Below are 72,089 nucleotides of genomic sequence, written 5' to 3'. Positions count from 1 at the left end.
TTAATTTCCTATTTCTTATAAAAATATTTTCCCGTTATGGAAAAGCAAGTTCACAAATGCCAAGTCATTCTCTGCACTTTGCGCAATGATTAGTATAGTAGTTTTCACCTGTCTCTTTCAATATTCACAAAATCTATGTAAAAGTTATATGCAAGCTGAAAGCAACTGTGTATGGTTAATTATTCTTGCTGTAGTCATTCAACTGCATAGGCATACAAGTATTAATTATTGGAAATTTACAATGGATAAATGTACTTGGAAATGCATATAAGAAAATTTTAGCAGTATGAAATTTGTACAGACACTGTTCATACACCCTTGAACGTAGTGAACCATAAATGTGCTTCGTCTTTTTTAACCTAATTTTGCTGTTAATTTTTCCCATTGAATTCAGACACATAATGATCTGTGACAAAATTATTGAATAGTTTAAATATGTATGGACTTTTTGCAATGGAATTACATGTATAATGGATTAACTGCAAGCCTGACTGTACGATATCAGGCAAGTAAACAGTGTTAATACTCTGTTCATACTGTATATTAGATGTTGAATTCGACGATGATCTGAGACCAAATTATTGAATATATAAATATGTGTACAATTTTTAAATGGAATTACATGCATTATGGATGAACTGCATCCCATGATGGCATGATTGTATATGGTGTTGATACCCTATTCATGATATACATTAAAAATAAATACACGTATTTGTGCCAATAAGTTGTTCTCTGAGAAAAAGAAAATACTGTTGGAACCCCACATTAATGCAACCCTGCTATTAATGTGATCCAATTCTGTTGACCCCAATTGTCACATTATAGTGGGGTTCCACTGTATGTCAATCTGTTGATTATGGTGTAAAGTCGATTTCTTCACAGTAGAGTAGGTATATCATTTTCTTATGAACCACATCAAGAAATTAAAATGATAACTACATTATCCTTGACAATATGAGAGTTCAATGATTTTGAGTAAATTAATGAATCTAAATTTGAGGAAGGTACATGACTTTTAACATATGACAACTGAATCAGCAGAAATTTTATTACAATGTGGCATCATCTGTATAAGTCATTCTGGGTAATTATTTTCGAAATATTAAGGGTATTAAGGGCATGACTGGTATTAGATCATAATTTGTACATATTTTCAAACAAACTGGGTAAGCTTGTAAAATTATAATTTTGTTTCAGTTTTACCTAGAATGCCATGCAGAAAATTACCAATTGTGCCATGCATATAAGTTGATTTGTACTGGAATTTAAAATTCATTTTCTTGCCTGAAATAACAGCTTTCTTGTATTCCAGTTGGTTTTTGTAGTTTTCATTTGAACTGGAAACTGGAGTATGCCGGCTCAACTATGCAGTTATAATTTTAAATGGAAGTGTATACCTACTCTACTATATAGTTAAAGTTTTAACTAGGAGGGTATGCCTACTCAACTATGTAGTTATAATTTTAAGTGAAAGGGTATGCCTACTCAACTATGTAGTTATAATTTTAAGTGAAAGGTTATGCCTACTCAACTATGTAGTTAGGATTTTAAGTGAAAGGTTATGCCTACTCAACTATGTAGTTTTAATTTGAAGTGAAAGGGTATGCCTACTCAACTATGTAGTTATAATTTTAAATGAAAGGGTATGCCTACTCAACTACGTAGTTGTAATTTTAAGTGAAAGGTTATGCCTACTCAACTATGTAGTTGTAATTTTAAGTGAAAGGGTATGCCTACTCAACTATGTAGTTATAATTTGAAGTGAAAGGGTATGCCTACTCAACTATGTAGTTATAATTTGAAGTGAAAGGGTATGCCTACTCAACTATGTAGTTATAATTTTAAGTGAAAGGTTATGCCTACTCAACTATGTAGTTTTAATTTGAAGATAGGGTATGCCTACTCAACTAGGTAGTTATAATTTTAAGTGAAAGGTTATGCCTACTCAACTATGTAGTTTTAATTTGAAGTGAAAGGGTATGCCTACTCAACTAGGTAGTTATAATTTTAAGTGAAAGGGTATGCCTACTCAACTACGTAGTTGTAATTTTAAGTGAAAGGGTATGCCTACTCAACTACGTAGTTGTAATTTTAAGTGAAAGGGTATGCCTACTCAACTACGTAGTTGTAATTTGAAGTGAAAGGTATGCCTACTCAACTACGTAGTTGTAATTTTAAGTGAAAGGGTATGCCTACTCAACTACGTAGTTGTAATTTTAAGTGAAAGGGTATGCCTACTCAACTATGTAGTTGTAATTTTAAGTGAAAGGGTATGCCTACTCAACAATGTAGTTATAATTTTTAGTGAAAGGGTATGCCTACTCAACTAAGTAGTTATAATTTTAAGTGAAAGTAGTTATAATTTTAAGTGAAAGGGTATGCCTACTTTTGTCTCATTTATCTAGTATATCTGCCCATCACCTTTATATAATACCACAAATAAAATGATTTTTCTAAAAGTCTGTTAAAAACATGCCTGTATCCAGTACCCCCATTTTTATTGGCAGCAATTTGTATAGGATAAATGAGTCCATCTTAAACTCCCCCTCCCGACAAGTGATCACTAACTATCTATGGCCAGATCCCTTAGCATGTTGTGTCCGGAATTGTGCGTTGAATGCAGCAAGCACATGAAAGATGAACAAATACACTTGCTCAGCTCCCAGTATAAGCTCAGATTTGGCCATGGCAAGCTCTAATTTGCAACACACATGACCATGGGCAAGTCAGAACTGGAGAGAGATGCAACACATTTTATTTCACGATTTTTCACTAACATACACTTCCTTTGTTAAATCAGTAGCTTATTGACTCCTGTGTTAAATGTCTTATCTGTTCCATAATGCTGTATAAGGGTATTTTAGTCCATCAATGCTTGTGCAGACAGAGGTATTAAAATAAATATCTTTACTTCTTATTTTCATCTTTTTACCCTTATTTTATTCAGTTTATCTTAACCCAAATTTTGGATACATGTATATGGTTTTGTAGCATATGATCTGCAGGGCAAAATTGATTAATTAAAAAAAAAAATGAAAATTGCATAATATTTTTAAATTGTCTGTATTTTAATTAGGCTCAGTATTCTGCCCTTTGTACATTTAATTTGGAAATACCACATCCAGCTAGTACATCTTACTCATATTTGACATCATTTCGGGCTCAAAATCACTCCATAGTATCTCCGTTAACACATTCCCAGCTCCAATAATTGGATGTACTTATTTGCAGAATGAAATCATAATGAACCATGTCGGGAAGCAGACATTTTGGGTTTATGCCCATATTTTAAAGATGCATTTGTAAAACTTTCTTCATGAGTGGTTTCAAACTACATCATAATGCTTATTCCTTGGCATGTTGTGCTAGTAAAATTTAATTTCACAACCATTCAAGCTATGCTTCAAGAACTGAGAGTATATTTCACTGAGCACATTTTCATATGTGGAGCTTTCAAAGAATTGCTGGAGTTCTCACATTACACTGTTCACAAAGCATGCAAATTCGTCCAAATTTTACACGTTTCGCGTAATGGCACACCCTGACAGCATCTCTGCAAGAGTACTTGACATATCTAATGACTTTCCTGCAAAGACTTGCTCTGCTAATACTTGATGTTTGTCATGTGGATAATAAGCTACATTGATTTCTTATTGGTGGTTATTGTTTAACCTGGGCCAGAACAAGCAATAACCACCAATGAGAGTTTAATGTAACATATTTCACTGGGCAAGAAACTAGTACATGTAGTATTGCTTTTAAATCAACCAATTTAAAGGAGTCAAGATACAATTTGAAGTAGAAACTTTGTGTGAAAGTGGTTATTAAATGATGAGTAAAGTAATTCATTATACATGTGGCACACATTTGGAATGTATGCCGAACATAATTCTGGGTTAAGATAATTAACATGGAAGGGGGGGGGGGCCAGATTATGAAAGACATCACTTTGTGTTAACTTCTAGATGCTGAATGGGTGTTCAAAAATAGACTTTTTCATTTACTAGTCCCACAGTTTTAAATGGATTGCCATGAAACTTGGTAAATATGGATATCATCTGAAGATGTTTGAATTGAGAATTTCATTACAGTGGTTTTATTGTAACTTTTTTAACTGATAGAAGTTGAAAATTCTCAAGGTTATATATTTATAGTTTTAAAAAAATTATCGTTCTGGTCACAGGGTCCATAGCATTTTGTAAAATATAATAGTCAGAGTCTGTAAACATTATCACATATGAGAGTAGTATCACATTATTCTCTTTTGTTTGTGTGATATACTATTGCATGCATTAATTTTAGATTAGTTACTGTTCATTGGAGGAAAAATATTAGCACAGACTCACCCATCTTTATTGACTATTTCCAGGAACTGATTAATTGATTTACTGTCAGATTGTTTCATCATTTGGTTGCTTTTTTCCTCAGGCTCAAAGAGATAGACTGATTAAGGAACAACAGCTAGAACAGGAAGAGAGGCTTGCCAGAGAACTGGAACGAAGGAAGTTGGAATCTCAGAGAGATGACAAAATGAGACAGCAGATTAGAGAAAACAGGTATTAAAGGAAAATCAGGGGTGTAAAAATTCTGGTATAGCTTACTTGCCTGCAGTGAACATTTTTCTTGAATTCATTCACAAATTTATATATTTCATGATATCATTCACAGATTCACATTTTTCATGAAATTATGCTCAAATTCACATTTTTCGTTAACATTATGTATATAATCACAAAACTTCCACTTACTCAAAATATTGCAGTCAACTGGGGTCAATTAAACCCAAATTTAAAACTGCTAGTGGATGTTCTGAAATGTGTGCAAATGGTAGGGAATCTTTAATTTCCCAACAAGACTTGCATTATACCCATTGCATCCAGTTCATTAATTTTCCCAATTAAAATGGAAACAAATTTCATAGCTTTTGAGATTCAAAATTAATACTAGCAATAAATTTAAACCATAAAATGTGAAAATTTGAAAGATTTTACCATTTTCATGGTGGCAAACAATTCAAACTTTGTTAATCAGGGTGGTGATGATAAGAGGAAACATTGCTTAATGATTCATTTGTAACTTTTTAAAAAATAGAATCTAACTTTTTAACACATTATCCCCTAGCAATGACTTAACGGGGCATGAGGTAGTAGCCTACTGCTGAGCTCTGTAGCGTCATGGTCATGCATGATACAGTAAGGTGGGTGGTATTATAGAAAGGTAGACAGATGTAGCTCTACAATGATGCTAAAAAAATCTGGAATATCTAGTTGCACTACAAAATACAGATTTAAAAAACTTATTTTTTGGACCTGACTTTTTTCTATCCAAAATATGCCTGTGGTCAGAATCTGATTTTGTGTCTGGATTTTAAACTTTTCGGTCTCAGATCTAAGGCAAATTGGTATGAACTGCAAACAGACAGATGAGCTTTTGCAAAAAGTAGAATAAGATGGGCATTTGGAATAAAGAGTGGTCTCCATACAAAAATAATGGCTCAGTTTAGCAAAAAAAAAAAAAAAAAAAGAACTCCAACTTTTACCCTTCTGCTCATGCGTGAGTCAAATAGCCAATGAAAAACAATGTTTCTAACACAACTAGGCAGTATGTTATTGAAAGATCATCAGGGATTTGGTGTTTGGTGATCTATTCAGAAATAGCTTTCAAAATGTGTTTCCTGCTTGATTTTCAGGCGAAAATGACAAAATACTCCAGGGGTTAATGTGTTAACATTGTTTGTGAAACCTGAACGATCTGTCAATGATGTTGATATTTAGAATGTTTTTTATGACCTGCATTCATACAAGTATATTGTTATTACTTGTCTTTCATTAGATTTTAAACGATGATGCATATGTATTTCCTGCAGATCTGACAAACAGTCTCCATTGCTACCTCACTATATTGCTGTTCACGGTAGCTGTGGAAGTGTTACATGATATGAGGGCTCCTTATACTGGGTACATTGCAAAGTAATCCTCACCATGTGGCAGTTTGGGGTAGCTCAAAAGTTTTTGATATAGGTGAGGATGCTTTATGCTTGGTATATTATACTGTAAACCGTCACCATATTGCTGTTCAGAGAAGCCATTATAGTGTTATATGATATAGATGAGGTTGCTTTATGCTGGATACATTATATAGTAAACCCTCACTGTATTGCTGCTACATGATATAGAAGAGGTCTTGTACTGGGTACATTCTGTAGTGAACCCTCACTATATTGCTCTTCAGAATAGCCATGAAAGAGTTACACGAGGTCTCACACTGGGTACATTCTATAGTGAACCCTCACTATATTGCTTTTCATGGTAGCCTTGAAAGTGTTACATGATCAAGATGAGGTTGCTTTATACTGGGTAGATTATACAGTAAACCCTCACTATATTGCTTTTCAGGGTAGCCATAAAAGGACTTAGTGATATAGGTGGGGTTTCTTTATACTGAGATGCAGTATATAGAAAAATACATTTCAATTAATGGAATCCATGACCATAAGAAGTATTATCAAGGACTGTTACATTGAGGGGCTTTATAGTGAGGGACTGCTATATTGGGTAATGAGTTGTATTATCAGCATTGACTCTTACATTTTGTGCAAAGACACACACACACACACACACACACAGGTGCAAAATTCTAAAGTTGGAAGTAATACTTGTGAATAAGATTGTGTTAATTTGTGTTATTTCAGTCTCGAACTTCGAGAACTTGAAGCCAAACTGAAGTCAGCATATATGAACAAAGAGCGGCCGGCACAAATGGCAGAAAAGGAAGCCATTAAGTTTGATTTGATGGTAAATTCTTGACTTAGTCTCATTTTTTTAAACAAATAAGAACATACTCCATTATATTTATTTCAAGCTACCTGTCAGCATCCATAAGATTTAAAAGGTTGTCTTATTTACATGCAATTGTTTCTTCACAATAATCCCAGTGTATGGTTTTTACAAATCATAGTTAATGCCTTTGTTCGCTTTGCATTTTTATTTGAAGAGGTTAAACAAATTATTTTTATGCCTGTTTGTGAGTGTCTTTTTCTTCACCAGTTTGTATTTGATCACCTAAGAAAGAAATGAGAGCTTTGATCTCACAACATAGACATGAGAGCTTTGATCTCACAAATAGACATGAGAGCTTTGATCTCACAAAATAGACATGAGAGCTTTAAAACTGGATAAGTGCATTCATGATAATAACTTATATTCACATCACCAAAATGGTCACAGTGGCCTTCCTTCTTGCTTAAGTAAATATCATTAATTTTGTTATTGTACAGTGACAGAGTAGCAATATATAGCATTCCAAGTAATCTTTGTGCCAGAATTGTATTATTTCATCATCTAATAAAAGCTGTGATTTCTTTTCCAGAAACGTGATTCAGAGATAGCACGTCAGATGATGGAAGAGCACCAGCGGGCAGAGGAGGCAGAGCGTGAGCGTGAGATTGAGCGTTACAAGGGGCAGGTCCGTTACCAACAGGAACTGGAACGACAACTGGAGGAGCAGGAACAGAAGAAGCAACAGGCCTATGAGGAGTTCCTTCGTGAGAAGCTTATGATTGACGAGATTGTTAGGAAGATCTATGAGGAAGACCAGAGGTATGGTAGGCTGGTACCACACTTGGCTCCAAAACCCTTTCTATATGCTGTTAAAAAGGCTTGGACTCTTTCCAGTGCTACTTGTTTCTCATGAGTTAATTGTTTGAATCTGGTTTCATAGCAAGAAGTGTCTGAGAGTGTATGAAGGTTTATGGATAGGAAGCCATTTGGTCAAAGGTTGGCCTGCCAGTGGACAGCTTGGATAAAAAAAAGGTTAAACACCTTGATGAAGAAGACCTTTTGATCTGAAATTTCCATAGTCTATGATCAGATCTTCCTATTTCTTTGGTGGAAGGTTTGAGCTCTGAATCCTTATTTATTTGCAGTTTTTTATATTCTGGGATGGTATTTTTACTTCGACAGATATCAACAAAAAAAGAGACATGACTTTACTGACATAGAAACAGACTATTTTTGAAGTAATCAATATTCAGGTTTATGTTACGGTAACAATGAGGTGCACACATGTTTCTTTTCTGTTATTGATGGTTTTGAATCATGGTGTGGAAAAATATGAAATTCTTTCAATTGAAATTCTCAAGATGACGTAGGATTATATATCCTTTGAATAAATTGCTCGTGTGTTTTCTTCACACAGGGAGCGAGAGCTTGCACTGGCTAAACAGAAAGCAACCCAGCAGTATATCGAGGAGTTCAAACATGCACGTGAGCAGTGGAAGGAGCTGGAACGACAGCGAATGGAGGAGGAAAATAAGCAGATCATGGTATTTGCTCGGCTTCAGCAGGAGAGAGAAGCACAGAGGATGCAGGAAAAGAAAGCCAAACAAGACACAATGGCAGCTGTCCAATCAGCGGTGAGTATTTACAGGACAAAGGTTTCCAAATTTAGCATACAATAAAATTTCAATTTTATGTAGACACATGCTCAACTCGTACATACCTATGAAGGGTTGACATTGATCTGAGTGCATATCTAGCCATTTATTACTGACAGTGGCGCAAATTCTCATTTAGTATATTGGCTTCCACATTCTGAGACTGAAGCTTTTATGTGAATTCAGTGCATAAGCTTTATGATGATGCGGCACCTGAGAAATTCTTTGGAATACTGGCTCTAAAGCATATTTTCATACAACAGTTTAGGCAGTTTGTACTTTGTTACAGTTGATATTTTTATGTATATCTTTTACATCTGTATCATCTTTTGTCATGTTTTTTAAGTTTTCATTTATTTGGAAGGATTTATATTCCATAAGACTTTTTGCAATTCTTTATCTTTATATTTTACATGATATCTTTTAATTAGTGCCACATAGCCATTATTCTGCTGATGTGAGATATGACTTCATTTAACTGACATACAAATACATGTACACACAGTCTTGATTAAAAATTAACTGATTTGGAGACAGAGTCTAATTCATTGGGTTACCCACATAGCCCAGTACAATTGGTATACAGGAGAATGCTGAAAATCTGGAGCCAGTTTTTCCAGATTGTATGCATGTACAGACATCTGCCATGGCCTGCATACAACTTATATCATCATTTTAAAAATATTGATTATCCAGATGACCAATATGCAGGACCAAAATGTTGGATTATAGGCACTCAACTGTGTATGAGTTAATCCATCAGTGGATTATTGAGAAGTTTTATTAAATTTCTCTTGGTATAATAACGATTCCTGAACTAAATATCCTTAATGATGTTTTCAGAATGCATCTGCACTCTAAAGTATTTAAACTTTGGTATTGATTGGAAGTTTCAAATTAAACATGACAATAGTGTTTATACACAAAGAGAACAATAAAACCATGTCCATTTTACAATTTATAGCTCGATACATATTCTCATAACAAATCTAGGAGAAAAATTCAGATATTTTAAGTTGTCTAACTTTACTGCCAAACATTGTAAATTTTGTATGTACTATAATAAACATTTTTTGTTGATTTATTTCTTCTGAGCAATCTGATGTTACAGTATTGAAGTATTACACATCCTTGATTATGCATAGTTTGGAATCAAGCAATTTGTTTGCCTTCTTACAGTTGGCAGATAAAATCTCACAAGAAGAAGCTGATCGGGAAGAGATGGAGCGTATCCGCATGGAGCTGTACTTGGAGGAACAGGAAGAGAAAGAGAGACAGAAGGAGAAGGTAAGGAATAAATAAATTGTCAGATGCACTGTTGTGGAATAAGAAAATCCATCAGTTAGAATTTATTGGTAAAATGAGGTTATGCAGAGTTCTTGCCCCTTTTTTCAGACTTCCTATATCAGCCAGTATAAATGATTACTTATCTCTTATTTTTAATTTAGTACAAGGAAAAACTGGTTGACCATCAGTAGAATATGTGAATTCTTAAAGAGCGTTTGCATCTTTAAAAGATGTTTACAAACAGTTGTTTATTCTAAACTTTAATCAGTGTTTTCTTGTTACTACTTATACCTACAGAATTAGAGCCATGGGAACACTACAGACATTAATGATGTCACATGTGTGGTGGTTAAATTGAGTGCATTCATGTAAGTTATGCATACTAATTCATCGATTACTGACTTAGAGCATGTCATACTTAAATAGAGATGAGAAAAAAATATTTTCATTGGAATTCTTTGGAAAGAGACAAATACATTTAAGTATGATATTTGCCTAGATGGAATTCTACTTAAGAATAATGGGATGTGCTGAAAAATTAAATGCATTATCTACCTAAATTAATCAGACTATCAGAAAACCAACATTTACATTAGTATTTGATGTTTCATGTTGCTCTGTAAACCCTTTTAACTCACACTGTAATAATCTTATTTCAAATTGTAGGCACCACTGCACTAAACTTAAATAATGTCTCTTATATATATTCAAGACATCTCAGAAATAATGGATTGAAAACCATTGCAGTAACAATGCAGTTGTAGTTTGCATTGATGTAAATGACATTAAATGTATACATGTTTACTCAGCAACAGTAATGATGCTAATACTATGTCGCAAAAGGTGATAAAAGATTAATGTTGTAGAACAAACGCATACCTACATTGCATGTGGACAAAATTCCCTCCTTGTCCATGCCAGTTTCAGCATTTAAACAATTAACTAACCTGGATCTCTTTCAGAAAGAAAAGATAAACCCACCAATTATAATGAAAACGAGTCACCAAATTAATTATCCTGCCAAAATCAATACTGGAATTAATAATATGTGAAAAATTAAAATTTTGTGTTAAGCCAAAACAAAAAACAAAAATGCATTGATGATTATCTGTTTGACGTTATGGTCGTTCTTTAATAAGTATGTGATTGTTATATGAATATATGCTGGTTATGTGCCTGATATATTTGCAAACATTTAATTATATTGCATTATGTAGTATCGCTTATAATGCTGGAAAATACTTCTGGAGCAAACCAATGCCAATAAAACAGCATTCTACATAAAGCTAACATGTGATCTGGGCAATAAATAAGGTGCTAAGTGATGCTAAGCACAATGTGTACTGTTTAAATACTGTGCACTAAAGCACAGGTCTGTTGATAAACTCTAAGCTGCCCATGAATTATAAAGGATTTTTTTTTTCATGTTGGAAAAATTTGAAGCTTTGCACGTGCAAAATAAATAACATAAAAGTAATTGAACAAGAACATGTTGCTTATATGTGAAGTTTGTCAGTCTTACTGGTTTTGTCTCTGTATTTTTGTGTCTGTAAGATTTGGGACAAAATAAATGTTATATATTTATTTGCATACAAGACTTTAGGCTTGAAATATAATTATAATTTTTTCCTGCCCCAAGATTTACCAAAACAACAAGTTGTTGCCTCTAACTTGACTTTTAGAAATATTTGTAGCCCACTTAAAGACACTCAGACAATAGCTGTTTATTTTCACTGGTATTCTTGTCAGAGTGGCTCTGGTATTTTCAAACAGTTCATTTGATTGCTGCATTTGGCTGCGATATAAAGCTAATGCAGAAAAAAAACTGGAATATCCATCCCGATGCCTTTAGGACACCAAGATTGTTCCAAGCAACAACATTAAGAAGATCTATATGCTTTTGGTGTGTAACTTGAAGAGATTTTGTAATAACCTTCAAAATTCTTCTATTTATCTCTATGGTTTTTTTATAGGAGTTCGACCATAACAGTTTAACATTGTAATGCCAGTGAAGTAATAACAATTACTAATGTAACTGTAATGATGAAATCATGATGACTTTTTTTTTCTTCAAAACCAGGAGCTGCTAGAGAGGAAGCTAAGACAGCGTATAGAGCTTCAGCAGACCCATGCCCAGCAGATGCATTTCAAGCAACTGCGACAGGATACTGAACGTGATGAGGAAGATCAGTTCAGGCAACAGGTAATGCTAATTTTTATTGATTTTCTTTTTGTTTGAGTCTCAACAAACAATGATAAGTCTGTAAAGACAATAGGAGAAAAACATATTCCAATTCACAGTTGAAAGTATCAATAAAATTGTTCTAATTAAAAAATTATTGAAAGTTTTGACCTACACAAAATTTAATTCACAATTTATCTCCGTATGTATGAAAGAGATGGGAAAGGAGTTAGGAAGAGTTGTGCGCAAGAAAAAGTTTGCAAAATCCCAGGTATAAGTCTAATTCAGTGGTTGCATGGAATTGTACTGTCCAGTTTACTTGGAAAGATTCTTTTTCACGCCCAGCACATGCATTTTTTGGTGATGGACAGCTTTTCAGAAAAGGAAATGTGAACTGTATATTCTTTCAAATGTGTGTCAGTGACATGATGTGGAAAAAAGTCATTAAATCTAATTTGACTGCAGTATGAGACTGAATCATTGAGTTCAGTGTCCAATTAGCACCATAACAGGATAAAACCTAGGGTCCCTTTTGGTTATAATCTCATGTATTTTTCATACCCTGTGATGGCTGTATTAAAGGTTGTATCAGAGAGAAGGGATCACCCACTTTTGTAACAATAAGGATATGAACTGTACTTCCTTTAATCATGCATAAATACTGTAAATTCAGAAATAACTGCAAGGTGAAAATTAATGTAAATAAATGCATCAGATGCTTTATTACGAATACAGATAATGTCATACAAATGATTTTATTAACATTCCAAAGTTTGCATTATTTTCAACAGCTATGTTTGTTTTAATTTACAGTACATTAACATAGGTTGATGCTTCATATGAAATATCCTTGAAACGGCATTCAGTTTTATAGATGAATATGCTTGCATTATTGTACCAAACAAAAGAAAAAAATGGATATTCAAACAGGGATGTAGACATCCACAGTAACACATTTAGAGTACTCCATCCACTCTCTGATTTGGGCAGTCACTCTAAATGTGCCTTTCATACACAATGCATCACTTTTTCCACTCAGCTAATTATATTTATAATTTGAAGAAAGGTCCTTTTGGGTGATTTTCCCCAAGAATTACCTCACAAGAAAAGGAATTAATTGTTAAAATTTGTGATTAATCATGAATAGCAATTTATATTTATGCAAAGCAATATTTATGTCTATCTGTCTCTATTTCTGATATTTTTTTCTTCTGTTTATGATAAATCACAGTATGAATTGGGCCCTGCTGTTCTGTTAACTCAGGCGGAAAATCTATGCTGTTCTGTTAACTCAGGCGGAAAATGTACACTAGATCAAAAGATTCTTGTTAGAAATAGAACATATTGGCCTGGAATTGGACAGCATATCATTATGGAGTTTCAATATACACACAATTATATGCCATAATCTTCCTTTTTCTGCAGATGCTGGCCAAGTTTGCAGAAGATGACAGAATAAAACAGATGAATGCGCAGAAGCGTCGCATGAAGCAGATAGAACACAAACGAGCTGTAGAAAGGCTGATTGAAGACAGGCGAGCACAGTTTGTTGCTGACAGAGAGCGTGAGCTCGATGAACGCCGTGAGGAGGCGAAATTGGAGGACTTCCGCAGACAAATCATTGAAGAGGAGAGACAGAAACTGCTACAGGAACATGCTATCAAATTACTGGGTTATTTGCCAAAGGTGTGAAGTCTGGCCTCCATTGAAGAGGCATTTATTGAGATGATAGTATCGGTTACAGTGTGTCTTGCATATTGTGCAGTGATGACAAGTCAGAAGGAGCATTTCACAGCTAAGGCCTGACTTTAAAATGTCTTGAGAACAAAGTTTGAACTCAAAATTTAAAACTTCTGACATTCAGCAACCTAACTTGGCTTAAAGGCTGAATTAACACAATGAATTAACTCTTTTTATGTCATTTTACTGAATTCAGAAAACAATCCTTTTTTTAAAAATCTCAAAGCTGGGTTCAGATTTTGTACTTACTTTATGTAACTCAGGATTTAACCAGCAGTTTTACATGTCCTTAGACTTAGGTTTGAACTATAAACAGTACACCAGTCAAACGTAATGTACTAATTAATTTAGTCCAGTTATCTTCCTTGATTTTGTACCAGGGTTTAAGCTGGTTTAAGCTTCTTCACAATTCATGGTTCTAACATGTTAACCCTATCTACACCTTGGCAGATTGATCAGAAAATTCAGTGCTTCAGATCTGTGAATCTCATTGGATGCAGTGGAAACCACTGCATCCAATCAAAATCGGCTTGTTCATATTTGAACACTGTTCCCACATGGTTTATACATGAGGAGCACACAGCTGGAATGGACTGATAAAGAAGCAATTTTCCACTACTAGTCTGTGTTTGTACATATACATACTTGCCCTAAAATATGCATGTTATGGCTTCTCTCCAGTATGTAGTCATACTTTCGTTGTTAAAAATTGAAAAGTATCCTTTTAAAGCCAGTTGCCTCCACTATTTCTGGCTGATGTACAAATTAACAATGCACAGCTATTTCACACTTTTGGTTAGTTGGCATTACATACTAAGGGAGACAACTCCTGAAATCCAATCAATATCACCATGACAAAAGCACTCAAATATTTGATTGATCTGCCGAGGTGCTGATAGAGTTGACACATAAAGCAGTGATGGTGTTTAAATCAAGACTAAGCTCAATTAGTGAGGTCTTAAGCCAGGGACTTGGTATTAATACATTTATTAAATATTTTCTTCGAAATGAGATTTAGCCTTATCTTGCTTTCAATATTTCTGACAATACTGAGACTTTTGTAAGAGATATAATACAAAATGGAATCCTTTTCTTAAAAAAAAAAATGAAAAATTCCTCAAATTTAAGGAAATCCTCAGTATTTTTCTCAGGAATGTAACTAATTTTTGGATAAAAACAAAACATTATGACAGTATTTAAATCTTTAATACCTGCTTAATATTGAGAGAAAAACTTGTTTCCAAACCAAACAGTAATGAAAATATTGAAACATCTCAAGATGAGGAAGACAGTATCTCTGGGGCCCAGAGTGGCCAAGTAGTCTAAAGTGCTCTCCGTTCGTTACGGATCACTGCCATCTCACCTCTGTGTGGGTTTGAGTCTCGAATTCGGCCAATGTGGGTATGTGAGAAAGCTTGCCAGTAGCTTCTCGAGGGTCGGTGGTTCTTTCTGAGGATTTCCAGGGTTCTTCCTCCACCATTAATACTGGCCACCATGTATAGCCAATTGTGTGCTGGAAAATGGCATTAAATCCTACAACAACAACAACAACAACAGTATCTGCACTAAATGATAAATCCCACTCAAGTATATTGCTTTTCTGCATTGTGGTATGTAGTACCCTAAAAAAAGCAACACAAAGCTATTTAGTGAAAATATGACTGTAATCTCTGTAATTCTTCATGTACTTTTATTCATTTTGTTCTAAAGATGTATAAATAATCATTGGCATATCCTTTGGTACATAAAATTTGTTGAATTTTAACAAAGAGTTTACTCCATGAGGAAATAATTATAATTTGTATGGAGTGATGTTCTAAGAAAAATTAGAAGGTGTGACAATATATCTGCTTTTTATTTTATGCTAATCCTTGAATTTAGATTTCAGAAGAGAAAATTATTTATATAATACACTGAAACGAATTACCAAAATTATTTTTTTCAAATTAGTCAATAGATATTGATAACATTATGATAACAAGTGTCATCATCACTTCATCTATAGGTAAACATCGTCACCTGTCATGCAGGAGTAACAGCTTCAGATCAGACAATGAGCTTTTTTTTGTATATGTTGGATTTTGAACCTGGTACTCCCATGTGACAGGCAACCATGCTTACCACTAGACAAAGGGAGAGACTTGAGGTTTTCACCCATAAGATGAAATATATCTATTATGATCTCAGAACAAGCAAATTTTATTTTCATTTTTGGCCCAAATGCATTGGCTAGCAATAAGTATAACAGACTGAGTAGCCATTTTCTTTCAGTATCATGTTAATGCCAGCTGATTACTGCCTGGTTTATGTTCTACTTTTTATTGTGTATATTCGCACAGAAAATATTAGTAGCAAAATATTGTCCTTTCTAATTCATGGTAAGAAAGCACTGAAACAAAAAAATTGAAGGACAAAATGTTAGCACATTGTGTGATTTTAATCTAGTTCTTCTGCATGACAGGGGTCTTACTCATCACTAGACCAAGGAAATGTCAAAATGGCAGATTAAATTTTGCGGTCATAATGTAATTGGTGTCTATCTATTGCAGTGAGAAAATATTTTTGATAATTCATTCTAGTGAATTATCAATATTATTTCTCATGAAAAATCTAGTAATTCAAATTCTAGCATGAAATAAGTTACATTATTGAAGCTACAGACTAATCACAGTCTAAATGTATATTCACTTACTGAATACTATTATAGTCTAATATATTCTAGTATTATAGTGAAGTTTATTACAGACAAGCAGCATGCTATGATGCCATCCTATTGAATAATGATAAGCCAAAAGTATTTTAAATGATATCCTTTCTCCCTAAACAGACAAAACCAGAAAACATCTTGTCATATCCCGCTTAAATAATTTGTGAAAAAATCTAAACATCTTCACAAAATTACTCTCTTCCTTTAAGCAAGACAGTTATAATGCTACTAAAAGTTTCTGACTCATCATAATAGAACTAAAAGTCTCTGAAGTGTCTTGGATTAGATTGAAATTTATCTCATAAATGTATTATTGTAATGATAGTACATGTATTTCTATTCAAACAGTGTTACATCAAAACATCTATGGTCCCTAGGGAATGCACCTTTTGCATTAATTTCGATGTTATTCAGTACCTGCCATTTATACTTTTATAAACTACCTTCCCAGGATTCCACTTTTTTATTCTTGGGTAAAGATCTGTGCATTTTACAGCTATTCATATTTGTTGAGATTACAGGTATTGAATAGCTCTAAATGTACTAGCCTTTATGTATAGCAGGAGATCATGTAAAGATATTTATTGGGAATTTATACCTAATGTTCACTTTTTATTTCTTTTATAGGGTGTCATCCGAGATTCGAGGGATCTAGATATGTTGGGCCCAGAATTCAAACAGGCCTACCAGAAGCAACAAATAGATCCCTTTGATGATGAAGCCTGGGTCAGGCGATGAATATTTGTTTTAGTTTCTTTGAACACAGGATTGTCATTCCAAATTTATTCTCAAGAAGAAACACAGAGTCCCATTCAGGGCAGTTTAATGCAATTCTGAAGTCCTCTGATATTTTGAAGAAGATTTCCCTGGTAGAAATCATTTCAACTTTATTTCTTTTTTAGAAAATACAAAACCCCACTCAGTAGGGTATATAATATAATTTTAAAGTCTTCAGAACTTTTGAAGCTAATTTCCTTCATAGAAATCATTCCAATTCAATTCCATAGTAAAAACACAGAATCCCACTTATGGGCTTCCTCAGGACAATTTTGAAATGTTGAAGCTGATTTCCTTGATAGAATTTTCTTTCCAGCAGCATAAATGTACATCAGGTCTCTGCTGCAGTTTAAGATCTCCTTCTGAGAAAGAGTCATAATCAGAGTAAAAGAAGAGCGAGTACGCTGTTTATCTATAACCTTAATTTTACTTGCAGAATTGACTCAGAATGATCAGCAAGAAGGAATTGCTGATATCAAGTAAATCAAAGGGTCATTTGTTTTGCACTAAGTAAGGATCTCTGCTTTTTACAGCATTTATAAAAATTCATAAAGATTACATGAACTTTAAATTCTAAATGTCCATTTCCTAAAATTTATATTAGTGGTAAAATTCATTATACAAATTATATTTGTATATATTTTCCCTCACTGCAAAAGCTCTCTAGTTGAGGGCAGTGTTATTAAGTAGGGAAAAATCATAATAAATTTTTGAGAAAAAAAAATGCAAAAAGAGAATAATTATGGGGGAGGGAAATCACTTGTTTTAATCTAACGAGAAAAGTCTGCAACAGACTGCTTGAAGTGAATGTTTTGAAGGTTTATACGTAGTTCTTGTCATTAAAAGTCCACAGTCTGTCTTTTTCATGTGATATATTCCTGTAAGTTTTACACATGTTTATCTTTTTATTTTATCAATTCACCTTTAGCCATAAATTTATGTATATATCTGTACAAGAAAATAAATTTAACAGTAGCTCTGTCAATGACCTTATATTGTTGTTTTTTCTTGTAAAGCAAGCTGGTCTAAATGTGACCACAAGTTGACTACAAAAGTATTGCAGGAATATATGGTCATTTATTAGGTTTTTAAATCACATTCCTGGTAAACTTTTGACAGTTATTTACTAAACCAAGTAGATAATAATTATTATTTATTATAATTTAGAAACATTTGAGATATAATTACCATTTTCTGAAAGAATTAAAGGAATTCGCCACAGTTGCCTGTTATTAGCATTTACCAACCTTCAGAAAGTATCGACCTAAATAAGTTGGCTTATATGCAGTATTATATTGACCCATACCATCCACCTCATTAGCTCACTGGGCATAAGGCCAAGTGAGTTGGTATGGCCCTGTATTCAATGAGCATTTTGCATTCATCCAAAATTGTTACCAATGGAGTCCATATTTATGATTCAATTTCAGTCAAACTTGAAATACTTTATATCATAAAAGTGTTGGACAAGTTCATTAGAAAACAAAATCTTTGCATATCATTGTCTAACCAAGCTACATAATCTCTACTTTAAACTGAAAATAAAGATAAAGCTCATACAATGGAACTGTCGAAGACTTAAAACCAACTACAATGATGTTCTTCTGCTTCAAAATGAACATGATTCTGCAGTACTATGCCTGCAGGAAACTTTCTTGAAAGATACGGACAACATCATACTTGAAAACTTCTCACTTTTTAACACCTACTTTAAAAATGGTGACAGGGCCTCAGGAGGAGTTTCTGTTGTGAACAATAGGGCTCCTGACAACATCATCCATTTAAACACAAATAATAATTTTTCCGCACATCCACATATCAACATTTGCAGCACTTTAAAAACAATTAGTTGTCTGTGTCTACCAATAAATATTGAAATATTCCAGAGTTTCGTTCACAGTATGCAAATCTCACCAAGTTATACGTATTCTACAATACTTGCTTCATAATCCTTGAGTAGTACTTTTTAAAAATAAAAATGGGTTCTGGAGATAATGAATTTAACATTTGAAATAGGATGCCAAGCAAGACACTTAAAATTGAACCTTTCATTTATTTTCTCAAAATTAATGAAATAGAATATATATATATATATATATATATATATATATATATATATATATATATATATATATATATATATATATATATATATATATATATATGCTGTATCATTGATATAGCACAAGATGTATACATTTTCATTAAAGGAAAGGATGCTTCCTTAGGAAAATATCAGCAAGTACATTAAATACATTTGCTATTTCATGTTTCTAATTTAAGTTTTTATTGTTAATTTTAGGTGACGAAAGCGATGATTTTCCTTACCCATTTAATTTGCAGATCATATCCAATAGTTTGTGTATAGAGCAACAAGAGTTTAAGTAGAAACCTATTTTTTCCATTATACTCTTTTACATTCTTTCATCATGCAGCGAGCCTGGAATATGTGGCACCTACTTAAATATTGGGGCATCAGACAATTGTTATAATTTCTCAGTGCTTCTATGGATTGTCTAATGGCTTCTTTACAGTATTAAGTGAACCATGATATCGGGTTCTCTTTCTCTTGGAGTTAAGTGAGGACTTATGAATGGATTCTGCTGCAATCTTGATTTGTAAAAAATATGTAAAAGTTAAATAGGATCATTGACATTTAAAAAGGTATCTCTGTTAAATTTGGTTTGATAAAGTGTTTCAAACTAGGCCAAGTCGGCCATCTTTAAATTCCAACGTGGAATTGGGTCATTGATGGTAGATTTAACGTTCTTTAGTGAGATTGGGAAGTGGTCACTCCAATGAAGGACATGAGTGACCTTCCAACAATAATCCGAAAGCAGCAAAGGACAACATATTATCAGATCGATGCACATATAAGCACCCATTCCTGGATATAAATAGATTTTGTGTGATATATGCACACATTGTGTCTAGAAATGAAATCTTCTAACTTTTGCTCAGCCACATATGTAATTTGTACCTATGTACCATTAACCTGAAGTGTGATGATGTATTAATAGTCTGCCAGTTAATCACAGTAATAGAGTTAAAGATGTACTTGTCTGAATTCACTATAATTCCAAATTAATGTTTTTTTTTACAGTGAATAAATAATTTGAATAAATAAGTTGTCATATGATGTGATTTGGACTTTTAGCATTGCTTTAACAATTTTTCAGTCATATCGCTACGATGTCTGCAATGTGGCAATTTATAGTGATGTCTAGCACTGGGGCATCATGCAGCAGACATGTAGCATCATGTCCCACCCAGTCACATTATCCTGACACCAGGCCGACCAGTCCTAACACTAACCTTTTAATGCTGAGCGCCAAGCAAGGCAACTGTTAGTACCATTTTTGGTCTGACTCGGACGGGGATCGAACCCACGACCTCCCGCATCCGAGGCGGACGCTTTAACCACTAGGCGAATAAATAATTTCAACCAAAATCAAAATAATAAACACAATGCTACAAATGATTCTGCATCAAGATCTTGCATCAAGAATGAGTAATTTCTAGATAAACAAAATTATAAAGCCCTCTACTTGATCTAGGTCACAACTAGCATTTTCTGGAAATACTGTGACTTTATGGATTTTTTTCATTCTAGAACATTCCAAATTGTTTACAAGATAAAATCTGTTCCTAATATTATAATAAGGATATGGTAAACATCAGGTAGGCAATGTATTTTTATAGGGAACATCAGTGTCCTAGAACCAGAGCCAAGTGTGTTTACTTCTATTGATAATGATCCTAAGGTGATAAGGTCAAATTCAAAATACATTTAAACATAACATAGTAATGGAGGTAAAAAGTAATAAACAACACAAATTAAATATACATAATATCCCATTTACACAGTTGGTGCTTCTTTTATGATTTTAGAGTGTATCATTCTTCAAAAGCATGTCCTCGACTGCCAGGTGGAAAACTTGCAAAGCGATATGTGCTATCAAATTACAGGTTTCCTAAAGTTATTATGTCCATTTAGATCCAAACACCATACATCATTAAAATGAAAAGTTGCTGCATATAACGATCCCTGTATTTTTTAAATTAATATTTCATACTTATGTGTCAATAGTGATGGGAAACTCAAGAGAGAATAATTATGTTCATGCCCATTACAAGCAAATTAATACACTACTCATCATATGAAAGACGAACATGAAACTAGTATTGATAATACATTACATTCTATGTAGTGTTGCATCAAAATCGCCTAGTTATGTTACCTGAATGTAATGTCAAACTCTTTGTGTGTGGGTTTCAATGCATGTATTCTGTGAAGGCAAATGTGGTAAGTTCGTCTGATGAAATCAGAATAATACTGTACATCTTGACATACTAGATTATGGACATGTACATAATAGCTTGCTTCCAATGATAGAATGTTACTTTACTTACTGGAATGACAACCAATATCACAAAGTTTGTTGCAAAATGCTAATCGTTGTTACGTATTTTGCAGCTACGCAATGACTATTTAACAACTTATAGAAACTTATCTTATCCGTTAAAAAACATTATCCTTGTTCTGTTATGAAAAATCTAAATTACTAGCCTTCTTACACCTGTAATGGTGACAGGCCTTCACCTGATGGCAGTTTATTACATGAAATCAATGACCGGTGTGGTAAGTATGAATTAAAATTAGTGGTTACACATTTCACATTCTGGCACATCATCAAAGCCAATATTGGCCGTCAATTTAGTACGAGGGGGAGGGGGTTAACCCAAATGCATACGCTTGCGTATGGGGTGTGTGTCTACTGATACTGTACGTACGCATAGGAAATGGGGTGGGATGGGTGAAACCGCGATAATAAATTGTCTAATACGTAACCTGTTGGTTCAGTCGGTGTTTGAATTTTAGCGGACACTGGACAAACTTTTTAAAGCTTATTTATTTGATACAACCAGACATTCAACGTCGGTGGACTGTTTTATTAAACACGTTAATGTTATAACTCCTTGATCGTTTATGCATGTATTAAATATAGGTTTTCCTATAACATTGTGGAGGGGGGATGCGTCATGCGTACGTACGCAGGTCCGGTTTTTTTAAAATATATAAAATATATGCATTTGTACGGGGTGTGTGTGTGTGTCAAACTTTTGCCAGATTTGAGCGAGTGTACTAAATGGATGGTCCCATACAGTGAAATAATATGAGCATTCAACTTCGGTACATAACTTTAAAGAGGAGACTTTCATCATATGGTTATTCCGCCTTTGGCAGGCTATTTAGACACATTGATCAAAGTCTATACAACCGTCTTAGTTCAGTCATACAGCATGTGCTTTGACCGCATGGAGTTCAGAGAAGTTGAAAAAGACATTATAAAAGTCGTGATTTCATAAATTTGTTTGTGTGCATCAGTTTGTCTAAAGCGCTTAGACTTAAAACCAAGTGACCAACACGCCACAAATACGTTCCAGCATATGTGCAAACACATTTTCGCTGAGAACATCACATATGTACCATTTAATACTAGGAGGCCCGATGAAAGGTTTGTTTTTATCAACCGAATAAACTTCCTTATAAAATTAATTATATTTATTGTTGTTGTTGTTATTATTATTATTATTATTATTATTATTGTTGTTGTTGTTGTTTTAACAGTAGTAGAAGTATTCCATCACCCTATCATCAACACATTAGTGTTTCATTTTATTACTGTGCTATTTTAACTTAGAACAGTCAAACTTATTTCATATCTTACTGCGTATACGTCATTTTCCAGTATTTCTGGTGCTTGTTATTTTCGGGTGCGTACATTTGCCACTATTTTATCTGTCTTTCATTTTTAATGCGCGCATTTGTCACTATTTGTCTTTTATTTTCCCGTGGATAGGTTTTCCAATTTCGTACTTGTCTTTCATGTTTTACTACGTATATTTTCTGATGTGGTACTTGTCATTTTCCGGTTTTCAGAGATGAATCTGTTATTTTCTAGTGCGCGCAATTCCACAGCTGTATTTGTCTGTGACTTTAAAGTAGGATCATTTCCTATCATACGCCCAGTTCTGTTACTTTCCAATGTGTGCAATTATCGTATCTGCGTCAAATATAAAGTTTGTGTAAATATATTGGTATGCAGAACTGTAACGAAACTACTTTGAAACATAGTTTCAACTTAGAAAGGAAAAGACTCGAGGAGTCTGATCTACATCCTGGCTCTGTTATTGTGTCTTAGCTTTTTATATCAATGTTGTCTACTTAATAGATTACTCATTCATACTTTCTTTAGCATCTGAAATGGAACCAATTTCTTTGTGGTGTTCAGTTTTTAATTTGGGTGGATTTCCTTATTTAAATTATTTTCTGGATTCACAGTGTTTATTAATATTCTTTTACTAAATCATTAATTTGTAACTGTAGTGAATTCAGCCAAGGACATTTTGGATTAGATTAGCGTGTTACATCAAAAGACACCGCCACATTTCAAGCCATTGTCACATTAGCACATTCAACACACACACTCTCTGTCTCTCTCTCTGTCTCTGTCTGTCTGTCTCTCTCCTTTTCTTTTCCTCTGCTGTACTATTATTGTGCACGCTTCGATGGTACATAACCTTTACATAACTGGTATTTTGTGGGATTTAATTTCATATCTCCTATCTTTTTTCTCTTGCATTTCTAACAAGGTAGAGGACATAGACGGCATGGTGCGTACATAGAGTGTTCATGGTTCTTTACGGTACACACTGTCTCTGATACGACTGCTCTACGTGGATAAAAGATAATAACAATTGTTCCATTTATTTATGAAATATAATTACAATCAATAGTACAAGTCAAATACGAACTCTGTAAAAAAAACTTATATTATTAGAATATTTATATTTAAGCACCGCATTAGGCAGTGTATTTTGATCATGCACGTGGTATTAAACGTTTTGCCTATTTCACTGCTTATGTTAATTTTGTATAGACGGTCTAATAAGATGTACTAAAATTGTACATGGTAAACATTTTATCCAGGAGAAAAGTTTTATTGAAAGTGTAGTTGAAATGATATATAAGCCTTTTTTTAATATTGACATTTGAAGGAATTTTAAATGTTCACATGTTTGAATTAACACAATACATTTAATTAGAATTCTGATAAATACCAATGTATTCTCTTATTTATTGGATAGTTTAGGCAATTTGTTTTGAGGCATTTAAATTCAACATTATATTTTTAATGTTATTGCTTTTCATTTTACCTTCTATGCAACTGAGTTTAGTGAATTCACATTATCAAGTTTTTCATGTGTACCATTATATTATTTACTAGTGATTTTGCTTTAGTTACTTTCTTTTTTCCCCTCTGGTTTCGTGATCAACATATTTGCATGCCATACATTTTTTGCACTCTTTCATTCCATAATGTATTATTTTTCCACGACGGTAACATCCTAAAAAGTGTAATATTTCAACAACTGAGAAGGTTTCATGCTTTTTAGTACCTCTATTAATGTCTTGTGCTTTCTCGATTATTTATTTTAGGCCCCGAGTGGCTGAGCGGTCTAAAGCGCTCTCCGTTAAGGATCAATGCCATCTCACCTCTGTCTGCGTGTGTTCGAGTCTCGGATTCGGCTAATGTGGGTATGTGAGAAAACTTGTCAGTAGCTTCTTGTGGGTCGGTGGTTCTTTTCGGGGTTTTCCGGGTTCTTCCTCCACCATTAATACTGGCCGCCATGTATAGCCTATCGTGAGCCATGAAATTAAATAATCGAGGATTTTTGTTTTTGTTGTTGTTGTTGTAGGGTTTAATCAGTCGACAATCTCACATTTTTTTCAGGACTGTAATTTAGTATTGAAAACACCCCGCCACTCATTAACCTTGTTTGTCACGCGCCTGTATTATTCTAGTGTTTCATTTAAGTGCACACGCAAATACATTACAGTCGTTAGAGGATTCTATATGTGGGTACCATCAAATATATGCAAGCGTACTGTACGCAGGAACAATACACGTCGAAATACGTTTCGGTCGACTAATCTGCATTACTATAGTCATGTAAATTGTATTTTTGGAGTACCAAGGACAAGAATACACAAGGGAAACGAGTATAGTGACTCAGATATAGTAGAAAATACTAAATGACATTATAATGCAATATTTATTTATCTAAATGCAGCATGGCGTCACCGTTTAATCCAGTTGTATTGAAATTGTTTGCCGTACTGTTAGGTAAGTCTTACAATCATCACTGGCTTTGTCCACTTCTTTCCTGCGTTCTCTCTTTCATTCTCTCTATCTCTGTAACCAAGACAAACGAAAGAGTTTATCCCAGTTTTGTCGACGTTTTGTCAGTTTCATCTGTTTTCTCAAGGCGTAACTGACACTTTAAAAGTTTTCTTAATATATATATATATATATATATATATATATATATATATATATATATATATATATATATATATATATATATATATATATATATATATATATATATATATATATTATAATGTATTATATGACATTATGTACTATATGATATTATGTTTTTATATGATATGATATGTTAATTATTACTTATTATAATTTAGAAACATTTGAGATATAATTGCCATTTTCTGAAAGAATTAAAGGAATTCGCCACAGTTGCCTGTTACACTGGTCAACAGTGAAATCATTACTGACTTGAAAAGGCCCTAATCTGTAGTATTTTGGTGTGCCGAACACGAATATAACCGTGAAAAATTTGTATTGGCTCTCGTTTTGAAGATATTCATATACCTCATTTTCTATGTTTCACTGTGTAAATTTCTCCAGTAGGACTGCAGCAACATCCGGAATAATGATGTAACATTGCATGATACCATCATGCTCACATCATCCACAGTTGATTGCATCATTTTCTGATGCAATGCAATACTAATGCCATGCGGCTGCTGAAGTAAGTTGACGTCAGCAGTGTACTATACATGTGTAGGCCTATTATACTAATGCCAGGCGGCTGCTGAAGCTGACGTAAGCAGTGTACTATATAAAGCCCAATCAGATAGGTTCAGCATTTAAAATATTTTAGACGTTGTGCGAGACAGTTCAAGCTACTGTTACATAAAACTTATTATTTTATCCATTTACGTACAATAAAGAACAGTAATGCCTCGAAAGTGTGTTAATACCGCGGACAATTTTTGCTATATTTGTGGGGAAGTGACATTTGCCAACCAGAAGAAAAGTATCAATTCTCAAGTGAAGAAGGCATATCATCTTTACTTCGGATGCAAGGTTGGTGACCAAGACAAGCCTTGGGCTCCGCATATATGCTGTGCTACATGTACAACACAGCTTTCACAGCGGTTGAATTGCAAAAGGTCATCAATGCCGTTTGCAGTCCCAATGGTGTGGAGAGAGCCAAGCAACCACCTAAATGACTGTTACTTCTGCTTGGTTCCTCCTCTTTCCGGCGGAATAACGAAGCGAAAGAAGTCGAGAATAGTCTACCCAAACATTCCGTCTGCATTGAGACCAGTTCCACATGGTGAGGGACTTCCTATTCCAGAACCTCCAGCAGAATATTCTCTTGATTCATCTGACGAAGACAAAGGTGAGTCGACCTGTTCTTCTCCTGGTCCATCAGCATGCAGTGATCCAGATTTTCACTGTGGTGCATCATCAACCCCACACAGAATAACACAGGAAGAACTAAATGACCTGATTCGTGATTTGGACTTATCAAAGAACAAGGCAGAATTGCTAGGATCAAGACTCCAACAATGGAATCTTCTAGAAGAAGATGTCACAATTACTGCATATCGAAAGCGCCACCAGCAATTGGAGCCTTTCTTCAGAAAGGAAAGTAATCTGATATTCTGTTCCGATATTGAGGGCCTCATGAATGCTTTAAAAATCACTCATGACCCACAAGAATGGAGACTATTTGTGGACTCTTCGAAACTGAGTCTCAAGGCTGTGCTTTTGCACAATGGAAACATTCTTCCATCTATTCCAGTAGCGTATGCTGTCCACATGAAAGAGACATACGATAACTTAAGGCAGCTACTGAATTCCATTGAGTATAACAAGTACAGCTGGCACCTCTGTGGTGATTTGAAGGTAGTTGCCCTTTTAATGGGACTGCAGCAAGGATATACAAAATACATGTGTTTCTTATGCGAGTGGGATAGCCGAGCAAGGGAAATGCACTACATGAGGAAGGAATGGACTCACAGGCAGAATGTAGCCATTGGAGAGAAGAATATCCAACACCCAGCTCTGGTTGAGGCTCAGAAAATCTTGCTACCACCCCTTCACATCAAACTAGGTTTGATGAAGAACTTCGTGAAAGCCATTGACCGGACTTTGCCAGCATTCCGATACCTGCATGAAAAATTCCCTCGACTCAGCGAAGCAAAGATTAAAGAGGGAGTTTTTGTGGGTCCTCAGATTCGAGAGCTTTTCAAAGATGACCGGTTCAACAACTTGCTGGAAGGTGACGCGAAACAAGCATGGAATGCTTTTCGCCTAGTTTCTACAAACTTCCTCGGAAATGTTAGGGCAGAAAACTATAAGGAACTAGTAGAAGACATGTTGATGAAGTATAAGAAACTTGGCTGCAATATGTCTCTAAAGATTCACTTCCTTCATTCCCATTTGGATTTCTTTCCTAGCAACTGTGGTATTGTTAGTGATGAACACGGCGAACGTTTTCATCAAGATATCGCAACAATGGAACAAAGATACCAGGGAAAATGGTCCACTACAATGCTGGCTGACTACTGCTGGACACTCCTCAGAGATGCTCCCGAACAGCTGTACAAGAGACAGGCGAAGAAATCTAAGATGTAGTCAATGACTTGATTTTTTATAGGTAGGCTATTACAGTTGACCTTTTACTATTGGAATGCATTTCGTTATGTAAACATTAATTTCTTGCAGATTACAAAAAAACTAGAGCCAATTTTGCAATTTGACTGTCATATTCGTGTTCAGCACATAAAAATTGATAAGAATTGACTAATTTTATTTCAGTAACATGACTTTTGTAAAAATTTGTTGTCCAGTGTTATTAGCATTTACCAACCTTCAGAAAGTATCGACCTAAATAAGTTGGCTTATATGCAGTATTATATTGACCCATATCATCCACCTAATTAGCTCACTGGGCATAAGGCCAAGTGAGTTGGTATGGCCCTGTATTCAATGAACATTTTGCATTCATCCAAAATTGTAAAACAATGGAGTCCATATTTATGATCCAATTTCAGTCAAACTTGAAATACTTTATATTATAAAAGTGTTGGACAAGTTCATTAAAAAACAAAATCTATGCATATCATTGACTAACCAAGCTACATAATCTATATTTTAAACTGATAATAAAGAAAAACATCATACAATGGAACTGTCAAAGACTTAAAACCAACTACAATGATGTTCTTCTACTTCAAAATGAACATGATTCTGCAGTACTACGCCTGCAGGAAACTTTCTTGAAAGATACGGACAACATCACTTAAAAACTACTCACTTTTTAACACCAACTTTAAAAATGGTGACAGGGTCAATGGAGGAGTTTCTGTTGTTTTGAACAAATTTACAAGCCATTGCTGTAAGAGACAATCTACACCAAGTGATTATGTTTTGTTCTATTTATATACCACCAAACACCAACCTAGTACCAAACGAACTAGACAATCTTGTTCAGCAACTTCCTGGGCCATTTGTTTTACTCCGGGATTTTAATGCCATTAACATTTAATGGGGATCAAACTACATTAGTGACAGAGGCCACAAAGTTGAAGACTTCATTTCTAGACACGATTTGTATCTATATAACACCGATGTCCTTGTGCCCAGGAACAGGTACATACACGTGTATTGATTTGACAATTGTTCTCCTTCACTGCTTTTGGACTATGATTGGAAAGTTGCTGATATCTTCACAGTAAGGATCACTTTCCAGTTTCCTTTGAAAACATTAATTCTACAATTGATGATGCAATTCCACAATGGAAAATAAAAAGGCCAACTGGGCCAAGTTTGACACACTCTATAAAACTAGGCTAACTGAGGATACCTTTTCAATTGTATTGACCCTATTCAAGAATTTACTTCTCTTTGAATCGAGATCGCAGAAGAATCCAATCACAAGTCCTTACTGAACTGTAAAATCTCCCAAAAGCATTGGGTCACCAAAGAATATAAAGAAGCCATTACACAATGCCAAGAGCTCTCAAAATTTAAAAATCGTCCAACGCCCGAAAATTTAAGTAAATACCATATTCTTCGGGTCAAAGCTAGCCGCACGATCAAAGAAAGAAAACGAGCATTATGGAAGAAATATGCTTCTTCTTTAAACTCTCGTTCATTTATTAAGAAAGTTTGGGACACTCTCCGCAAAATAAATAGAGAGAGAAAACACAATTCTTTCCAACATCTGAAACTGAACAATAACAATTTTAGTTCAAAACGTGACATAGCAAATATTCTTGCTGACAGTTTCTGGAAAAAAATCGTACTCATCTAATTATTCAGAAGCCTTTCAATGATAAAAAAAAATCTCAAAAGGAAAAGTCAAGTTATAACCAACTGTTCTCACTATTGGAGCTTAGGGAGGCTTTAGATAAGGCCCATGATACATCCGCTGTGGCTGACGAAATACATTACCAGTTTTTGAAACACCTTCCAGAATCATCATTAACATTTCTTTTAAAAATCTGCAATGATTTATGGATTCCTACCAAAGATTTGGAAAGAAGTAATAGAAATACCAGTTCCCAAACATGGTAAAGATAACGCAGATCCCACTATCGACCCATTGTACTGATGAGCTGTGTGTGCAAAACAATGGAACGAATGATCAATTCTCGGCTTGTATGGTACTTGGAAACTAACAATTTAATATCTCCTTTCTAAAGTGGCTTTCGATATGGCCGTAGCATCAACGATCATCTGGTTAGACTGAAAACATTCGCTACGCATTTATCAAGATGGAACATTTAGTAGCCGTTTTCTTTGATTTAGAAAAGGCATATGACACGACATGGAAGTACGGGATACTAAATGACCTGAATGATCTGGGTCTAAAAGGTCGTCTGCCCTCTTTCATATCCGACTTTCTCTCCGACAGAGAATTCAAGGTGCGAATGGGCTCTATCCTCTGAGATTTGCACGAGCAAGAGATGGGTGTGCCACAGGACAGTATTTTATCTGTGACATTTTTCGACATCAGAATATGGTGTGGATTGCTCCTTATACGTTGATGATTTTCCAATCTGTTATCGATCAATGCAAATGCATACCCTTGAAAGACAACTACAGCAAAATATCAACAAGAGCTTCAAAATTGGGCCAGTACTAACGGTGTCACATTCTTGAAATAAAAAATGGTATTATCCATTTCTGTCAGTTACGAATACACCATAATCATTATCCGAAACTCACGCTGGACGGAACACCTATTCCAGTAGTTGAGGAAGCAAAGATTTTTAGGTATTATCTTCGACAGAAAACTGACATATTCCACACCTAAAAAACTTGGACAACTAAATGCTTGAAATCTCTAGATCTAATTAAAGTAGTAGCGCACACTGACTGTGGTGCTGATAGAAAAGCCATCCTTAATTTATATCGAACGTTTATTCGCTCCAAACTGGACAATGGTTGTGTTCTTTATGGTTCAGATAGGAAGTCATGCTTGAAAATGCTTGACCCAATTCAGCATCAGGGAATAAGGCTCGCATTTAAAACATCCCCATGTGAAAGATGAAGCGAATGAACCACCTGTATAACATCGTATAGAAAAGCTTTCCGCACAGTATGCTCTCAAATTAAAATCAAACCCTCTGAACGCTGATTTTCGCCTGTTTTTTTTTAATAAAAAAAACCAAATACAAAACTATATACGAAAATAAACCAAACACCATACCTTCCTTTGGCATTAGAATATCATCCAGCCTTGACAGTACCAAAATTGATCTTTCTAAAATTCAGAAAACATCCATCTCCGAAACACCACCCTGGCTACTTAAACAACCAAAAGTTCTTTTTATGCTACACGATGGAACAAAAAGTCCGCGACAAACCCTTCCATCCTCCAGAACTCTTATCATGAACTCCTCACCGAATTTAAAACACACAGTAATTTCTAGTGACGGATCAAATGATTAGGAAAACGCTGCTGTATCCTTCGTTAGTGGACGACACACAATACAAGTTCGCTTATCAAATGGTACATCAATTTTTTTCAGCCGAAATCAGAGCAATATATTTTTTTCTGCAATATATCGAAATTAAACGTATGTTAAAAAACATTATCTTCACAGACTTACTATCATTACTTCAGTCACTACACAACAGAAAACTTGAAAACCCATTATTAACCAATATTCTCGTCAAACATACTGAGCTAAGTATTTCTCACGATATATTATACTTTTGGTTACCCAGCCATAGTGGTATTAAAAATAATGAAAAGGCAGATCGCGCTGCTAAAATGGCCCTATCTCTCGAACCATCTGATTTTAAAATACCGTATACTGATTTTAAACCAAGTTTCAAAGAGTCTTTACGTCAGAAGTGGCAAGCATCATGGAATGAAGCAGTGAATAATAAACTTCACGCCATCAAGCCAACCCTAGGAGAATGGACTCCTTCCTACAGGACTATTGGTAGGGAGGTGGTAGTCAATGCAAGAATTCGAATTGTTCATACTTGTATAACACATTCCCACATACTAAAAGGCGAAGACCCACCAGAGTGCGTTTCTTGCAATGAACCATTCACTGTTAAGCACTTTATGATGGAGTGTTACTACCTGCAACCCACGCGCGATCAGTATTACAATGTGCGTAAAATGAACTTTTTGAAACAATAAACATCACTTGTATTATAGAATTCCCGAAAGAAGTAAACATTTATTCTAAGCTATAACTTTAATACGATCACCTTGAACATTTTTATGTAATGTATATACCGTCCCTTATTTTCAAATAACTTTCATCTGTCTTTATTAACATACACCATTTACATTCCCAGTCGATCGGGAAGCTATATGTATTACCCTTGTGATCTTGTCGTTTACTTTCAACTATTAGGTTTTTATATCGCTGGTCGATGTGAAACCTTTTGTCATGTTTGAGCGATCACACATATAACCTTTATATGGCGGTAAATAGCCTAACAGTGCTGGTGCGCCGTAAAATAAAAACAATCCATCATTCAAGCATATCATTAAGGTGATTTTTTTTGTTTGACTAAACTTGTTACTACTTTATTTTGAGAAAACTCAAATATATGTTCACATGATTAAGATTGTAGAAGAGTTTAATGTAAGTAAAATCCACAAGTACGCATCAACTAATCGTGCATTTGAAATGTAGAGGTTGTTACGGCTCTAGATGCTATATTTCTGATTTTGATCTGACTTCAAATATATCCTTACATCATTAAGGAAGATCCATTAATATCAATTAGGTAATATTGTATCTGATTAACTAAGCTCGTGGCCACTTTCGAGGTCATGTGTTTGATCAGATTTTGATTTAACTTTGAATATCTTAATATATTATCAAAATCTTTTACAATTTTGAACCGTACCATGATCCACGTATATTAATGAGATGATTTTGCAGCTGAATAGCTCAACGTTTTATCTCTGTAGAAGCCATAATTCTAAATTGATTTTCATCAAAATTGGAATGAGGGCTTATGTGATCAAGATCTTTGACAATTTTGAAAATGAACATGAGATATGCCCATGGCTGAGGTGATCTTGTATCTGACTGGTTAATCTAGTTGCCACTGTTGTGCTATGATTTTCAATAAAATCTGATCCAGGCTATATTAATGAGATAATTTGTATTTTATTGGCTGAGCTGGTTATCTGTTTAGATCTAGAGACTATATTTTATCATCCAATTTCAAACACTTCATAAATGGGTTTGCATTAGAAAAGTCTTGGATGTATGTGGTGATGCATCTTTACCAGAGCCTCTTCAATCAGATCATCTGCATTTTCCTTCAAGTCAAGAAAGAAACATTGGTTGTAATTCACCATTTTTGAGAGCTATTGTATGACCCTTGTTGTTCACATGACACAATATGGTGGCAGAAAAAGCCAAAGTTACATTTCATTGGAGGTGAATCACCAAAATCCATCAAGTCGATATATATATATATATGTATATATATATATATATATATATATATATATATATATATATATATATATATATATATATATATATATATATATATATATATATATATATATATATATATATATATATATATATATATATTCCTTCGTCCACTTCATGTTTTATGTCTTAACTCTGAACCTTTTCCATAGCATGCTAGCCAAATCCTCCGGCATTTTGAACTTCGTTGACATCACAATGACTGGTTGATGTGTCATCACAAACTGTAACCTACTTAAATATTGGGACATTAGATTTTGTTTTATAATTTCTCAGTGCTTCCCTGCATTGTCTAATGGCTTCTTTACAGTATTTAGTGAACCATGATATCGGCTTCTCTTGGAGTTAGGTTAGGGCCTATGAATGGATTCTTCTGCAGTCTCGATTTTTAAGAAAAGATGTAAAAGTTTAATAGGATCATAGACGTTTAAAAAGATATCTCTGTTAAGTTTGATTTGATAAAGTGTTTTAAACTAATCCAAGTCAGCCATCTTTAAATTACAATGTGGAATTGGGTCATTGATTGTAGATTTAATGTTCTTTAGTGAGATTGGGAAGTGGTCACTCCAATGAAGGACACGAGTGACCTTCCATCAATAATCCGAAAGCAGCGAAATACAACATATTATCAGATCGATGCACATATAAGCACCCATTCCTGGATATAAACGTGTAGGAGATTTTGTGTGATATATGCACACATTGTGTCTTGAAATTAAATCTTCTAACTTTTGCTCAGCCAATAACGTAATTTGTACCGATGTACCATTAGCCTAAAATGTGATGATGTACTAATAGTCTGCCAGTTAATCACAGTAATATAGATTTAAGATGAACTTCTCTAATTCACTATAATTCCAAATTAATGTGTGTTTTCTTTTTACAGTGAATAAATAATTGGAATAAATAAGTTGTGATGTGATGTGATGTGATGTGATGTGATTTGGATTTTTAACATAGCCTTAACAATGTTTCAGTCATATCGCTACGATGTCTGCAATGTGGCAGTTTATAGTGATGTCATGCACTGGGGCATCATGCCGCAGACATGTAGCATTATGTCCCACCCAGTCACATTATCCTGACACCAGGCCGACCAGTCCTAACACTAACCTCTTAATGCTGAGCGTCAAGCGAGGCAGCTGTTAGTATCATTTTCATAAGTTTTCGGTATGACTTGGCATGGGGAACGAACCCACCACCTCCCGCATCCGAGTCGGACGCTCGAACCACTAGGCGAATACATAAGTTCAACCAAAATAAAAATAATAAACACAACAATACAAATGATTCTGCATCAAGATCTTGCATCAAGATTTAGTAATTTCTAGACCAAGGTCACAACTAGCATTTTCTGGAAATACTGTGGCTGTATGGATTTTTTTTCATTCTAGAACATTCCAAGCTATTTACAGGATAAAATTTGTTGCTATAATTATAATAAGGACATGGTAAACACCAGGTAGGCAATGCATTTTTATGGGGAACACCAGTGTCCTAGACCCAGAGCCAAATGTATTTACTTCTATTGATAATGATCCTAATATTTAACCAACACTCATAGGAAAAATTTAACTATTTATTATTTGTTTATAAAATAAAAACAACATTGGTGTCGTTATTCAGGAACACGTTGAACTTGATTTTGGACAATGTCAAATTCAAAATACAGGTAAACGTAACATAATAATGGAGGAAAAAATCTAACAAACTACACAAATTAAATATACCTAACACTCCATTTACACACTTGGTGCTTCTTTCATGATTTTAGAGTGCATCATTCCTCCAAAGTCCGAAAGCATGTCCTCGACTGCCAGGTGGAAATTGCAAAGCGATAGGTGCTATCAAATTACAGGTGTCCCAAAGTCCATTTCAATCCAAACACCATACATCATTGAGATGAAAAGTTGCTGCATATAACGATCCCTGAATGTTTATTAATATTTCATACCTATCTGTCAATAATTATGATAAACTCAAGAGAGAATCATTATGTAACTGTTCAATACAAGCAAATTAACACACTAGACGTCATATGAAAGACGAATATGAAACTAATATGGATAATACGTATAATTCTATGCAGTGTTGCATCAAAATCGCCTAGTTGTGTTACCTGAATGTAATGTTAAACTCTCTGTGTTTGGGTTTCAATGCATGTATTCTGTGAAGGCAAATGTGGTAAGTTCGTCTGATGAAATCAGAATAATACTGTACATCTTGACATACTAGATTATGGACATGTACATAATAGCTTGCTTCCAATGATAGAATGTTACTTTACTTACTGGAATGACAACCAATACCACAAAGTTGGTTGCAAAATGCTAATCGTTGTTACGTATTTGCAGCTACGCAATGAATATTTAACAACTTATAGAAACTTATCTTATCCGTTGAAAAACATTACCCTTGTTCTGTTATGAAAAATGTAAATTTCTAGCCTTCTTACACCTGTAATGGTGATAGGCCTTCACCTGATGGCAGTTTATTACATGAAATCAATGACCGGTGTGGTAAGTATGAATGAAAATGAGTGGTTACACATTTCACATTCTGGCACATCATCAAAGACAATATTGGCGATCAATTTAGTACGAGGGGTAGGGGTTCACCCAAATGCATACGCTTGGTTGGGGGGCGGGGGTGGTGTCTACTGATACTGTATATACGCATAGGAAACTGGGTAGGATGGGTGAAACCGCGATAATAACTTGTCTAATACGTAACCTGTTGGTTCAATCGGCGTTTGAATTTTAGCGGACACTAGACAAACATTTTACAGTTACGCAGCTTATTTATTTGATGCAGCCATACATTCAACGTCGGCCGACTGTTTTATTAAACATGTTAATGTTATGACTCCTTGATCGTGTATGCATGTATTAAATATAGGCCGTCCTATAGAATTGTGGAGATGGGATGCGTCATGCGTACGTACGCAGGTCCCTTTTTGAAATAAAAAAATATAAAATATATGCATGTGTACGGGGGGTGGGGTGTTGGTTTAAACTTTGCCAGATTTTTCTGGTGTATTAAATGGATGGCCCCATACAGTGAAATAATATGAGCATTCAACTTAGGTACATAAATTCAAGGAGGAGACTTTCATCATATACTTATTCCGCCTTTGGCAGGCTATTCAGACACATTGATCAAAGTCTATACAACCGTCTTAGTTCAGTCATACAGCATGTACTTTGACCGCATGGAGTTCAGAGAAGTTGAAAAAGACATTATAAAAGTCGTGATTTCATAAATTTGTTTGTGTGCATCAGTTTGTCTAAAGCGCTTACATTTAAAACCAAGCGACCAACATCACGCCGTAAATACGTTCCAGCATATGTGCAAATACATTTTCGCTGAGAACATCACATATGTACCATTTAATACTAGGAGGCCCGATGAAAGGTTAGTTTTTATCAACCGAATAAACTTCCTTATAAAATTAATTATATTTATTATTATTATTATTATTATTATTGTTGTTGTTTTACAGCAGTAGAAGTATTCCATCACCCTATCATCAACACATTAGTGTTGCATTTTATTACTGTGCTATTTTAACTTAGAACATTGAAACTTATTTCATTTCTTACTGCGTATACGTCATTTTCCAGTATTTCTGGTGCTTGTTATTTTCGAGTGCGTACATTTGCCACTATTTTATCTGTCTTTCATTTTTTAATGCACGCATTTGTCACTATTTGTCTTTTATTTTCCCGTAGATAGGTTTTCCAATTTCGTACTTGCCTTTCATGTTTTGCTACGTATATTTTCTGATGTGGTACTTGTCATTTTCCGGTTTTCAGAGATGAATCTGTTATTTTCTAGTGCGCGCAATTCCACAGCTGTATTTGTCTGCGACTTTAAAGTAGGCCCATTTCCCATCATACGCTCAATTCTGTTACTTTCCAATGTGTGCAATTAGCGTATCTGCGTCAAATACAAAGTTTGTGTATATATTGGTATGCAGAACTGTAACGAAACTACTTTGAAACATAGTTTCAACTTAGAAAGGAAAGGACTCGAGGAGTCTGATCTACATCCTGGCTCTGTTATTGTGTCAGCTTTTTATATCAATGTTGTTTACTTAATAAATTACTCATTCATACTTTCTTTAACATCTGAAATGGAACCAATTTCTTTGTGGTGTTCAGTTTTTAATTTGGGTGGATTTCCTTATTTAAATTATTTTCTGGATTCACAGTGTTTATTAATATTCTTTTACTAAATCATTAATTTGCAACTATAGTGAATTCAGTCAAGGACATTTTGGATTAGATTAGCGTGTTACATCAAAAGGCACACCGCCACATTTCAAGCCATTGGCACATTAGCACATTCGGGACTACAAGCTCATCAACTCTCTGTCTCTCTCTCTGTCTCTGTCTGTCTCTCTCTCTCCTTTTCTTTTCCTCTGCTGTACTATTATTGTGCACGCTTCGATGGTACATAACCTTTACATAACTGGCATTTTGTGGGATTTAATTTCATATCTCCTATCTTTTTTCTCTTGCATTTCTAACAAGGTAGAGGACATAGACGGCATGGTGCGTACATAGAGTGTTCATGGTTATTTACGGTACACACTGTCTCTGATACGACTGCTCTACGTGGATAAAATATAATAACAATTGTACCATTTATTTGTGAAATATAATTACAATCAATAGTACAAGTCAAATACGAACTCTGTAAAAAAAACTTATATTATTAGAATATTTATATTTAAGCACCGCATTAGGCAGTGTATTTTGATCATGCACGTGATATTAAACGTTTTGCCTATTTCACTGCTTATGTTAATTTTGTATAGACGGTCTTCTAAGATGTACTAAAATTGTACATGGTAAACATTGTATCCAGGAGAAAAGCTTTATTGAATGTGTAGTTGAAATGATATATATGCCTTTTTTAAAAATTGACATTTGAAGGAATTTTAAATGTTCACATGTTTGAATTAACACAATACATTTAATTAGAATACTCATAAATACCAATGTATTCTCTTATTATTGGATAGTTTTGGCAATTTGTTTTGAGGCATTTAAATTCAACATTATATTTTTAATGTTATTGATTTTCATTTTACCTTCTATGCAACTGAGTTTAGTGAATTCACATTATCAAGTTTTTCATGTGTACCATTATATTATTTACTAGTGATTTTGCTTTAGTTACTTTCTTTTTTCCCCTCTGGTTTCGTGATCAACATATTTGCATGCCATGCATTTTTTTTACTCTTTCATTCTATAATGTACTATTTTTCCACGACAGTAATATCCTAAAAAGTGTAATATTTCAACAGCTCAGAAGGTTTCATGCTTTTTAGTACCTCTGTTGATATCTTGTGCTTCCTCGATTATTTATTTATTTTGGGCCCCGAGTGGCTGAGCAGTCTAAAGCGCTCTCCGTTACGGATCAAATGCCATCTCACCTCTGTCTGCGTAGGTTCGAGTCTCGGATTCGGCTAATGTGGGTATGTGAGAAAGCTTGTCAGTAGCTTCTTGTGGGTCGATGGTTCTTTTCGGCGTTTTCCGGGTTCTTCCTCCACTATTAATACTGGCCGCCATGTATAGCCTATCGTGTGTTGAAAAATGGCGTTAAACTCTACAACAGCAACAAAGAACAGTACGAACAGGAATGTGTGTGTGTGTGTGTGTGTGTGTATGTATGTATGTATGTATGTATGTATGTATGTATGCATGTATGTATGTATGTACATATAAAGACAAGCAAAATAATGGGAGAAGTACTTGGAAGTAAAAAAGAATATATTTGAAGAATCGTTTTAATATTGGAAACAAGCTGAAAGCATCATGCCATGAAATTAAATAATCGAGGATTTTTGTTGTTGTTGTTGTTGTTGTAGAGTTTAATCAGTCGACAATCGCACATTTTTTTCAGGACTGTAATTTAGTATTGAAAACACCCCGCCACTCATTAACCTTGTTTGTCACGCGCCTGTATTATTCTAGTGTTTCATTTAAGTGCACACGCAAATACATTACAGTCGTTAGAGGATTCTATATGTGAGTATCATCAAATATATGCAAGCGTACTGTACGCAGGAACAATACACGTCGAAATACGTTTCGGTCGACTAATCTGCATTACTATAGTCATGCAAATTATTGATTGTGTTTTTGGAGTACCAAGTACAAGAATACACAAGGGAATAGAGTGGAGTGTCTCAGATATAGGAGAAAATACTAAATGACATTATAATGCAATATTTATAATTCTAAATGCAGCATGGCATCACCGTTTAACCCACTTGTATTGAAATTGTTTGCCGTACTGTTAGGTAAGTCTTACAATCATCGCAGGCTTTGTCCACTTCTTTCCTGCGTTCTCTCTTTCATTCTCTCTATCTCTGTAACCAAGACAAACGAAAGAGTTTATCCCAGTTTTGTCGACGTTTTGTCAGTTTCATGTTTTTTCAAGGCGTAAATTACATTTGAAAAGTTTTCTTAATATATATATATATATATATATATATATATATATATATATATATATATATATATATATATATATATATATATATATATATATATAATATAAGGTATTATATGACATCATGTACTATATGATATTATGTATTATATGATATTACATGTTATATGTCACGTCTTTGTGAACATCACACTAATTTTAAATATCGTTGTTGCTGGTGAAAAGAAATGCTAGAAATTGTGTTATTATTCTATCTCGGTTTTAGAGAAGGATCATAGCTCAAACATAAAAGAGTCAACCTTAGTATTTGCAATTATTCAAAGCACGATAAAGACAAAGAAAATATTCTTGTACTTTGATTTGATTTTGTGGAAACAGTTCTAGAATTGCGTTTTTTGATAAAAATGAACCGTGACTCTATGAAGACCCCCACACACACACACACATTTACACAGAAACGGTGGTTGCGTAACCGTTGACACAATTCTAAAAGACATTTACAGAAAATAAATTGTTTTTTTCTCTCAAAAACAAAAAAGAATCACTGACCCAGGAGAAACTACTGGCAAGCTTTCTCACATACCCACATTGGCCGAATCCGAATTTGGTCTGAAATGTATACATTAAGTGATCATACCACATACACATAACACATATTTCATATAAAAAAACCATTTAATTTTGAGTTATGATGACCGGGTATGGAGTCTTCGTAGTACACGAAATTACTGACTTTGACTATTCTAATATATCAATAATTATAGGTTAGTGCATTTGTATGGGTAAATGTGAACGAATCTTTCGGATGGATATACTGCACGACCTTTGGAGTGCATTATATTCATCCGGCACAACGAGTTCATATTTTGCCATACAAATGCATTAACCTTTTTATTACAGGCTTATTTTCTTATTCTTCCTAAGGCTAAATTATATAAACAAAAATACACTACAATAGACAAAGTAACTTAATGTATGCTGTATTCCAAACTAAATACACAATGCGCACATAACTCCGCCCAGATAAATTCGAACTTTGTTGCGCTCTAGACATTACTTTCGAAAAAAATGGAGATTTGGTCTACTTAAAATTGAAATTTAGAGTCATATTTTGAATGAATTCGCATTGCAACAACTTTTATATTTGGCTGCAATGAATATATTCGGTATTTTTGTCGATTCTACTAAATTTCGTGATTATGGACTGAATTTGTCTGTGTCAGTTCCACATGAAGTACATCTGATTTCAGCAGCGAGGGAGGAGAGTGTCAACACTTGCAAGTGTGTTTCTGTTCTGTCATTGAATGTTTGGAATCATAATGTGGGAAAATATGAAGTCTTTCAATTCTAATTATCAAAAAAAAAATGTAAAAAAAATGAAAAAGATATGGAACGTAATGATCATTTCATTTTGAATGCAGTAAGGAGGATGTAATTGTACTTGTAATGTAGTCGAAATTACAGTAAAATTTCGAAATGTATAATCAAGCTTTAGAACCCATAATATAGTTGATGTAATTCGGATTCGCAGAACTAAGGAAGTATATTTTGAGGAAATTCAGTATGTTAAACCGTAAGTATATTTTTTTGGCATTCCTATTACCAGCCAAAGAAGACACACTTATGCATTGTCACTTGCATGTTATTTGTAGGGATCCAGCAATTTTATGACCTGTCTGGCGACTATCGCTAGTCTAAATCCGAAACATTGTATCAAAAAAAAAAAAATAACGTGGAATATTGAACAGCAACTGGTATGTGGCAGTCCACGAAACGTCTGTTTTAGTTCATTCAGAAACAAATTTAATCAGCCAAAACGTAAAGCGTCTACTACCTGAGTGTACATGATTTCTTTACAAAGTAGTTCCTAATACACTATTGGGCACACGTGTCGTGCACGTGAGTGCAATATGAAGGTGTACAATATCGTAAAATATTGCACGATTCTGACAATGTAAAGTTAACGGAGACAAAATTGAGCATATTATAAAAATGAAATACAGATCATACATAATGGAGTATAACATAATAAACAGGAAAGAAGAAGCTATTTCCAATATCAACAAAGATGAATTAACGTCGAGAAGTCTCAGATTGTTGCTTTACAAAAGCGGACCATATAAACATAAGATAAATAGGACCATTCTAACACAGTCAGATATGTATATACATTCTGTGTAAAGTCCATTTTTCTCATTTTGCCTCTTTCGTCATCTTATCACTCTCACTGATAGCTTCCTTCCTCCCCAGGTGTAAAACATTTGCTATGTTTTCTCACCTTGCAAAAGGCAATTCCAGCTTATTACGTCTTTCTATGACAATTATTACAATTTGGTATTTTGAGTTACCATTCTTCATTCGGTTGAGTTGAAAGCGTGTTCTTTATCCTTAAGGCAATCATTCCAAATGTGAGCACAATTTACGATGCAAACATCTTCGTATGTCAAAATAATTTGTAACAGTACAAAATCTTATGCCTTTAAAAGTTTACTTCATTAAAAGCTATTAACTGTAAACTGTTAGCACAAAGTAAGTTATGGCGTGGACCTGATATGTCTTGTAACAGTAACTTGTCTTGCCTAGTAAATCGAACTAAAATATGTAGATAGTTTGGTTGTTCCGTTTCAGTACAAATTTCCCTGGTATTATTGTTGTAACAAATACATTCGTTTAGTGTCAGTACATATTGAATTACTGTAGTAACAAATTATACGATGTTGCCCTAGTATCATTGTAGTAACAAATACACGTTGTTTCGTGTGAGTGCACATTGCCCTAGTATAATCGAAGTTGGGAGAGATACAAGGCCCATATCTCCATAGAATTTAGATCCTTGTTTTATATAACACAACTGAGCTGAAGATGAAAAATACTTTGTTTTGAAATGCCCCAGTTATAGCCAGTTTCGTTTTGAATAACTACAACAAATGAATTTCGATCATGCTCGATCTGATCATCGTTATAGTAACGTATTCTTTCTTGATTAAATAATTAATAGATTGTAACTTGTGTATATATATATATATATATATATATATATATATATATATATATATATATATATATATATATATATATATATATATATATATATATATATATAGTTTATATATGATACATTTTTATGTCATTGATAAACATTGCAGATTTAATTATTAGTAGGGAAAAATGTAGGCCACCTTTATTGGATTTACATAAGTAATTTCTTACCATGTATGAAATATTATAGCTGAAACTGATACATGTATAAACATATCTTCTAAATTAACTACATGCTTACTTCTCTAGTGTTGTTTTATGTTGGTGTTTTTATCTTGATCATTAATTCATTCATCGTTGTAGGTTTAGGCTATCAGGAAGACTTATCTTCTCAAATGTTTTTCACACCTGTATGTTTTACTTTAATTGTCGTTTTTATATTTGTACTTTTGTATCTTTTTATGTTCTATCTTTTTATGTTCTATTGCCATATCTTTTAAGATGAGACAAGCGAATCAATCAATCAATCAATCAATCAATCAATCAATCAATCAATCAATCAATCAATCAATCAATCAATTCAATGATCCCTTACCTATAAAGTTAGCATGTGTGTTTGGGGACGGTTTCCTGGTTGCATCTGCCAATACAATGCTACCAACGCTTATAGTACCTTCAGTCGCTCAGGTCGACATTACAGCGCTTCAGAGATGGATGGTAAAATATATAGGAATTGTGTTTGGTAATTATGAATTAATACAAGTGTGTGTAATGTTTAAATTACTGCATATTTATTATCACAGTGTTACATTACAACTTTATGAACATTTCTTTATCTAGTAGGGAATGGGTAGACTTGATTGGTGTTGATGAATTTAAGCAAATGGTCTCTTTTCCATAATATGCCCATGTTTTGTTGTCATCCATGTTTCATTGCTGATGATGATCATGTTCTAATTGTTCCGAAGGGGCGAAAGAGCGTACACCTCAATACCCTAATGTTAATTTCATTGTACGTAACATGCTACCGATAGACGTACTGTCTGACTCTCAACGGTTCACGATACTCTACGGTTACAAAGGCATTCCAAGGTGATTATCTTCTCTTTACAATGGTCCTCTGACTTTTGAATACCCAGTCTCAACGTCGGTGATTGCTCTTACTGTCTGTGCTAATTAGAGCATAAATCGAATTCTAGCTTCTATTACGATCTTAGCTGAGTTAACTATATTATAGGTTGGGAAACCAATATATATTTGGGGGGTGGGGAGACAAAGCGGGCAACTAAAAAGAGATATAAAAATGAAATGTGTTTAAAATTGTTATATATCCCCTTGTTCCATTAGCCTTTACATCCTGATGGACCAGACATATCTTTATAACTTTTTAATCTGCGGTGGTCTCAGTGGTTAGAGCGTACGCCTCGGATGCGGGAGGTCACGGGTTCGAACCTCGGCCTAGTCATACCAAAGACTGGTCGGCCTGGTGTCAGGGATGTGACCAGGTGGGACTGATGCTACATGTCTGCGACATGATGCCCCAGTGCTAGACATCACTATAAACTGTCACACTGCAGACATCGTAGCGATATGAATGGAAACGTGTTAAATTTACGTTAAAAATCCAAAATCACACACACACACACACACACACACACACAAAACTTTATAAAACCATTGTCAACACGAATGTCCATGTTATCATTGATCATTAACACACCCATGGACTTGCTCTGTTACATAGTCTTTAGTCAATGAGGAAAGACTAATTACAATTTGATGATGAATTTAAGAAATGGTCTCTTTTTCATAATATGCCCATGTTTTGTTGTCATCCATGTTAAATTGATTGACTGATTGTTCGATTGATCGATCGATTGATTGATTTTCTTGTCTCATCTTAAAAGATCTGGCAATAGAAGTGTCCTTCCACCACTTAAGCAATCAACTAATTTTTGTTTAATGTCTAAACTTTACCAGATATAACAACGTCGTAAACTTGATAAAATTATTTTCACACAACCCCTTTAAACGTACAGCACAACACATGTACCTGTGTCTTGATATCATAATGTTCATCTATTTGATCCATAGTGGTCACACATGTTACTTTTGTGTAACCTCTTCTTTACCACTACGTGTTGAAGGGGTTGATTCAACACAATTCGAATGTGTTGGACTGCGTCAGTGTTTAGTGAAGTTTTGAAAACTAAATATTTCAAATTGCTTGTTCTAGTGGCAATTGATTAACTGTTAATATCTATTTGTAATTACAACAAATTAATTTGGCTACTCATATCAATTAAAATTAGTTACGATGTATAGTCACTGCTATGCTCATCTGAAGTAATATGACCAAATATATGGTGTAAAGACAAAGAAGAATACATAAACATTAATACAGTCATTCAATTTGTGCAGCACTTGTGCCAACTGTTTTCCCAAAAGACAAATTCCGAGATGATACATCAGATCGCAGTAATTAGAGACGATCCAAACTTTAAAGAATCGAGATCAGGACAATTCTATAGTGTTATGTATATTTGATTTAATTCTATCTGATTTAATATATATTTATTTCAGTTTATTTGTTTGTCAGTTTTAAATTTGTTTTATTTTTCATTACATGATATTCTAATGTAAATTTATTCACAAGAGATGATACTTTTTTTTTAGAAAATAGTTTCACCTTGACTGTTAGTTTATAAACACCAGGTGTTGATCTAAATCCTGGCCCTGTTTCAGAATTTGTAGCAACCTTCGTAAGGAAGTTCTATTTTATTTTAAAATGATTGGTTGTTTGCAAGGTCATGATGGGACCTTGTCTTTAAGATATAAACAATTTTTTAATTTTTTATTTCTTAGAGAAAAAGTGATTGGTTTTCGTCAGGGTCACACTGGGTAAACGTGATCTGTAACAAGTACTTGCTTCTATATACTACCAGAAGACAATCACATGACCCTTGTTTACGTTTTAGAAACCCAATTAATCAGTAGAAGTTGGGCCGTTAAACTGTTTGTTTTATTTTGTGCTGTTTGGAGTTATTTCAAATACTTGGTTTGGAGTTATTTCAAATTACTTGGATTCAAAATGATTAATTTTGTTATATTTCTGGAAAATATGTGTGCTCATTTAATATTATGGAACAAGGACAGTTTTTTTTATAAACATTTATTCAACTATCAGAAACCGGAGTGATAATTATTATTTATGCAATGAACTATAGACTTCAACACTACAGATTGTAGCATACGTCATCGTCTTCCATTTTGGATTCTTCGTCGAGATTCGAACGTGAAATCAGTAGAACATTTTGTTATTAGGACTACTAAAATTTTATTCTCGGATTATTTTAGGATTATTGTTGGATTTGATTTTATAAAACCGTAACTTCATATTTTTTTCATTTTTACAGAATTTTTCCAGGGAAATAAATTATTGTATTTTTAAAAGCTTGTTATTTTCACTCTTTCTTGTGTTACTGTTTATTCGAGCCTAAACAAGTGACATAAGAATATATATCACGTTTAATGTACTTCTTATGCATAGAACGTTAGCAAAATTGGGTATATTTTTTTAGGGTGTCCGTACGTCTGTCATGAATGTGCTTTAGGACTGTTCAGTTTTTAAACCAGTGCCATGAGAGTTCACAGACTATATCATAATCATACCAATTGATCTGATCCGATTTTCGGGCCATTACATCAGAATTCTTAAATATATAATTGGAACTTTTTGGACTTTTTCATGAAGATAATTTAAGCAGGATTTAACAAATAACAACCGACTAAAATTTAATAAACTCATATGCATTGTTTAATGTACATTAACTATTCAGATGCTGAATGCCATAAGCACATTTGAATATATGAATATTCTAAACAAAGAGTTTTCAAAAGTGAACTGCCATATAGAAGAATAATTTCCACACTCTTTACTCGTTTTGGGATATGCCAATACGTTTTTCTTTGGCACAAAATTAAATAATTCAATCGTTTCTTTTTCAATATGATATCCACTTTGAAATGTAAAAGTGGAACCTGCGCCACTCGCGTTTATTTCTCAAATATGATCGTACATTTGACTGCCCTGTAATTATTTCCATGTCTCGTTATTCCGATTTAGCGACCGGTCTGTAATATTTTCTAGTCCAAATGCTGATAGGACAGTTTGAATTCATATGCATGTATAGTACTAAATTCATATAACATCACTATAACAAATTTTATATTCTGCTTTTTCAGCTATCTTTATCGTATTGTATTTTGCTGCAAATGGTTATCGTTTGGAAATCTACCAGGTAAAGGACACCTGTCCGATGTGCATTTGTCCTGTAGGTAGCGGTACGGAAAAGAATGACTGCATCCAAACCACAACAAATCCGAGGTTTAATATTTGCTTGTATAGAATCGATGAAGACCATTTTGTATCAAAATCGATTCGTACTGAAGGACTGTGGGCAAATGACCTCACACTAAAAATTCGTGCTGCCTTAACGTTTTATCCAAATGCAACATTCGTTGACATTGGGGCAAATGTTGGATATTTTACTCTCTACGCATGCACCCTTTGTAAAAATGTTGTGGCAATCGAGGCTGCAAGGAGAAGTGCAAAGATGGTCTATAAGGGATTAGCTCTGAACAACTGTAAAGGCAACGTCATTTTGCTGAACAATGCAATATCCAACGCAAGAACTATCGTGCAGATGACTGAGAACACAGACAAAAACATGGGCGGATTGGCTGTCTCTAAAGAAGAATCCACAGCAAGTGATAAAAATTCACCAGCGGAACAGTCTTGGATAGAGGCAATAACCATGGATGACATACTGCCATACATTGGTTCCAAGGACGTTGTGATCAAGATGGACATCGGTATGTGTATAGACCCTAGCGGCGCTGAGTATCACTGAACACTTTGTGCCGCGGTATACAGCGGTAGTTCTGAACGAATCGCGATACGTACCGTTATATACCACAATTATATTAGGAACTAACAATTCAATGTTCTTGGGCAGGGGGTACTTTTGGTTTAATTTCCGTCTTTCAATAGCTCGAAAAATATCTTGTTCCGGAGCACATCAAAATAACATAGTATTGGATCCATAATATTATTCGGAAAAAAATATTAGTTATCTTGAGATAACAGAAGATATTTAAGTTCAAAAGAAAACTGCTGCCCACCCCACCCCCCAAAAATGAATAAATAGTAACCTATAGTAGACTGATATGCTATGTGTATATTATTTCTTTATAAGTTGTAATAAAGAAACTGTAACTAAAGTGGGATGATCGAGTTCTCGCTGTACCTGATACTTTGCAAGAAATCATGCTGATATTAGAGAGCTTGTAAATAAAAGTAGGAAGTGTTGACACTGAAGCCAACAATTTTCTAGCCACACTAATGATATAATAGACAGGGAAACTTTGAGTAGGTTTAGCCAGGCAATTTATCTTTCATTGAGGAGCAGTTAATATAATCCTCAATTCAGATACTCAACAAACGAGAAAATATTTTATGGACTTCTGAAATTACGTAAGTTCAGACAGAAACAGGTACGCTCCTGAAAATGGAATGATAATTCAGTCTTACAAATGAATACATACAATTAACACATTCACATACACTAGTAAATATCTAAAACATGACATGTGTCATGTTATTTTCTTTTTTCTTCTTTTTTTAAAATCAGAACATTTTCCGGATTTGGCCTGGATATGTTTTCACAACATTCCATTATGCCACTGCCTTGACATACCTGACACGTGTCAAACATGTGGTTAAACGATGATACATAAAATTATATCTCCAAATTCATAAGTAATTTGTCACAGACGCAATCGCTATAACGTAATATAATTGTTGAACTATTTCGTCAAGAAAAATGATAATTAAAGTCGTAAAAAGATTCGTCTTGAATTTCTGTTCATTCCTTATTGACGGAAACTATCGACGTACAGTACAGTGATAAAGTATTGCGGTACGTACGACCGATTTTTTTTATACCGAGGTAATACCGCGCACCTCTTGTCCCTAGTTTGTTTTATCCCTTATCCATACTAAGGTTACCAGACCGAGATTGCTGAGTGTTTGAGTGATATTAAATACAGGAATTGTAACTTTTTATGCCATAGTATGTAACCGTAAGATGTCATGCAATAACATTTGAAAACAATAGCAATATTGTAAGGAAAGTTTCGAATGGCAAAAATTCTGGAGATAATAATAATAATAATAATGAGGACTTTGTATAGCGCCTAATCTTTAGAAGCTCTAAGTGCTTTACAACATTAGACAACACCTATAAAATAAAAAAACACATAATGATATGATTACAAAAACAAACACCATGAAATTAGAAAACATTAAAAAAAAACATGCTGAGAATATTTAAGGTAGGAAATATTATTAGGTCTTTAAGTTTGTTCTTGCAGTCGAAATAAGTGAGTAAGTGAGTTTTAAGAGTCCTCTTGAATGTATGCAAAATATCTGTCCATAACGAAAATGGACACTGTCCATTATTTGAAGCTTGATAATATTACCTCGGTCATCCTATCGATCAAATCATCCAATAATATATATATATATATATATATATATATATATATATATATATATATATATATATATATATATATATATATATATATATATATGATTTTAAGAACTAGATAGATATTAACGGATGCCAGAATATCAATGGCTGCCAATATCAAATTTGACGTTAATCGAGAAAAACAAAGTTAGCTCAAAATATATTAATAACGCAAACAGACGAGTAAAATGCAATTGACGAATCGCCAGATTATCGATTAATCATTTATCACATCTAAAAGTTTCTTTAAAATAAACTATTTTTTCTTTTTCAAATTTTGTCACTTTCTTTCTTTAATGTCATTTGTTTTATTCAATCTAAAAATCTGTACTAAAAATGGTTGGAAGGTATTGAATATATAACTAGTGAAGTTACAACCGTCTGAATGTAGTAGATGTACCCATGGCCGTTTGTTTTCTGACAAGTTTAACACCTTCAGTGCTCTTACGTTATAAATAACATATCCCGGCTTAAGTGTGTATGTGTAGGTTCGAGACAATGTTGAAAAACAAATATGACAAATTACTAATGGTAATAAAGTGGAACCTGGCGATTCATCATTTTTTCTCGACAATAGCTCATTCCATTGACAATTATATTATTGGTGATGATGTAACGGAAAAAACACGCAAGTACGCTATTAAATTGTCATAACTGTGTTTTTTTTCAGAGGGGTATGAGTGCAAAGCTCTAGAATCATCTCTAAAATTCTTCCAAGAGAAGACTGTCCATTACATCTTCATGGAATGGCTTGTCGTGGGAGACAGGCTACGTAAACCTAATACGGCATGTCCTCTAGAAGCTGCACAGAACATGGTAGCTCGCCTTGCTTCCATGGGATTTATTCCAGCAGAATATAGTCCTAAACAACAACCACTAAATGTAAAGAAAATGGCATCGTGGACGGCAATGGACATCGTATGGCATCGCAACGACTCTTTACTGGTCTAGATTGCTCATTTGTTAAATATTTCTATTTAACTATGATAAAAATTAACTTTTTCATAAATTGTTTTTCTTCATTTTAATCCTAATCCAAACAAACACAAACACAAACACACACTGGAATAAATAATTTTAAGTATAACATTCATTTTTATATCTATCCATCCCTCCGTCGTCATTTTATCCTTAGTTTACCATCAGTTATTTATCAATATGTGTGTCCGTGAACCAATCGGTCTATGTAGCAGCCTGCGTTTCTAATTATTTGTCTGTCTGTCCATGTGTATATTACTCGTTAGTCATAGCTTCTTTAAGTGGTAGGAGCCCTGGGATCACCGAGTTGTCTAAGACGTGAGTCTTTACATGCAACACACACACCTCGCCTCTGTCCGTGTGAGTTTAATTCTCTGCTCAGCAAGCATGGGTATGTGAGGAAGCTTACCTGTAGCTTCCCGTGAATCGATGGTTCCTCCTGGTTTCTTTCCTCACCAAATGTACCGGCCGCCATGAATGACACAAATTTGTTGACAAATGGCGTTTAATCCCTCAAAATCGAATCTTCATGTACTAACTCAATGTGATGAAGTTTTTCAGGAAAGCAATTTCAACCAATAATCGGACCTGTTGAACGATATACTTGATATCAACCTTCTTCTCCAAATTATTTAAGATCTAGTCTTGTACGTAGCGTTCATATATAAATTTGGCATGCAAATACTAGCTGTCTCTGCAATAAAGGTCAATATTTCTTTGCAAACAGTTGAAGGAAATCTCGTCTGTCTGGGGGAAATTATCCATATCAACACAGTGATAAGAAATATAATATTGCTATTTTCTGGGATAAAAGTAGCACAACTGTATACATTTTCTAAAAAATTACTTCCCTTTCGTGTTTTCGTGTTTTTTTTTCTTCTTCTGACTAATTCGAAATGTAGAACATTTGATAAATTAAGCATGTATTGAATCTAAAAAAGGCTGAAAAGCACGTTTCACGATATTCAAAATTCGACGTACTTAGCAATTCTTCGTTTGAATATAGAGCTTGATTACACTTATTATTATCACGTGTCAAATTGAAAGTGTAATTTAGACGCAATAGGCGTCAAAGTAGATGGTATCACGCTAATTTATGTGAAAATAAAAGACTACACGTTGATGTTGCCCGTGGGACAAAATAGTTTTAATATATAGTAAAGTAATTTCCTTGAACTAAAGCAGTCTTTATATGTAGTTTTAGAGCAGCGGATAACGCAATTATTTTGTTATGGAATCATGGTGGTCAAGCAAAAGCGTTACAAATTGAAAATATACGCTATAACATCTCTCTCTGTGAACATAATAAACTTTCTCTCTCTCTCTCTCTCTCTCTCTCTCTCTCTCTCTCTCATCAAAATAAATCGATAGGCTTCGATCTGTTTATTTACATAGGGAACACATACATATTTATCCCAAATTCACCCACGGTGCAAGTTGACTGTTAATAAGTGCAGCTGTGCAGGAGTTTGAAAATAGCCATGCAAGACAGACTCGCATACATGGATGGACGAAGTAAATACCATACACCACTTACATACAGGTGTTAAAAAATGAAAGTAAATATTTTCAACCGGCCGAACTTTTATATATTTTCATCAGAATGAAGTGAACTTTACAGGGATAAAAGAAATAGAACAAAATATGTTTTAAACGAGCTAAGTACGGCTGTTAAAGCTTACATGAAAGTAACTATGCAAAATGTAATACAAATCTGCAGGTTCATCTGGGTTTAGAGATTTTTCACGATTACATTAAACTCAACGGCTGTCGATTTAATTTACAGAGGGTGCTGGGAGACTATAATAGTTTACCCTCAAAACAACATATTTCCAGCCCTCAAATTACTTATAAAAATTCTCGCTTTTATTTGTCGAAAAGGAGTTATTATATATCTACGTATATTAGTTGAAAAGATTAATCCTGAGGATATCGATACAAATAATCTGGTTTGAAACAAGATCCAGCGTGTCATCTCTATCAACATTAATAGTCATTCCTTTAGTGGGCACTTTATAGTTCTCCATACCCAACTTAAATTGCCTTAAGAGTTTAAAAATATTAAAGCAGGTTTCAACCTGGTTGATGTCAATTATGCATAGTTGCTATGGAGAATATACAAAATCATTAACTAGAACATGTAATATTAAACATTTCCTGAAAGTTTGAAAACATTCATTGAAGTGGTTTTGAGGAAAGTGTGAAAATTATGTTTCACCCATCGTTGCAGGCAGGAAGTGTGCTGATGGACAGATCTGTAAAATAGTACAAGACACGAAGCATAGGATTAACTTTGCGTAAAAGTGGCCATTCAAAATCTGTATGGTATTTGTATTAATTGGAGGGGATGCAATCATTAGTTTCTCCCGTAATCACGTGCATATGCATGCCTGTCATCGAGAACAAAGGCAAACACAACTGTTTCTAGATTATGCCTAAGTAAATATTTGGCCCAATTCTTTGAATACATGTTTACCGGTATATTTTTGGAGGCGTGAAAAAAGTATTTTCTACTTGGTGATAACAGAATGTTAATGATTGCTATAGGAGCTGTCAGAGATAGAAAATGCTTAATAATACGTCTGGAATGTTTGTCCAGATTTAGACGTTTCTTTAAAAATCAAAGCATGATTGATCTTACGGTCTTTGGTCACTATCTAAATGCAGTTTCATCTATTTACGTACTGACCTATAGTTCAAGACTTAGCAAGAAATATCTTCATATAGGAATGTGACCATAATTGTTGGATAAAATTATAAACGTAAGATAAGTCCTGATGTAAACCAGTAGTGTTGAATGAGGACAATTTTAGTAGTTTAAGTTACATCTACATATTCAAAAGTAACCTTGACCTTAAGGTTGCAGACAGGATCCTATTACTGGCAGACTACACTTTCACGATTTCTACACTACGCACAAGATTTTGTTTTAGCATATACATTTTATTTCTCACAGGAAGAAAACAAAGTTACAGTTAAGACTAATTAGGGTCGCTAAACTATCAGCTGATTGCAAACAATATGTTCATGTACGTGTGACCTACGGACGATTTAAAAAGACGCATTCGCAAGTTTGACATAAGGACAAAGCTGTTTTTATTTCCTTAGATCGGAGGCTATTGCGGAGAACATGTTTGGTTACATGAGATGATATTGAATAAATGCAATTGCTTCTGAACGAAAACGTTGGGTTTCTTTTTTTTTGTGGGGTGGGGTAGGGTGGGGTACCAAACAGATGCCCCAACTCTTACTTATCCAAAAAGAAGGAAAGTGTTTATATGTATGTGTTTTCCCCCACATGTGTTGTATGTTTGTTTGTTTTTAAAGAAAATAATTCCGATCAAAAATGTATTTTAAAATAATTTTTGACGGGGTATTTGTTGGATTTCCTAGTGATTTCTACAGGGTAGTTCTTCCGAGTTGGTTTCTGTCACCTTACTCTAAGTCCCGTTCCTCATTTTTAGTTAACCTTGGCTAGAGGTCACCTATATCCCGTGTGTGCTATGTGTATATTGCTATATGTATGTGTGCTATATATAGTTTACTTTGTAGGGAGTTATTTCAAATTTTAACCCAGACGTCTTACAATCTTATATTTTATTAGTGGTTATATTTATTTAAAATTTGGAATTTGGCGAAGAAACGGTGGACTATTGGTTTTGAAAGAAAAAAGAAGCTATTATTTTATGTGTGTGTTGGTCTGTGTCGTTCTTCGCTTATATTAATATGATTAGGTCGGTTGGGCTCGAGTAGGGGTCCACACTTTCTTTATTTACTGTATTTCTCCCTGCTCGAGTTAGTCCGCCTTTATTTATTTAAGATTATGTTAACAAAAACAAAATAAAAAAGGTAATTTTTATATTTATTTCCCTCTGAATGGGGATAGATACACAGTACGGGAGTTGTGTAACAGAGACAGAGTGAATTAGGTCGTGATTATATACAAGTTGTTATTTCTTTGTGTTGTACATCTGAGTTTCCCACCTGCGGATATTTCCAAAACTCTTTCACGGGCCTGTTCACTTCGCGTAGCGCCATGTGACGTAGCCCCGAAACTTCATTATCTCGTACTTCCCCCTTTAGGGATCCCTGTCCCTCCATGTTTTTCTCATTTCCTATACCCATTAAGAATGAGAGAATGATGAAGAAGAAAAAAAAGAAGAAGTTTTCTTTAGGTTTAGGAAGTTATATGACTGGAAGATTTGAGAGTCATAATAACAATTTATGTGTGGGATATTTCTACAAATATTCAGTTTTAGGAAATTCTATGATTGGGAGATTGGTATATTTACTTGTTAAATGTTTGAAATTTAAATTGCGATAGAAATTAAAAAATTGAATATTTTTTATATATTTTTTATTTTATTTCCCTATCACTCAGATATGGTCACAGGCTTTCATTGTGTCTACAATATAGTCAGTTATTTTATATATTGTTTCTTTGTCAAATCTCCCATCTAAGTATAGTAAATTTTCTTTTCTATATCTGTCATTCTTACTAATTTTCTCTATAACTCTTAGTCTTTCTACTTTTCTTTTCTCGCACTGAGTGATAACATGATGGTTGCTAAAAATAACTTTGTTACACAGTGGAAAATTTGGCGGTACTCGGACCATATGCCGTCGCATTACAACCTCTCCCGTCAACCATGCATCATGCATGTATTTGAAGCAGAGGCTTTGTATTTTAAGGGACCCTAGTTTAACCTAGTGATCCATGCTCTTTCCCAACTAATATATAGCTTATCTTCTCCTACTTTATTTTTTATACTTTTTGTAGTTATTTCCCTTATCCATTTGTATGTAAGTTTATCATCTAGTTCCCATAGCTCTTTGTTATTTCTATACATCTGTAGTAGTTCTTTAATATATGTAAATCTTCTAGGTACTTCCATTTTTTTTATACAAGTTTATTATTTTGATAGATGTCTTTTCTGTTTCTCATAAAACACCCAAACCAATATACATATATCCCTTCCTACGGGTAATCTGGCTCTGTTTGTATTTTTTAATCTATTTAGAATATTAGCATGCTTAATTAACATTGGATTCGGTATTGCTAGTCCTCCTTTTTCCCTTGCTTTATTTAAAGTTTTTTTTATTTTTTATACATAATGTGTTTTAAAATCCCAAATTTAGTTAATGATGGGTTTGTAAAATTTTTGCAATGTTGTATTATTAATGTCGTTTGACTTTTGTATATAATTAATATTTGTATATATGTATGTTTTGGCTACTTGGGCCCGTTCCATGAGGCAGAGTTGCAAAAGTGCCAAGATGTTCAAATGTTGGTCTATTTTTTTCTCTCATTTCCTAACAGTTTGCTTTCTCTTCTCCTTTTCCGATATATATACTTAGTGCTTTGATTTTCTCCTTGATCTGATTGGGGGTGGGGGGAGTAATCCAGAGTGATTTCCTCTCTAGTTTCCTATTTTTAGTATTTCCGTTTTTTCATGGTTGATTGTTGACCCCGAGGCTTTTCCAAATTTTTCAAATTCCTGTATCAAGTATTTATAGGAATTAGGGTCTTTTATGAAGTTTGTGCAATCATCAGCGTGTTGTAACATCTTTATTTCCTCTTTTATGTTTGGAACTTTTATGCCTTCAATCCTTGTATTATTTTTATAGTCTTATTTTTATACTTAGTATTTCTATTGCTATTACATATAATAACATAGATAGTGGGCATCTTTGCCACACTGATCTTTGGATTTCAAATTGCTCAGTACTAGCTCCGTTGACCTGCACTTCTGAAGTTATTTTGTTGTACAGGATTTTGGTCCATTTGTGAAAATTGTTTCCAAAACCAAATATTTCTAGCCCTTTTTGTATGTAGTTATGCTCTAATCTGTCGAAAGCTTTTTCCTGGTCAAAAAGTACCATGGCACCTTTTTGACCACATTCATTTAAATAATCTATATTTGTTCTTATACTTAAGATATTGATTTGAATATCTCTATTTATCGGTCCACAAGACTGATTTTTATTAATTATTTTGTTCATCCCCTTTTTAAGTCTTTCTGTTAGTAGTTTACTTAGTATTTTATAGTCAGTGTTTAGGAGAGAGATGGGTCTCCAATGTTTTAGGTCTTCTTTATCTCGTTTCCCTTTATATATTAATTTGATTATTCCTTCCCTCATACTTTTTGTCATGATTTCATTTCTTAGTAAAATTTAAATAGAATTCCGTGGTGAGTTCATCTCCACCTGGGGATTTGCTTTTGGTTAACGTCTTGATTGTATTTAAAATTTCTTCCGTCGAGGTGAGTTCGTCAAACAAGTCTTTGTGTTCTGATGATATCACCTCGCATTCAATTTCTTGCAAATAATCACCAATTTAATTATCTTCTATTTCTTCTGTTTAGCATAAACCAGTGTAGTAGTTTTTAACGTGGTTCAAGATTTTACCTTTTTTCTATTGCTATCTCATTATTATTTATTTTCAAACTTTCAATACACTCCCCCCTCTTTTTAATTCTTCTCTTCTTTAGAGTCCGTCTGCTTTTTGTATACACTTGTAAATTGTCCTGCTCTTATCTCTCTACCTTTTCCTTCTTCTTCCAGTATCATATTTAGTCCTTTTTTTAAAAGTTTGTGTAGCACTTCTGATGTGTTTTTTCCCCTAGTTGTCTGTTTATTTCTTCTTTTTGCATTTTAATTTTCTCTTTCCTTATTTTTCCAAATTGCATTGCTTTCTTATTAAATATTTTTGAAAGTTGGTCCCATTCATTTAAAATATAATAATTTCTCCTTTCTATAAACGTTTTAATTTCTTCTCTTATCTCTTTAATAAAATCTACTTCCAGTATTTTTTAATTAAATTTACAACTCCCTTTCCCCCATTGATTTCTATATTTTACTTCTATATGAAAGTATATTAGTTTATGGTCAGATAATTTAAAGTTCATGATGCCTGGTTCTTTGTATATTTTTTTATCATAATTTATACATAGAAATTTGTTCAGTCTGCTCCCCTTATCTGTTTTATATTCATACTTAAAATTTCGTTTTAAAATATTCATTCTTCTATATACATCTGTTAGTTTATGTGTGGTGACAAAAGTTTCCATTTCTGGTTTAAATATTAGATCATTAGTTGTCAGTTTATATGTTATGTCTACATTGTCCCCCACCCAATTAAAGTCGCCCCCTAATATTAAATTTTCCATTGTATATTTTTCGAGATATTTTGAGAGTCTGTCTAAAATTTTTTGCTTTTGGTATTTATTAGCTGGTAGGTATATATTAACGAAATGTATGTTCTCCATAACTATGTGTAGTAATCTCTCTTTAAAAAATCCCTTTCATCCTTTCTTTTCCATTTAACACCTTTCTTTTCTTAAATTATTGTTGCAACGCCTCCTCTTAAGTCTCTTCCTGTGTAATTATTTAGTATTACTATTCCATTAAGTTTTTCCTCACCTAAATATATAAGCTCTTTGGTGAAGCCATTGTGAGTTTCTTGTAAAATATAAAACATCATAAATTAAGTCGTTATTAAGTTTTAGTATTTTTTCTTTATTTATCCCATTAGCATTTATTGACAATAAACGGAAGTTCGGGCTTCTTTCGATCCATGACTACGTGTAGCCTGCATAGGTCGCAGCTATTTCTATTTACAGATCACTGAGCATGTACATGATAGGTCAAGTATAGTAGCGCCATACGGAAGGCGATATGGAATCAGGTCACAATTAACAGTTCAGGTCCAGTACCCACGAATGTAGTCCTAGTCTATTTTTAGAACACTTGTTCCTTTCACATTTTGGTGGTGATAGAAGAGTTAGATTTATAATATTTTTGGTAGGTATTTAAAGATAACTGTTTATTCTTGAGAATATGAGCTCAGGGTATGGTTGTCCGTGTGTATTTCGGCGAAAGCGCACAGTGAGTAATAAGGCTTTCTTGATGATCCTGAAGTGAAATGTGTGTTCGTTTTACATGCTGCTCTGTTTACAGTCCAGCCTCTCTAAAAAAAAATGCAGGTGAACCTTTGACAAGAACTTTCCCGTTAAGTCATCTTTGAAGTTATGTTAGGTCAACATATGATTTGTATTTATTGTCACACAGTGGAAAGGTCAGTACTGAGAAATAAATGTAGAGAGTATATAGTTAAATTAATTGTGTTCTGCGTCCATGTGAGTTATCACAATGTGGCTCAGCAATTCTTTCCTGCATGGAAACAACCACAGGACAAGTTGCAAGTTGTCCCTCCCCCCGCTATATTATAGTTCTGCTGAGCTAACATTATCTGCCAGAATTTTAAAAGATCAATTCGTTTCTGCCCAAGATTGCCTAATATTGTCAATTATACGAATAAAGAGAATCGTCTCACTACTATATTTCAATTCATGGGCTGAAATCAATCATTTTGTTATCGTTCAAGTTAAAAAGCCAGTTGCTAAGAACATTTCAAGAATATTCTGTATTGACGTTCGACACAATGTCATATTCCGTTTCGCACACGGTTGATTTTAATATACCGATGATGAAACATCTTTAAACAGCTTTTGCTTTCATTCAATATCATCCTTCGCCATTCATCTCCGCCACAAATAAATTATTTGACCGTACTAGCTAATATTAATTGGTCTTTCGTACAAGGACTCGTTTTCCCGAAAAGTGTTTGTATCTAAAGTTCTTGCATAATACACATGATATGAATTTTGATTCCGTAAATGATACTGTATCTCGAAGATCATTGACCTGTAATGCTCTTTCATAATGACAGTGATTGGGGCATCAGCCAAAATATTTATAAAAAATCTCAATATCGACTGTTTGTCAGAAATAACATTTTTTAATATACGAATTTGCATGATTACGGCTTAATTTCACTGTTCTGTCTTTCCATATAAGCCAGGGAACTTCCAGCTTTATTTTTATATTTGTGCTATAGGGGAACATAATTTCAAGTACAATCTGTGAATCATTTCGATGAAGTAAATAACCTTATTTACAATTAAATCAGATTTTGAATATACGTGAGGACTAATGTTGATATAGGTTTGTTGGGGACTCAAAGTGGAGGCGCAAGGTGCGCACGCGTTGCATTGCGGATATCTGTGCACACAATCGTTACGTCTGTGAAAACAACCCATATTTTATTTTAATCTTGCATCTTGCATAAATGTGTATAGTGTGCATACAAAGCTCTGACTTACATACTTTGATTCGGTTTAACGGGTAAGGTGTCTTTAACAAATAAGGTGTCAATAGCGTCTAGGCTGGTTGAGTTAAAAGCTGTCACAGAAATAAAGTACATAGTGGTCAAACACTTACAAACACAATCATAAAATTGTATGGCACTATAACTGAGTGTGGAGTGTGTGTTGGAGTTGCCAGGCCTCCACCGACCAATTTGTTTTCCCCACTTTTGCCCAAAGTGACTGTATACGGAGCCTATACGCAATACAATATGATGGGTTTAAAAACTATAGAATGTCTTTAATAAGTAATATATTTGACATGTTGAATTTGAACATAATTTGCAGTCATCTTTTGCAGAAAAAATTTTTTTTTTTTTTTTTTTTTTTTTCTTCTTTTTAACGGTCAAACATAAATCCAAACATTTCACACCCATTAAGTAAAATGGGTAGTTGTTACGAGTTTTTGGTCTTAAAGTAAGTAACATTAGGAAGCGAAACCAACAAGTTAGCAAAACCAACAAATACATTTATTTCTGTAAGTTACAACGTGAAAATTTAAGAGAAACTGACAATATTGTGAATTAAGTCTTAAATAATCATTGATGTTCTGTCACAAGTTCAAATGTATAGAATGTTCCGAATAAATTTTAATAATATTGAACGTGTTGATGTGCTAACAGTGTGTGTGTGTGTGTGTGTGTGTGTGATTTGGATCTTTAACGTAGCTACAATTTTTCAGTCATATCGCTACGATGTCTGCAATGCGTCAGTTTATAGTGACGCCTAACACTGAAGCATCATGGCGCAGACATGTAGTATGATGTCCCACCCAGTCACGTTATCCTGACACCAGGCCAACCAGTTCTACCAGTTTATCTTTTAATGCTGAGCGCCAAGCGAGGTAGCTGTTAGTACCATTTTTGTAAGTCTTTGGTATGACTCGCCCGGGGATCGAACCCACGACCGCCGGCATCCAAGGCGGACGCTATAACCAGTAAGCCACGGGAATGGTCTATTCAGTGAATACTATTGAGTATAGTATGATTAAAACTATGCAATTATATCTCCATGGAAAAACTAAAGTATTTGATTTTGTTAATATCTAAGCAGTTCCTTTCTAATTGGTCGGCAATGACGTATTTGGATTAACGAGTCTTTCATGTCTTAGAATAAATAAATAAATAAATAAATAAATAAATGATAAAAATAAAAAATAAAATACTAAACAAATAAATAAAATAAAATAAAAACATTAACCCCACCCCACAATTTTTTAAATTCAGCACTAATTACTGTTACATCCTTGCCAGTTATAAATCTATATTATCATCTTTTATTGTATCAAATTCCAGTCTTAGTCTTTGTGAAATTTATATTCAATTTTTATTGCTCTGAATATTTTGAACTCATATGCATGCAATACCTACCTACCTACCTACCTACAAACACACACATGCATGCATGCACACACACACACACACATCTTGGATAAGGCAATCGAAAAGTAATGGGATGTTTGGTATAATGAAAAAGTATAACGTTCTAAATGCAATCTTATCAACTACTTGAAGACTTAAGTTCATTATACTTATGTATTTTTTCCAGTTATATTTATCGAAATAAATATTCTGTAAGTCTTCATGGTAGTTATTATTATTATTATTATTATTGTCCCTCTATACTGTACTTTTTGACAGATTGCTTAATAACTTCGTGCATAACTTTACTGGGATATAATTTCTGATGTACAATTTATGTTCGGCGTTAATTTTGCCCCATGCGTGGTATTCCAGCGTTTGTTATTAGACAGATGTTCGTCAACCCTAAACGAAGTATCAGACACTTGATTCTGTGGAAACTAATGTGTACACTCACCATATAACACAAGGCAACTAACTTTCGTTTATCACAGTCTGTCATCTCGATGACTCCGATCTAATTTTTCGATACTATCTACGTATTCAGTCACCCATAACTTAACACCACTGTAAAGAAGACACTCCACACTTTTCATCCATTACCATTTAAAGGAGACTAGAAATCAAAATTTTCCTTCTACGTATGTAATTCTCTACATATTTTAATTCGACTGACATGTTTATAAATTAAATATCGTAAGCGGGTAGTGATTTTATTGCATGGAAGATACCACGATTCCGTAAATTGCCGAGTTTTTCCGAGTTTTAATGAGACGACAGATCACGTGGTACCGTGACGCAATACTAGCCAGTCCTCGAATACAAACATAAACATTGGCGAGCGAGGCAGACGGAAGGAGACCACATTTGGGTTGCACATTCAAAACTTGAATCTGCAGTCTGATATAATAGTTTATGTACTGTACTGGTCAGTGTTAAAATAATTTTTTTAGGCACAGGCCCCGGGCAGGTGACTTAAATAAACTCAAGCCCTGACTGAAATTCCACAAGCCCGGACAGTTCATACCTGTCAACTCTCAAGCCGGGAGAAAAACCTCCTGATTTTGGGGGTATTTCCTCATCTACATCTCGATCTCGTAATATCTCTAAATTTTTCGCAGCAAAGTCCCGATAATTACATTATGTCTGTCAATTTTCATTTGTCAGAAGAAGAAAAAACCAACCCCAAACCGTTTATAAATAGATATAACGTATGCAATCCACAGTCTAAGCTGCCACACTGCAGACATCGTTGTGATATGACTGAAAAATTGTTAAAGCTACGTTAAAAATTCAACTCACACGCACACACGTCTAAATCCGGCACTGGACGAAATAATTAATATCACACAACATTTTTTTTCTTTTTTTTTTTCTTCTTCAGTAAATAGAACGTGAAAATTAAACATTATTCATGTAAATTTCAGATGTTTTTAAACAACTACAACAGTACTATAGTATAACAAAATTAAAAGAATACAATTGTCACCAATTAGCTTAAATGAATGATCACTGTGAAATTTTCTCTGCAAACAAAAATCGCATCCCGATTTCCGCCAAAGAAACTCGGCCAGTTAACACCTGACATTCCTCGACCGTATATGTAAAGTTTAATTACCATAATTAAATTAAAAGGAATAAAACAAAATATACCATGCAGTATATGTGGCCCTAAAGAACTAATTCTGAATAAATATTTTGTTCAGCAAACAGTGTTACATGCATTAAGACTTAAACCTGAAGTCCATGGCATCGTAAGTAACAACAAAATAGGCATCGTTTATTTTGGCAATCAATTGCTGTTTCTTACACACACACACACTGTCGAACAGGGTTTCTTTGAAGTATGTCCGAAGGGCAGTCCTTTTCACAAGATCAATGCAAGGATGGAATATGTTCATCAGTCACATCGGCTTTATTGTGATGTGATGTGATTTTGATTTTTAACGTAGCTTTAACAATTTTTCAGTCATATCGCTACGATGTCTGCAATGTGGCAGTTTATAGTGATGTCTAGCACTGGGGCATCATGCCGCAGACATGTAGCATGATGTCCCACCCAGTCACATTATCCTGACACCAGGCCGACCAGTCCTAACACTAACCTCTTAATGCTGAACGCCAAGCGAGGCAGCTGTTAGTACCATTTTAAAAGTCTTTCGTATGACTCGGCCGGGGATCGAACCCACGACCTCCCGCATCCGAGGCGGACGCTCTAACCACTAGGCCACCGGAACGGTCACATCGGCTTTATTGTTTGCGTACTTAAATAAAAACTTTAGCTATTTTGCAATTTAAGCCAGAGCTGACCAGAATATGCAAAATGGGCTTGTCCTGGGGGAATATAAAGGCGTATCACATGGAAAAAAGGTACGTCCCATGGGCGCTCGCACATTGGGACAAGGGGTTGGGTCAATAGTCCCCCCCCCCAGTTTCTATTGTCAGCCATTTAATGTGAAACTTTGACCTCTTTTCTTTTAATCGCTGTTATTTAAACTGCCCAAGGAATAATTTTATATCAGTTCCAATCATTACAGATTACCGTTTATACATACTACATGTATACAATGATTTTTTTTTAAAATTTGTAATTTTTATAAGATTACTGAAAATTGTGTTTTCTCGAAACACGACAGGTTTAGAATATTATTTTTGGCAAAGCCTCCATTTGATTAAAATCAAATCTAAATTTCACCTTGGACAGTATTGATTTGATTTAGATTGTGTCGTGTTAAGGCATGCATGTCAACATCTTGAAAATACATTTACTAATTTCACCAGCGCGATCAAAGTTTCCTCAGGCAAACAATTTTTGTTTCGACAAGCCTGACGGGCACCTCATTTTGAATACAGGATGGGCCGGAACTAAAACCAGAGGGACCCAGGGTGTCGGGCTATCCGATTTATTTTTAGCACTGCTGGTGTAGATAAAAGATCTGTGAATTGATTGTTGCATTTTGTGGTCACTTACTCGGCCTGCTGCCTATTTTCGTAACTCGCACGTTCAACACTTTTCCCAGGATTTAAAATATTCAACGTTATGTCTGGAACAGAGCCAACTTTTTGTCTAAGCCTAGCATTTGCGTATCCTTGAGCTGCCATTTTTTCAGAATCCCTGTCGTAACAGTTCTTTGAGAAATGTAACGAGCACATAGGGCTGTATGGTGTTGCTTTGAAATCGACTCGTCTGTAATAATGTATCCATTCTTTCAGTATGCCTTTATCTTTCGGAAAAGAAAAAAAAATGTTGTCCACTGGCTTTTCTTAATGTTTTATTACACCCGTAAGCAACGCAAAACGGTATTGTCTTTTACTCAGGCAATTCCCACTTGGGCTGCTGGAGTCGCTACTATGACGTCACATCCCGAAAGTAACCGAATAGGCGCGGAAATTTTGCATACGAGGTCACGGAAATTCAGCTCCTAGAAGATAGGCCAATATTTTAATATTGGCATTTCGGTCGCAGATGATACTTCAGAATAAGGTTTACTGCTATAGTACCTTTATTATTAACCAATATTTCCATTGGTTTCTGGTCTCCTTTAAGCAACCTCACTGATTCTGAATGGCCAATTTTTCAAAAAGTTTATCCGTTGCCTCGTGTATTCCACGCAGAGGCGACCATTCCCAAGATCTACTTTCGGTCTACTTCGGAGTGAATACGCCTATAGGACATTACGTCTACAAACAATGAATATCGAAAATAAGAACCATGAATATTGAAATTAAAATTTAATTATTTTCTTTCACTCTCATTCGGTAAATAAAATTACGTACATTATCTCAACTAATCTTATTTATAATATCGTACGCGTATCTTAGCGGTCATAACCCTTATACATTTGCAAAAAATAACAAACATTCCAAATGCGATATTTCACGACAGGAGGGAAATTCGATTTTTTCTTCTTTTTGAGTCAGATGTGAAAATCTAATTAGCACCAATAAAGCATAAGCAAAAAAAGTGTAATACTGTCGAATATTGCAGAAATTACAGTTACTACATGGTATGTTCTGGCTAGACATTTATATTTAGGTTTCATAAGCCCCTCCCTGCCAACGCCCATGTACTTGATTCAGGAGGAAACTAATGATAACATACATACCATTCAATTGGCTTATCATTAACCACCCCCATCAAATGCCAGTATACAAATGATATTAATGTTATGTTTAAAAAAAAAACAGGGGTGGGGATAAGGTCTTTAACTTTTTTTGAACGAAATTTCAAGTTTTCTAACCGATTTAAAAAATATTTCTTGCTCTGATATATAAACAATTATATCTTCGTTTACTTACTTTTGGACTGTATATTCATCATGATTGAAATAAAATAGATATGGCTATTTCTATGCATGTGAATATGACTTTAATATATTTTCAAGACTAATTACTCAAATTTAAATACTGTACAAGTGTACATGTTTGGACTTGTATTATTATTGAATAAATACAGTTTCCTTAATTTGTCAAAATATACAGGAGTCGACGAATGATCGTTGGTATGCATATTTTTAGGGATACTATGTCATTCTATTCCCCCTGCGGGTCCGGGGTTGTAGAATTGGCCCGACGTGCCTCGCTACGTGTCGTAAAAGGCGACTAAGTAGAGGCAACCTGTTTGCCGTGGGTTGCGTCCCGTGTCGGAGGAGGAAAGGATCCTGGTAGTTGAGCAGAGGCTTTCCCTGCAACACACTACTTTGGCCTCTACTTCTCTTAGACGGGTGGTCGGGATGGGCCCGGTTCCGACAAATCGGCTGGTCACGCCGAGCCCTAGGAGGTCTTTATTTACTCTCTCACCTTCTTTATCTGTCTCCTTGTATCTCTCTTGATACCACCGTTGCCCCTAAATTCTCTTCCTTTATCTTTCCCTTTTCCAAGTCTTAGAAGACTTCCTAGAAGGCGGTGGCTTAACGGGTCAATCGGGGGGTAATTTTACCGACCTTAGAAATTGGCGACTTCAGGGTCATTCAAAGGTAATTTTATCAACTGAGTATGGCATCTGTGTATCCCTGACACTTGAAAAGTGTCCCCTTGTTGGGCTCCTTGGTGGGTGGGGAGCACGGGTGCTGAATTTTTAATCTAGCCAAAATGGATATTTCCCCAAAAAAATCAAAATAAACGTACCAAAACTTTATCTGACTCGGACGACGAACCATGTAGTGTGGACACATTTCCACGCTTCATGGTAATACAATCTAAAGATGCCGCAAAATCCCTTGCTTCACTCTCTCCGTTTGTGATTGAGAAAACAATTACAGGTTTGATTGGTACGCCAAAGAGCGTCAAAAAAATGAAATCGGGTTGCCTTCTCGTGGAATGTGAGCGACGAGGTCAGTCAGACAATATCGGGAAAATAAAAACTTTCTTCGATATTCCAGTGACCTCATTCGCTCACACCACACTGAATACGTCCAAAGGCGTGATTCGCTGTCGTGACTTGGCTGGAGTCACCGACGCAGATATCGAAGGAATGAAAAGTGAAGGTGTCACTGCAGTCCGTCGAATACGTATCAAACGTAATAATAACCTGCAGGACACCAACACCATTGTACTCACCTTCAACAAGCCAACTGTACCCAAAGTGGTCAAAGTTGGCTTCTTGCAAGTGAAGGTTGACATCTACATTCCAAACCCCCTTCGATGTTACAAATGTCAAAAATACGGCCATCACGAAGACCGCTGCTCTAAAACCCAAATATGTGGCCGATGCGGAGAAAATTCTCATCAGGAAGCTGACTGTAGAGCAACTCCGCATTGTGTCAACTGTGGAAAAGAGCACCACGCAAATTCCAAGGATTGCGATACCTGGAAACAGGAGAAGGAAATTCAGAGGGTAAAATACACAAATAATATTCCCTATCCAGAAGCCAGAAAACTTGTACAGGCGAAAACAGCCCATCCTGGCCCATCCTTCTCCACTGTAGTGAAGAGCAATCCTAAAACAACGAAGGACGCTCAAACACAAACAGAAGCACCCGATTCAACACCAAGCTCAAACACCCCTCATTACCAATCACAGAGAAACACGGCATCTACACAAACTACATTCAGCAATACCCAACAAACTAAATCACCAAAAAACAAAAATAAATCTCATGGAAACAGGCAACAAAAGGGGTCAGATGACCCCATCAAACTTTATAACAGGTTTGGAGACATCGAGAGCATGGATGCAGAAGAATCTGCTCCATGCACTCAAGGGAACTCCAGACCTACAAACAAAAAATTCACCCCCGTACTTCCTCCAGAGAAATAACAAAACAAATTGCCTCTGCGAAAGGTCTAACCTAGCTCCACAATCTTTAATTTAAATTTATAATGAAAAACACTATCATACAATTGAATTGTCGAGGACTTAAAGCAAATTTCAATGATCTTCTCCTGCTTTTAAACGAACATGATCCTGCGGTACTATGCCTTCAAGAAACCTTCTTGAAAGATACGGACATCATCACATTTAAAAACTACTCCCTGTTTAACACCTGCTCTCCAAATGTTGATAGGGCATCAGGAGGAGTTTCTGTTATTGTGAACAAGAGAGCTCCTCATAGTTTCATTCCTTTAAACACCAATTTACAAGCCATTGCTGTAAGCGTCACTCTACATCGAGTGATTACATTTTGCTCTATTTATTTACCACCAAACACTAACCTAGTACCAAACGAACTCGATAATCTTGTTCAACAGCTTCCCGCACCCTTTGTTTTACTCGGGGATTTTAATGCCCATAACATTTTATGGGGATCGAATCATGTAAGTGACAGAGGTCACAAAGTTGAAGACCTTATTTCTAGACACGATCTGTGTCTATATAATACCAAAACACCTACATATTTACACCCAGGCACGGGTACATACACATGCATCGATTTGACTATTTGTTCTCCTTCGCTGCTTTTGGACTATGAATGGAAGGTCGCTGATGACCTTCACAGCAGCGATCACTTCCCAGTCTCCCTTGTAAATCATAACTCTACAATTGATGAAGTAATTCCACAATGGAATTTAAAGAAGGCCGACTGGGCCAAATTCGAAACACTCTGTAAAACCAGGCTGAATGAGGATACAGTTTTCAATGTTAACGACCCCATTCAGCATTTTACATCTATTTTAACCGACATTGCAGAAGAATCTATCCCCAAGTCCTCAGCAAACTGTAAAAGAACCCTAAAACCTTGGCTCACTAAGGAATGTAAGGAAGCCATACGGCAACGCCGAGAAGCCTTGAAAAAATTTAATCATCCGACGCCCGAGAATTTAAGTAAATATCGTATTCTCCGGGCCAAAGCTCGCCGCACAATCAAAGAAAGTAAACGAGCATCATGGATGAAATATGTTTCCTCTTTAAACTCTCGTTCCTCAATTAAGAAAGTTTGGGACACGATCCGAAAAATAAACGGAAAGAGAAAACACAATTCTTTCCGACATCTAAAAGTGAACAATAACAATCTTAGCTCAAAACGTGACATAGCAAATGTTTTTGCTGATACATTCTCTAAAAATTCGTCATCATCTAATTATTCCGAAGCCTTCCAAAAATTGAAAACTCAAAAAGAAAAGTCACGTTTAAAATTCACATCCAACAACTCGGAAAGCTACAACCAGCTGTTTTCACTATCAGAACTTATGGAGGCTTTAGACAAGGCCCATGATACTTCCGCTGGGCCTGACAAAATACATTACCAGTTTTTAAAACATCTTCCAGAATCATCTTTAACATCTCTTTTAAAACTCTTCAATGATTTATGGATTACTGGTAACCTACCTAAAATATGGAAAGAAGCAACAGTAATACCAGTTCCCAACCCGGTAAAGATAGTGAAGATCCTACCAACTATCGACCTATTGCACTCACAAGCTGCATGTGCAAAACAATGGAACGAATGATCAATTCTCGGCTTGTCTGGTATTTGGAAACTAACAATTTAATATCTCCTTTCCAAAGTGGCTTTCGATATGGCCGGAGCACCAATGATCATCTGGTTAGACTAGAAACATTCATTCGCGATGCATTTATTAAGAAAGAACGTTTAGTAGCGGTTTTCTTTGATTTAGAAAAGGCCTATGACACGACATGGAAGTACGGGATACTAAATGACCTGAACGATCTAGGTCTAAAAGGCCGTCTGCCCTCTTTCATATCCAACTTTCTCTCCGACAGAGAATTCAAAGTACGAGTGGGCTCTACCCTCTCAGATCTGCACAAGCAAGAGATGGGTGTGCCCCAGGGCAGTATTTTATCTGTGACACTTTTCAATATCAAAATTAATAACATCACCAAGTGTTTGACTCCTGGTGTGGATTGCTCACTATATGTTGATGATTTTCTCATATGTTATCGGTCAAAGCACATGCATACAATTGAAAGACAACTACAGCAAAATATCAACAAGATTCAAAATTGGGCTAGTACGAACGGTTTCAAATTCTCGAAATCAAAAACGGTATGTATGCATTTCTGTCAATTACGACGACACCACGATGAACCTAAACTCACGCTGGACGGAACACCTATTCCAGTTGTTGAGGAAACAAAATTTTTGGGTATTATCTTTGACAGAAAACTGACTTTTATTCCACACCTAAAAAACTTGAAAGCCAAATGCTTAAAAGCACTTGACCTACTTAAAGTAGTAGCGCACACTGACTGGGGTGCTGATAGAAAAGTCATCCTGAATTTATATAGAACGTTTATTCGCTCCAAACTAGACTATGGTTGCGTTGTGTATGGTTCTGCCAGAAAATCGTATCTTAAAATGCTTGATCCAATTCATCATCAGGGAATAAGACTGGCTCTGGGAGCATTTAAAACATCCCCGTGTGAAAGCCTTCTAGCTGAGGCGAATGAACCACCGTTATCGCATCGTAGAGAAATGCTTTCCGCACAGTATGCTCTCAAATTAAAATCAAACCCTCTGAATCCTGCTTTTTCGGCTGTTTTTCAACCCAAATACAAAACTTTATACGAAAATAAACCAAACGCCATACCTTCCTTTGGTATTAGAATATCATCCAGCCTTGACACTACAAATATAGATCTTTCAAAAATTCAGAAAACATCCATCTCTGAAACCCCACCCTGGCTAATTAAACAACCAAAAGTACGTTTTACGCTACACGATGGAAAAAAATCCGAAACAAACCCTTCTATCTTCCACAACTCTTACCATGAACTCCTCACCGAATTTAAAAACTACACCAGAATTTACACTGATGGATCAAAGATGAGGAAAAGGCTGCTGCAGCCTTTGTGGAAATCACACAACGCAAGTTCGCTTACCAAATGGAGCATCAATTTTTACAGCCGAAATCAGAGCAATAGACCTTGCTTCGCAACATATAGAAAAGAACTGTATTTTAAACAGTATCATCTTCTCCGACTCGCTATCAGTACTCCAGTCACTACACAATAGAAAACTGGAGAACCCATTATTGAAAAAGATACTCGTAAAAAATACCGAGCTGAGTGTCTCCCACAATATAATATACTGTTGGTTACCTAGCCACATTGGTATTAAAGGTAACGAAAAAGCAGATCGCGCTGCTAAAATGGCCCTTTCTCAAGAACCATCTGATTTTAAAATACCATATACTGATTTTAAACCTTGTATCAGAAAGTTCTTACGTCAGAAGTGGCAGGCATCATGGAATGATGCTGTAAATAACAAACTTCATGCAATCAAACCAACTCTAGGAGAATGGACTCCTTCCTACAGAAGCATTCGTAGGGAGGAGGTAGTCATTGCAAGAATCCGAATTGGTCATACTTATATCACCCACACCCACATACTAAAAGGTGAAGACCCACCAGAGTGCGTTTCTTGCAATGAACCATTCACTGTCAAGCACTTTATGATAGAGTGCTTTGACCTACAATCTACGCGCGATCGTTATTACGTTGTGCATGACCTGAAAGAACCTTTTGATAATATAAACATCACTCGTATTATCGAGTTCTTGAAAGCCGTAAATATTTACTCTAAACTCTGACTTTTATGCTATCACCTTGTGCAGTTTTATGCAATATACATACCGTCCCATTTTAATACCTATTCATCTTTTTTGCATCTCCCTTTGATCGGGAAGCTTTATTTTGCACCGTTACCATCTTACCGTTTTTAATTTCAACCATTTGTTCTTTTACATCGCTGGTCGATATAGAACCTTTTATAAGGTTTAAAAGATTATACAAGTAACACTTTGTTTGGCGCTAAAGAGCCTAAAAGTGCTGATGCGCCGTTAAAAAGCAAACAATCAATCAATCAATGTCATTCTATTTTCATGCCATAATAAGCTTTATATCTTTTTCAATGATGAATTACTTCATCAAATTACAATGTAGACAAAGGCAAGCTACCTGATATATTTTCATCAAATAAAGACAGAGAGGATGTGGGTTTATGAAATCATGTACAATACTTAGAACCTTACATCACTACTCCTCTAGAAAGAAAACCTAAATTGATAGTTTTGAGTAAAATATGTAATTTTAAACTGAAAATTGCAAGAAACAAAAATGTCAGTCGACTGTAATTAACACATTCTTGGTCACTACATGAAGCAGACGTGTCTTCCCCACATTTAATTAACTTCTAAAATTTCTCCTTCAGAAAATTCAAGAGTTATCAGAAGCAGTACCTGTTTCATAATCAAAGTCAACACTGAGGTTCGCCAATAAAGAGAATGTCTACAGCACTTGAATCAATATGTACAAAAGTTGTATTGTCGAATTCATACATACAAGTTCTATGTGGATTCCTTAGTCCCTTTTGATTTCTGGTTCTCCCCATTGCCACACCTGATCTGGTGCAAAGAATATTTGATGCATCAACTTAAACTCTTCGTAAAGTCGGTCCTTGTGCCTTGTGAATGGTAATGCTGAAAGACAGAATGAGTGGAATTTTATGTCTTGTGGCTACAATCTCTTTATCAGTGGTACCGTAAACAGTAAAATGTTCTCTTCCCAATTGAACTTAATTATTTTTAAAATAAACTGTCACAGAGTCTTCCTTCATTGCCACAACCTTTCCATCTAAACCATTTACTAGTGCTGAGCTTAAATGTTTGACCAGCATAACTGGACATCCAGTGTTCAAGTGTAACACTTTTGGAACACATCTTATTGCACCGATTATTGTCACCCTCGTCTGTGGACTGATAACACTTCGATACACCATCCATTTCCATACGTTTGCATGCATTCTATATTTCACAAAGT

The 72,089-nt window shown here is 34.7% G+C and overlaps 2 protein-coding genes across 2 annotated transcripts in view; both read left to right on the top strand.

Moving 5' to 3' along the window:
- Positions 1-18,115, top strand: part of LOC149793935 (meiosis-specific nuclear structural protein 1-like) — a 25,715-nt gene extending 7,600 nt beyond the window's left edge. The window contains exons 3-10 of the mRNA XM_089967868.1: positions 4,432-4,559; positions 6,695-6,797; positions 7,372-7,601; positions 8,200-8,416; positions 9,617-9,724; positions 11,805-11,927; positions 13,332-13,592; positions 16,981-18,115. Coding sequence (XP_089823994.1) covers positions 4,432-4,559; positions 6,695-6,797; positions 7,372-7,601; positions 8,200-8,416; positions 9,617-9,724; positions 11,805-11,927; positions 13,332-13,592; positions 16,981-17,091 — 1,281 coding nt within the window. The 3' untranslated portion in view covers positions 17,092-18,115. The remainder of the gene's footprint in view (positions 1-4,431; positions 4,560-6,694; positions 6,798-7,371; positions 7,602-8,199; positions 8,417-9,616; positions 9,725-11,804; positions 11,928-13,331; positions 13,593-16,980) is intronic.
- Positions 18,116-39,376: 21,261 nt separating this feature from the next.
- On the top strand, positions 39,377-50,346 carry LOC149793934 (uncharacterized). The gene is made up of 3 exons (XM_089966485.1): positions 39,377-39,596; positions 46,973-47,602; positions 49,994-50,346. Exons 1-3 carry the CDS (start codon positions 39,545-39,547, stop codon positions 50,272-50,274), a joined length of 963 nt encoding a protein of 320 aa, XP_089822611.1. The 5' UTR covers positions 39,377-39,544; the 3' UTR covers positions 50,275-50,346.
- The last annotated feature ends 21,743 nt before the right edge of the window (positions 50,347-72,089 follow it).

This window comes from Sinohyriopsis cumingii, chromosome 8, assembly GCF_028554795.1.
Source record: "Sinohyriopsis cumingii isolate HCF-2022 chromosome 8, ASM2855479v2, whole genome shotgun sequence".
Lineage (NCBI taxonomy): Eukaryota > Metazoa > Mollusca > Bivalvia > Unionida > Unionidae > Sinohyriopsis > Sinohyriopsis cumingii.
The sequence above is the reverse complement of the archived record's forward strand: the minus strand, read 5'-3'. Positions and strand labels throughout refer to the sequence as shown.

Coding starts and splice junctions, on each gene's coding strand:
- LOC149793934 (XM_089966485.1), top strand. CDS start 39,545: ATGGCATCACCGTTTAACCCACTTGTATTGAAATTGTTTGCCGTACTG. Junction 39,597..46,972: donor ATTGTTTGCCGTACTGTTAG/GTAAGTCTTACA, acceptor CTGCTTTTTCAG/CTATCTTTATCGTATTGTAT. Junction 47,603..49,993: donor TGTGATCAAGATGGACATCG/GTATGTGTATAG, acceptor GTTTTTTTTCAG/AGGGGTATGAGTGCAAAGCT.